Source organism: Eleutherodactylus coqui, chromosome 1 (genome assembly GCF_035609145.1).
Source record: "Eleutherodactylus coqui strain aEleCoq1 chromosome 1, aEleCoq1.hap1, whole genome shotgun sequence".
NCBI lineage: Eukaryota > Metazoa > Chordata > Amphibia > Anura > Eleutherodactylidae > Eleutherodactylus > Eleutherodactylus coqui.
In genome coordinates this window covers 481,706,846-481,778,934 of record NC_089837.1, presented here as the reverse complement: position 1 = coordinate 481,778,934, position 72,089 = coordinate 481,706,846, and the positions used below count along the sequence as shown (strand labels likewise).

The 72,089-nt window shown below is 44.8% G+C and overlaps 1 protein-coding gene across 1 annotated transcript; it reads right to left on the bottom strand.

Annotated features, from left to right (window-relative positions):
- Positions 1-18,344: 18,344 nt before the first annotated feature.
- RHEBL1 (RHEB like 1) lies at positions 18,345-26,990 on the bottom strand. Its single transcript, XM_066589008.1, has 8 exons — positions 26,939-26,990; positions 23,836-23,907; positions 22,180-22,247; positions 22,013-22,095; positions 21,768-21,824; positions 20,935-20,982; positions 20,754-20,838; positions 18,345-18,437 (listed from the first exon to the last, which is right to left on the bottom strand). The coding sequence occupies exons 1-8, from the start codon at positions 26,988-26,990 to the stop codon at positions 18,345-18,347; spliced, it is 558 nt and encodes a 185-aa protein (XP_066445105.1).
- Between the last annotated feature and the right edge of the window lie 45,099 nt (positions 26,991-72,089).

Below are 72,089 nucleotides of genomic sequence, written 5' to 3'. Positions count from 1 at the left end.
GACATGAGGGAACATTTGATACTTACCTGTTTTAGCATTGTGTCCCCGCAAAGTTGTTGCGCGCACATAGTGTAACCCACTCATCTCTATGACAGACCACGCACGTGGGAACACAGCAGTGGAACGGGGGTGCCTGGCGAATACCAAACGCCATTCCCTGGACTCACCATTTCTTCATATTTGAGCCTCGTAGTATATGGGGCTCAAACATGATGACAGGTTCCCTTTAAAAGAATTGTAGCTGCATGCACAATCTCATCCAGCATGCATGGCTAGGGGGGGATTCAGCAGATCTTCCTGGGTATAGTTTCTGGCACCTCTGGAAAACAGCCAATATGGTATTACTGAGGAAAGCCACAGTCAGCCACACATTTCACCAGCGGCTATGTATTATTACAGGTCAACACAAGATTTGCCAGAATGGGAGCCACTCTTACTGAGCAGCTCTCCGTTCTTGGGCATGGAGTGGGCTCCAAGTAGGGACCCCACTCTATGACGTTCATGAGACAGAATTGGGCATGTGAAGAGGGATTGTGATGCCGGCACAACCCCTATAACTAGGATGGCATATTTTAATGAGAGAATGACTTAAAGTCAACCTCTGTACTGCACCATAAATGAAGTTAGGAGAGGTGGCAGGGAGCCGGGGATGTATTACTGGTTACATTACGGTCACCCAGTAGAGATTGCATGGTGCACAGAAATCTGACACTTCTCAGATCGCCATGCGCTCGCACTCCCATACAAGTCTATGAAAGAGCAATTAGGGAAAAAAAGGCAAAATGCTTATTATGTTAATTTTGCCTCCCAAAATGCAATAAAAGTGATCAAAGAGCCCTATGTACCCCAAAATTGTACTAATAAAAAAAGATGCAGCTTGTTGCCCAGAAAACAAACCCACACAGGTCTGTCCATGGAAAAAAATAACATTTATGGGATTTTGAATGCAATGATGTAAAAAAATAAAATAAAAAAATTTCCAAAAAAATAGGGTTTTTAATGTGCAGAAAATGAAAAAATAAAATAGATACATTTTGGTATCGCTGTAAAAATTATGTCAATTTTGATGCGTGATTAAGGGCTTTTTTTACACGAGCTTCCATCTAAGCAGCCCCCCCCCCCTTACCAACTCTCTGTCTCTCTCCTCCCCTCTGAGCAGTTTTGCAATAAGTGGGTGGGACAGGGGCAGAGCTAAGCTCCCACCCCCTCCCCTTGTCCATAGCCAGCAATGGGAGTGGTTGGGACAGAACATAGCTTAGCTCCACCCTCATCCCACCCCCTCCCATTGCAAATGCCAGAGTGGAGAAGAGAGGCAGAGAGCCAGTGAGAGGGAGGGAAGGGGTGAACTGCTTAGATGGACGTGTATATCGGCCGTCCGATATACGCTTGTGTAAATAAGCTCTAACACTAAGAAAAAAAAAGGCAGAAAGTATGTTTTACTTTCACACTTGGAACTTCTTTCAGTCAGGCACCTGCCAGTTTTATTAATCTCAGCAACAGTTCACCATATTCCACACCGTACATTACCCGCTACATAAAATAAACCCTGACCGTCTGGTCACTCACTATACATCAACTTTGCCCCTCTCTATCCAGCCTGATGCCATAGGTCACTACTTTAGTAGTCACATAAAAACCGTCCATTTACCCCCTGTTGGGCTGAAGTCCAGAGAGCTTCTCCTCTCACTCCGTCTAGATTCACACCTGTCCTACCCAAGAGCCTCAAACTGACTACTGAGGGAATTGCTTCACTTTTACCAAACCTCGTCAGGTGCCGCCTATTTAACACCTTGAGGCACCCTTTCCCTGCCAAAATGCTGTTCTAGAGCCCTCTACTGGCCATATCTGATACTGTTTTACTAAAGCTTATACTACTTTGCTCAGGTGTCCAATTACTTTCAGTAGGGTAGTGTATTTCCCCACTGTCCCCGCTGATAGCTGGTCAGCTTCAGTCTGAAAGGGGGCTCACCTTACTTTTTGTAATAGGAAAGGAGCATAAACAGAAATGACTTTCAGATGACAGTAAATGTAGCTTTCACCACTACAGCCAATGGAGCAGATGTCTAGCTGTAGCGATAACCTTTTCCATCTTGGCCCAGCTTAGGCATAATATTCAGACTTTACAGAGTTTTTGCCCTTATTTTGTAGCTAAAGTCAAGAGTTGATGCAAGGATCCGTTATATTTTCCTGGCTTCAAAATACTGCATGATGGGGCCTGGACGATTCGGAATGGTTTCCATTTGAACAAGCCAACCATGCATTTGTCTGTCTAACCAGGCCGCATGAGAGCGAAAGAGTTAGCGCTGATGTCACTTGCTCGTTCAAACGAGAATCAGCTCGTCTGAAAGCGCGATTATTTTTAGATTTAGGCTCATTCACATAAGAGTATTGAAATGAGATAAATACAGATTGTTGTGCTCAGAGTTACTTTCCCAATTGTTTAATTTGGGTTTAGGTTTTTTTTTTTCTTTAACCCCTTAAAGGGGTTGTCCCGCGCCAAAACGGGTTTTTTTTTTTTCAATAGGCCCCCCGTTCGGCGCGAGACAAACCCGATGCAGGGGTAAAAAAAAAAAAACGTCCAGTACTTACCCGAATCCCCGCGCTCCCGCGACTTCTTACTTACCTTAGTAAGATGGCCGCCGGGATCTTCACCCACGATGCACCGCGGGTCTTCTCCCATGGTGCACCGTAGGCTCTGTGCGCTCCATTGCCGATTCCAGCCTCCTGATTGGCTGGAATCGGCACACGTGACGGGGCGGAGCTACAAGGAGCAGCTCTCCGGCACGAGCGGCCCCATTCGGAAGGGAGAAGACCGGACTGCGCAAGCGCGTCTAATCGGGAGATTAGACGCTGAAATTAGACGGCTCCATGGAGACGGGGACGCCAGCAACGGAACAGGTAAGTGAATAACTTCTGTATGGCTCATAATTAATGCACGATGTACATTACAAAGTGCATTAATATGGCCATACAGAAGTGTATAACCCCACTTGCTTTCGCGGGACAACCCCTTTAATGACGCGGCCCTTTTTTTCTCATTCCATTTTCGTTTTTTCCTCCCCTCTTCAAAAAAATCGTAACTCCTTTATTTATCCATCGACGTCGCTGTATGAGGGCTTGTTTTATGCGGGACGAGTTGTATTTTTCAATGGTGCTATTTAATGTACCATATAATGTACTGAAAAACTTTTTAAAAATTCTAAGTGGAGTAAAATGAAAAAAAAACAAAAAACATTTCGCGTCTTGTTTCTACGGCGCACAAACTGCAACAAAAGCGACATGATAACTTTATTCTATGGGTCAGTACAATTACTACGATACCAAACTTGTATAGGTTGTTTTATACTGCACTACTCTTTTTTTTTTTTCAAAGACATTTAATTTTTTTCAATTATTTTCTGCGGTCATTTTGTGCGCGCAATAACTTTTCTATTTTTCCGTCTACGTAGTTGAGCAAGGTCTCATTTTTTGCGGGATGTCCTGTAGTTTCCGTTAGTACCAATTCGGAATACATAGGGCTTTTTGATCGCTTTTTATTGCGTTTTTTCTGGGAGACAGGGTAACTAAAAAAGTGCATTTCTGGCGTTCTTTATTTTTTTTCGAACAACGTTCATTGTGCGGGGTAAATAATGTGCTACTTTGATAGATCGGACTTTTACAGACGCAACGATACCAATTACATATTTTTTTATATGATTTAGATTTTTTAATAATAGATATGGCAAAAGAGGGGTGATTTAAACTTTTATAACCTTTTTTTTTTTTTTACAATTAATAAAACTTTATTGATTTTCTTTTTACTTTACTTTAAAGCCCCCCTGGGGGACTACAATATGCGATACTTTGATCGCTCTTGCAGTATGACGTAATGCTATAGCATTATGTCATACTGCTATTTGACAGGCAGTCTATCAAGCCAACCCCACTGAGTTGGCTTGATAGGCAGTCTGCTAAGGCAGCCCTGGGGCCTTTCAGAAGGCCCCCGGCGGCCATGACACTTGCACGGCTCCCCCGATCTCACCACAGGGGGGCTGTACGGGACCCCCGAACATAGGAGGATTTAAATGCCGCTGTCAGAATTGTCCACGGGTGTCAGCTGTAATAAACAGCTGACGCCCACGCTGTATGAAGGGATTCCCCCGCTGGCGATGAAGGGATCCTCCCTGGCTATGAAGGGATTTCCCTGCCGCCACGGCGATGTGAGATCTCCCAGCTACGGTAGATGGAACATGCGCACTTTGTTTCCCACATAGCATCGTATGAAGGTGCCATGCGGGAAAACACTGCTAACATGCTCAAATGAATGGGGTTCGTATTTGTGCGTCTTGCAACGCACAAATCTCACACGATTTCCACGCCAATGTGAAGGCGGCCTAAAACAGAGAGTGTGGTACATGTCTGCAGGAAAAAACTCCGTAGTGTGTTGCACCATAGAATAATCCGGATCCGGACTCTGTCTGTGTGTCGTCTTTCAGGGCGCGATTACAATGGAGGATTGTCATTAAAAAAGAAAAAATTGGATCGTTTAAATTTGAACGATAATCGCTCAGTTTAAACACGGCCGACAGTTGAATGACGAACGAGAATGTGTTCATTTCTCACTTGTTGTTCATTTTGGAAAATCCCAACAATGGGCGATATTGCAAAACGATAGAACATGATGCCATTTTTTTTTTTTTCACGCAACATCTCAAATGGGAATGAAACTCATTGGTTTTATAATCCTGCGTTTTCACTCACTCTCGCATCGCGTAAAAATCGCACGATTTTATCACCAGTGTGAAGACCCCCTAACAGTGGGGATTCCATCATGGTTAAAAGTATCTGTTTGTCAAGTTTTAATCGGGATCCTTTTTTAAGGAGAACTTCTCCTTTTTCTGTAATTTTTGAACAAAAGGACTTCATTCACACATGGTGCGAACAGAGTATTATCAGCCACAACCCTGATCCTTGTGACACTATTGATACAAGAGTCTCTCCATGACAAGTATCCCCAAACTTTGATGACCAAGCGCTCCACGACTGGACACTGAAAGTATCCAGGAGGAAGCAGTAGAAGTTTTGAATTTCTTCGGTGTAATGCTCCCTCTTTTGACAAAGTCCGGGTATTACAATCACAAAAATGGTGCCATTTGTCTATTACTTACACAGATGTTGCTGCCATAAAGAATAAGGCCCGTGGCGGGATTTCCATACGGAATTTCCGCCCACGGAAGCCGCCATAGGATTGCGTTAGAAAACGCAATCCTAGGCAGACGGCCGCGATTTGTCTGCGCAAAATCATGCACAGAAAAAAAATCGCGGCATGCTTTGTGCGAGCCCCGCACAGAAATGTCACCTCTTGGCCACCGGCTCCGGTCTGCGCATGCGCCGGTACATCAAAGAGACGGAGCCGCGGGAGCAGGTGAGTGCCGCGCTGGTCTCTGCAGGGGCTCGGGTCTCGCTGCGAGAATTCTCGCAGCCAAATCCGACCCGGCCGTCTTGCAGGCGGCCTAAGTCTAAATTGCCAGATTTATCATAAAGCTAGCAAAATTACCCGACTTTGCATAGGTCTATTTGGTGTAACTGTTTATGTGTGTGGTTAAAAGCTACCTTTGCTACTGATATGAAGCCAACATAATAACCGTAAGAAAGTACAGTTTGGTCACAGCTAGTAAATAAAAATGGTTGGGTAGGTATGTGCAGAAATTTGTTATCACGCCAGTGGCATCCCAAAGGGATTTTAATTAAAGCAGTTGTCAGGTTACTGGACAACCATGCTTCAATAGTACCGCAAGTATTGAAATAATGAAGTAAACTATACTTACCCCTACACAGCTACTGGTACCCAGCATTACAGCCCCGCTGTGGTCCTGGTGATTGCTGTGACACACGAAGTCACTGGAAATCAGTGGACTGCTGCAGCATCACCGAATCTTTTCCTGGCATCAATGCTTAGATTAGTCCAGTTGATTGACTGTGCATAAAGAATAGACAACAAAAATTAATTTTTACATACAAGGTTATAAGAAATGTTCTTCCCGGTTTGTAACCCTCATAACTCCCATTTAGGCCACCTGCAGACGGCCGGGTCGGATCCTGCTGCGAGAATACTCGCAGCGGGATGCGGTCCCGTGCCCCTGCAAAGCACTGCTGCTTACCCGCTCCCAGCGTCTCTTCTCTGCGCTGTGTGCCGGCTGCCAACGCATGCGCAGAGAGGAGCCGGCCCGTCACCACTGACCTTTCTGTGCGGGCCTCTGAGAGACAGACAAATCACGACCGTCTGCATAGGATTGCGTTATCTAATGCAATCCTATGCAGGCGGGCACGGGCAGAAATTCTGCGTGAAATCCCGCCTGTGTGCAGGGGGCCTATATGACACTCCTATATAAATTTAACATTGATGGAAACAGAAACGCCAAACATTTAGTTGCACAACATCAAAAATGTTTTCCCCCTCAGAGGAGTATAATGCGACCCCCTTTGTCACCGGACACACATGGAGCCTGTAGACAAGTTCCTGCCATCATACATGTTGTAGCGGATCACGACTGACTGATGCAATGGCTTCTGGGATGCCGCAGATCACATATGGTGGGTGGTAAGGGGGGCTTGTAGACTCTAATCACAAGGTGTAAGGTCCAGGGAACGTGGAGGCCGAGGAAGAAGGTCACCACCATCACCACCGGCACGGCCGATCCATCTGTTTGGTAGTCGCTGCTCACTTCTGACTTCATTGTGAAAATGGGTGAAGGGAGGGGTGCCCAGTCCTATTGGAAGATGGGTAATTGTTGCCAAAACGAAATCCTGTTAAAATCAATAGGATCGGCATTGACATCTGTCTATTAGCTCCTCAAAAAGAACAAAAAACATCTAAAGCGCACACAGAAGTCAGACTGGTGTGAACACAAGCTTCATCAAATTAAAATCACATATTTCAGTTTTGTCACTTTCATAGCCAATGTTCTGTAAATGTCATTGGGTAACATTTATGGCCTATGGCTAGTAGTTCTGAATCTGCAGTACCTAGAACTGCAGGGCTCCTTATGACTAAAGCGGGTGAAACACAAGCATCCTAGGGCTGCATTTATGCATCCATAGTACTGATGAGTGTCCCGGCCTGACCCTGGGTATCCTCACTTGAACTCCAAGCACCATAGATTCCTATGATGATTGGGTCAGGATACTCATGATCAGGCCAGGGCACACATCCGTATATCGGCCCCTATAAATGCGTCTGTAAGACGCTCATGTGTCGCTAGTCTAAGGGCCTAAATGGGGTATTCCCAAGTTTGACGTCTATCACCTATCCAGTGTCTTCTCCTGTATGCAGGATCACTGCACCCCCCCATAGGCTGAGCATGGGCGGTGCAACTCATTCATTTCAATGAGTCTAAGGGAAGTAGTCAAGCGCTTGTACTTGGCTATTACTATCAGTCCCACTGAAATGAATGGAGCAGCACATCCTATTACATCCCGGACTGTGTGGAAAAAAATATGGCATGCAGTATTCTGATCCGATTTGCAGAAAATACTCTCCAATTCAAGTCAATGAGGATGCTAAAAAAAACAGCACACAGATGTCATCCATGTGCTGTCTGTATTTCATTAATCCAGATGCAGCGAGCAGGTGTAGGCAGAAGTAGCTCGAGTGGTTGCTCTAACCATTGCTTGGTCACGGTGGTGGCCACTCTGCTGAAATGGTGGCTCGTGCAGCCGGTGGATTGCAATTAAGCTCTGAGTGATAACGGCTAGTAGTTTGTGTAATGTGACGCCAGTGCCTTTGAGTGATGAGGTGCTTGCAATAACAGAATAATGAGTCAAGACCAGATGGATTGTGGTAAACCGAAGATACACAGTTTACTGAAGCACAAAGAAAAGAAATGCGGGGTTCACACTTGGCAGTTTAACTTGCAATAAACAACTTTCCCAATCACTTCCACATGCGAAATAGCAGACAGTGCTTTCCTCAACTCGCTGTGTCCCTATCTACACTGAGGTTGCTACCAGACTAAGTTACACGTGGGCTATGTCCAGAGGTGACTTGCGGAGTAACAGAAGGACTAGTGCCGCTTGGTTGTGATTCCACTGATTTCTAACTACTTGGAGAATTTGTTACACTCATGGCTCTGCTGCCTACTCTCTGCGGGGTCTGCCCTGGCTCCAGTTTCTTCCAGCAGGGATGAAAAAGACACCGCTCCGGGTGCTGTTAGATTACAGTGCTACGCTCCAGCACTTCTCCAAAACTCTCCAGCTCCTATCCCTGGCTCCTTCGAGTCTCAACTCCTCACTTCCTTCTCTTTTGCCGCACTTACTCTACTCTTGCTGACTCACCTAGCTCCTGCTCCACCTAGCTCACTTTCCTGGACTTGACTCGTTTCCTCCCACTCTACCAATCAGAAAATTAGCATCGGGCAGCTACACAGAAGACGGCTGTTGCTGGGCAGATTAGCTTTAGCCCGATTTCCAGGGAAGGACAGTGTCTTTCTCCTGCAGGGTGCCTCCTATGTCCCCTAAGGGCCCATAGCAAGGTCCCGTGGACTTATTAATTGTTTTCACTACCCTATAGGACCCTCCGGGTCACTACACAGACCCTTTGGTATGACACTTGAAATTTAGCTCTGGAGGCCTCACATTTCTCTTGACCATCTTTGAGATGTTTCTACATCTTGATTGGAGTCACCTGTGGTCAATTCAGTTGATTCAGGTCTCAGAGCTCATAATGCATATCAGAGCTAAAACCAAGCCATGAGAAGGAAATACAGCAGCCTTCATAGTTCTTATAGAGAAAACGTTTGGAACAACCAGGACTCTTCCTAGAGCTGTCGACCCACCAAACTAAGTAATTGGGGGGTCTTGGTAAGAACGGTGATCAAAAACCCAATAGTCACTTTGATTGAGCTCCAAAGATCCTGTATGCAGATGGGAGAAACTTCCAGAAGGTCAACCATCACTAGCCTCCACCAATCTGGGCTTTAAGGCACAGTGGCCAGAGAGAAGCCTATACGCAGTAAAAGACACATGAAAACCCACCTGGAGTTTGCCAAAAAGGACCTAAAGAGCTCTCAGACTGTGAGAAACAAGATTCTCTGGTCTGAATAAACCAAGATTGAACATTTCTAAGTATTAAGTCTGGAGGAATCCAATCACCGCTCATCACCTGCCCAATACCATCCATATAGTGAAGCCTGGTGGTGGCAGCATCATGCCGTGGGGTGTTATTCAATGGCTGGAACAGGGAGAGCGGTCAAGGTTGATAGAAAGCTGAATGGAGCAAAGTACAGAGATGTTCTTAACCCCTTAAGGACACAGCCTATTTTGGGCTTAAGAACACAACGATTTTTGGCGGATTTTCATCTCCATTTTTCAAAAGCCATAACTTTTTTATTTTTCCGTCGATGCGGCCGTATAAGGGCTTGTGTTTTTGCGCGGCGAACTGTAGTTTTTATTGGTGCCATTTTTGGGTACATAAGACTATATTGTAAAACTTTTATTACGCGCTCCCTCTGTGAATCCTTTACATGCCGCGATCTACATAGATCGTGGCAGAGAAGGGGTTAACAGCGGGGGTCGCTGTCCTGATGCACCCCCGCTGTTGCAGTTTAGCGCGGGATCTCTTCTGATCTCGCGCTATCCTCAGGGCGTAACTGTACACCCTGTTGCGCTAAGTACCTCCCTGCCAGGACATACAGTTACGCCCTGTGGCGTTAAGGGGTTAATGAAAACCTGATCCAGAGAGCAAGGGACCTCAGACTGGGCAGAAGGTTCACAGTCCAACAAGACAATGACCCTAAACACACAGCGAAGACAACACAGGAGGGGATTGGGGACAACTCTATGAATGTCCATGAGTGGCCCAGTCAGATCCCTGACATGAACCCAATAGAACATCTCTGGAGAGACCTGAAACCGGTTGTCCACAGACGGCCCCCATTCAACCTAACAGAGCTTCCGAGGATCTGCAGAGAAGAATTCCAGCCAAGAAGACTGGAGGCTGGAATCTCAACTAAGCACTGAATACAGAGTGTGAATACTTATCTCAATGCAAAATGTTAATTTTAAATTTAAAAAAAATTTACAAAGATTTCTACCACCCCATTTTCCCTTTGTCGTTATGAGGTATTGAGTGCAGAATTTTCTTTTTCCTCCTCAATTTTTAAAAATCACAGTTTTTAGTTTTCCATTGACACAGCTGTCTGAGGGCTTGTTTTATGCAGGATGAGTTGTATTTTTCTTTAGTCTCCATAGGGGACTTGAACTTGTGAACGTTTGATCGCTCATACAGTATAATGTAATATTACATAATTCATTCATGGCAGCCCCGGGGTCCTTCAGAAGATGGAGTTTGTTTGTGGCTATGAAGCCAGGAGACTTTGCTGTATCCACCGTAAGTGTTGCCGTAAAGACATTCTTCCCACTCCAGCCCTCTGCCGGCAGTCATTGCTGATGAGGGTTTTGCCCAGTGACAGATTCAGTGATGTGCTCCAAAGCATACAGTAACCCACCGACAGAGGATTATGGGAAGACAGCGGATTATTTCTGGACCATCTGTTACACTTTGATTGTTAATGGAGGGAATGACAAAATCAAAATTTGTAGTGATTCTGACCTCTGTTATACGGTAGCCGGACACACGCACAAAGTTAGGAAAAAGGAAAACCGTATAACAGCGTGCATAGCACCAGCTCATAAAGACAAATCCATCTAGAGCGGCCTTTTAGGCCGGATTCACACGTCCGTATTTGCGCTTGCAAAATTTGCGCACACCGTATGCAGAGAATAAAAGCCACTGATTTCAATAGGTTCACTGGGTATATCCCTTAAAATATAACTTTTATTAATCAATAAATATAAAATGATTGGGCCTCACAAAAAAACAGACAAACTGGAACTAACAAACACAGAGCAAGAATTTTAAACCCTGGAAAAGGACCAGAGAAAATATATGCAATTGACACCTCTATTACAATGCAGAAGTATCCTGCAACGTGAGACACTCTAATGCACTCTTTTTCAGTCACCATTGGGGATGGATGTCACCCAATAAAGATTAGAGGACCATATTAGGATGCGTCCTTCACAAAAAGATGAAAGGAGGATGATCGTTCCATCAAGGTAAGTGGTTTACGGAACACCTCCAATGGTGACGTACATTCGGGCTCCTATTGTGTCTCATCAACAAGGATCAGAATTATTAGAGGTGAAATGACAAGAGGCCACCAGGCCTATGTCTTCTTAGTACACAAACCCTCTTAAATAAGAGATAAAATCTGGTTCTTGACCAGGTGACTGCCCTATCTGGATAATAGCACCGGGCTAAAGATGCTGAAACAGTAGAACACCAGCAGCAGCCTATGATAGGTCCTTGTCCGTGATGAAAAAAGATCATTTCCCTCCTGTCTACCATCAAGACAGGAGCTGCTGTTCTCACTCTTTTCTTCCAACTTTTTGCTCTGTCTCCTACCGGATTAGGGTTTACCTTTGTGTTAGAAGCTTTCTCCACATATCGTGGGGTTGCTGGTTTTCTGTGGATATTGTTCCCAGTTTGTCATTTCTATCCCAAAACTCCCCTTTTTTAGGGGTTTAATCAATTTTTGGGTTATTTGGGACGCGTTATCTTCTATTTTAGTGTCCCGTTTTAATCTGGTTAGGTTTATCTAGAGGAGCGAATTCCTCCTTTTCTCATCTAGGAGGACTTAGCTACTTAGGGAAGTTCAGGGTTTCATATTCATTGCCTGATAACAGCATTATTTTCAGTGTATGGCACCTTTGTATCATAGATTAGAGAAACGTTATAACTACCAAGGACAATTTCGTGTCTGATGACACCATCATAGATTATGGTTCCTGATGAGTCTGTGTATGACAGAAACGCGTTGAACCAGTACGAACCATTTCTGCATTAATAATTCTCTCAGAAGGTTTTTCTGAATCTCGTCCTGAATGGTTATTGAAGCTATATTCTGCATGAGAACGCATCAGTACCTTAATGGTGGTTCTCTGGTTATTTCTAGCAGAATTTGATTCTTCATTGATTGATAACCTGTGGTTGATAATCTATCAGCCACTTGTGTATTTTTTCTCGGGGGGCATCAGCAGAAGCTTTGCTTGTGGTTTGTCCATTCTAAACGAAACTATATACAGTTCTTTTTTCATCACGGACAAGGACCTATCATAGGCTGCTGCTGGTGTCCTACTGTTTCAGCATCTTTAGCCCGGTGCTATTATCCAGATAGGGCAGTTACCTGGTCAAGAACCAGATTTTATCTCTTATTTAAGAGGGTTTGTGTACTAAGAAGACATAGGCCTGGTGGCCTCTTGTCATTTCACCTCTAATAATTCTGATCCTTGTTGATGAGACACAATAGGAGCCCGAATGTACGTCACCATTGGAGGTGTTCCGTAAACCACTTACCTTGATGGAACGATCATCCTCCTTTCATCTTTTTGTGAAGGACGCATCCTAATATGGTCCTCTAATCTTTATTGGGTGACATCCATCCCCAATGGTGACTGAAAAAGAGTGCATTAGAGTGTCTCACGTTGCAGGATACTTCTGCATTGTAATAGAGGTGTCAATTGCATATATTTTCTCTGGTCCTTTTCCAGGGTTTAAAATTCTTGCTCTGTGTTTGTTAGTTCCAGTTTGTCTGTTTTTTTGTGAGGCCCAATCATTTTATATTTATTGATTAATAAAAGTTATATTTTAAGGGATATACCCAGTGAATATTTTGAGAAAGCCTTTCTTCTATATCCCTCTGCCTCTGTGAATTATGATTTCAATAGGTTAGTTCACGTGTTTTTCCTGTACATTTCAGTCGCACAAAAAAAAATGCAGCATGCTCTATTTTCTTGTGTAATCGTGCACCAAAAGTCCCCATAGAAGTCAATGGGGATATTCAAATGCGCTCATAATACACTAGGAGATACGTGAAACACTGCAGAATTGCACAGGAAAAAAGAACACATCTGGAACTCATTAAACTAATTGGTAGAGATGAGTGAGCATACTCGCTAAGGCACATTACTCGAGTGAGTAGTGCCTTAGCCGAGTATCTCCCCGCTCGTCTCTAAAGATTCAGGGGCCGACGCAGGTGACAGGTGAGTTGCGGAGGGGAGAGAGGGAGAGAGAGATCTCCCCTCCGTTCCTCCCCGCCGCCACCCGAATATTTAGAGACGAGCGGGGAGATACTCGGCTAAGGCACTACTCGCTCGAGTAATGTGCCTTAGTGAGTATACTCGCTCATCTCTACTAATTGGGCATTTCAATCAGTGCGTGTTTGTTTGTTTTTTTGCCGCATGCAAATGCCTCGCACGTGAAAAAAGTACAGTAAAATACGACAATGTGCATGCAAAAAAGCATAGTTCATTTTGCAAAAAAGTGCTCAGGCAGGCACAAATATGCATACGCTTGTGTGAAGGCAGCCTTCTTTAGAAACTTTAAAAAAGTTTTGGTGTTTTTAAACTCCATTCACATTAGAGCTGCGGCAGAGTATTTTCTGGCCTCATTCACACCTGCACTGAGGCCTCCTGTTTGGCGCAGTCCTTGGAGCTGAATGAAATGCCAGAATGGCAACCAATGGTCCCTTTTAGGAGTATAATGCATTCTACCAGCATACTGGTCAAAATATTTCTGGATGAAATAGCATGCCGCGCCATTTCACTCAGGAATTTATGCCAGAGGCTCCAGTGCAGGTATACATGGGACCTTACGTGCATTTTTTTCTTTTTCATAAAAACCTTTTAAGGGATGGAATATTCAGACCCAAACTCCCCACTGCTAAACTCAGGGGCGCATATTCCGAACGCTGTTGCAGAAAACCCATCCTGTGTGAAAGGTTCCGTAATGGAAATTTTTCTGACTGATCGGAGCACAAATATTAATGTTCTCAATGTCTTGAGTGTGATGTTGTGACCGGTGGGAGGCTCACGATTACTAGAACAGGGAGGACATGTCACTTTGCCTGATTAGTACTGGAATATTCCAAGGGAGAACACTGGCAGACATAAAAGTAGTGACTTTTGCCAACAGTGACTGCTAGGGAAAAAGGATATGGAAAAAGACCGGGGGGTACTAGTTGACTGTAGACTCAACTAGAACAATCAATGCCAGTTAGCTGTTGCAAAAGCTAATAAAGTCTTGGGGTGCATTAAAAGAGGTATAGGGGCAAGAGACGAGAAGATTATCCTCCCACTATATAAGGCACTTGTCAGGCCTCACATGGAATACTGCGTACAGTTCTGGTCACCGGTGCTCAGGAAAGATGTTACAGTGCTTGAGAGGGTTCAAAGAAGGGCAACTAAACTAATACATGGCATGATGGGACTGGAATACCCAGAGAGGCATCCAAATTGGGATTATTCACCCTGGAAAAAAGACGGCTAAGAGGTGATCAAATAACCATGTATAAATACATGAGGGGACAATACAAGGATCTCTCCCATGATCTGTTTATACCCAGGGCTGCCACGGTAACAAGAGGGCATCCGCTACGTCTAGAGGAAAGCAGGTATCATCACCAACATAGTAGGGGGTTCTTTACTGTTAGAGCAGTGAGACTGTGGAACTCTCTGCCTGAGGACGTGGTGATAGTAAAATCCATAGAGGAGTTTAAGAGGGGACTTGATGTCTTTCTAGATCACTAGATTACAGGCTATAGACATTAAATAACCAGCAGGGTTATTGATCCGGGTCTTGGAGGCAGATAGGAACTTTCAAACGTTAATCCACGCATTATTCTGACCGGCATTCTGGAGTCAGAAAGGAATTTTTTTTTTCCCCAAAATGGGCTAAATTGGCTTCTACCTCATTGGGGGCCTTTTGCCTTTCTCTGCATCAATGGGAGGGAGGGAAACAAGCTGAAGTGGATGGACCTGGTCTTCTTTCAGCCCAACATACTATGTTACTATTGCATCTAACTTCCTATATTTTCATACCATTGATGGAAGTTTTGTTATTCTACACCTACCATCTGATGATCTTAGGTCATCCTTATAAACTGTTACCCTATTCAGGACATTTAATGGCGATTCTATATACACTTCTGTATTCTACTGTTAAAAGGTTATGGTCTAAGTCTGCTCCAGTGAAAAATCAGCACCAACTGTACCAATAAAACAATTGTAGAAAGGCCCAACAATTGTAGCAAATTGTAGAAAGGCCTATCTATCAGACATTGACAACATCCTAAGGCTGGGTTCTCACCGGGCAGATTCTCGGCGGAAATCTCGCAGTTTGGTCGCAGCAAAAAACCATGATATTTCCGCCGGGAGAACCGCTGCTGCAAAACCCGCGGCGGCTTTGAAGCGGCCGGCACTCCCATAGAGGAGAGTGCTACTGCAGCGGGAAAAAAAAAAAAGGACATGCTGCAGTCTGCAAATACGTGCCGCAACAGCAGCTTCTGCCGGTTTAGCCGCAGCGGATTTGCCATCCCGTGTGGACGAGATTTCTGAGAAATCTCGTCCACATGGCTGGCTAATCCCGGGATTAGCGGCCGCATGCGGATTTGCCACGGCGATATTCCGCACGGAATTTCCGCGGCAAATCCACCCCGTGTGAACCCAGCCTAAGGAACCTTTCACATGGGACAGAATAAGAACATGCGGACATTTGTGTCACATTATTATCCCTGAGGCTTCAATTCCGCATCTGTTAAAATCTGTGAGTCTTGTCTTCAAAACAGCAAGATTAAGTTCTGCAACGGAAAATCTTTCTGCTGCGGAATTAAGGACATCTTGGGGATTTATCTACTAGCTGCAGATACACTGCGTGTGAACATACCCTTAGCGCTTCTGTTGCAAATGTTCAGTGTGAGAGGCGCCTAAACTCTACAAGATACACCAGCTTCCTGTGGAGTTCACTCTGCTCATATTGTATATTTGTGAGTTTTGACGAATTCTGCTATAGATATGTCCTTGTAGTATCACTCATCTTACACTAGATGGACCAGTGAGTAAAATAAATGTTGGGTGGCCAGGTCAGGAAGAGATTATCCTTCTATTTATTCATTGGTCAGCCAGTTCTGGTATGGAAGGATCCTCTTACTGCCAGGTATTCATATGTAGATTAGATTTCTATTCCCAGCCTCTCAGATTTATGGTTTCCCATAGGTTTTGCTGTACATAGAATTTACACTGGTGGATAATGAAAGTGTTACACGCAGACAAAGCTGCAGAAAGTTTATGAGACCTGAATCAGTCACTCCATATGAAGGGTACAGCGTAATTGGATGAAGTCCTTGTTCTAAAACTAAAATATAGCATTTTGCAGAAAGGGTGTTCTGTACGTTTTTTGTCCATAGATTGGCATACCTGGTCATTGACAAATGGTAGCGGTTGGACTCCATACACCCAAAAAGGTCTTACCTTGAAAGAAATTGGATAATTTGCAAGTTGGAGAAAAAGAAAATGGGGGGGGGGGGGGGGGTCTTATCGGGAACACCTTTGTCTCCCGAAGGGCTAGCAGCATAATTCCACCAATGTGAAAGCTACTTTGTGAGCAGGAGTCAAGGCCTTTACACAGGATGATAATAGTTCTGGTTGTTCAGGCTCCCGCGGGGTGTTTTATGTACAATAATCGTCCAGTATAAAAGCATGCAGACACTGAACGACTATAATAAATCGTCCAGTTTTAAGTAGCTTAAAAGACGAACGTCACATCTTTCAGTGTAAACAGCAGCAGTTCAATACTGAACAGCCGCTGCTTACATTGAATGTAGAGGGGCGAGGCACGAAAACTGTCCTACAGCCGCCCTGGCCCCCTGCTGGCTGCGCTGTGAGCAATCCAGGGATACTCGCTCCTGCACGGGAGCGAATACACACAGGGACAAGTGTCAGGCATCATTTGCCTTACACTCGTCCGTGTAAAAGGGCCTTTAGAAGACACCAAGTATCAGCAGCTCCCTCCTGCTCTGACTAACTTATCTTTTTTTTTTTTAAGTGATCCTCTGGGCCTGGACAAAGATGGCCACACCTAACCTCCTGATATACTAAGACACCACACCTGCTTGGATTAACCCTTTCCAGTCCACTGTCTGACGACATTCTAAAGGAAGGCTGTACAGCTCCGATGTCAGAAGAAGTCCGGCAGGGTATTCTTACTGTATATTACTGGCCACTCTGTTGTCAGGGGGCCTCTCCGGCATGTCACATACCGCAGTACTGGCTCTAGCCAGCAGATGGTGCCACTGTATAATGGCTGAAAGAGAAAGCCCCCTAGGAAACCCTGAATCCAAAATTGGATTGCAAAGGGTTAACCAGCGACGTCCACATAAGCAGCACTGGCCAGTCAGAACAGCCTATAGCGTCGTAAGACGACCAACCCATACAGACTATGTACAGTGAGCATCAGGTAGTCAAGAGAAGCGGTTCGGCCATCTTTGCTACACCAGGGCCAAAGGGTCATTTTAACAACTAAAGCAGCATTTTAGGTATTTTTATTTTTACCATGTGAGCTTCCTCCAATGACAAAGTATTTTTCAAATAAGACTCAAATCCACAATTGTAGCAGCAATTGAAATTTTTATTTGGAACAAAAATAAAATAAAAAAAGTCAAGTTTTCCAGAGCCAGGCACAACTCAAAAGAAACCCGTATAGTGCTGTGCTCATGGCTCACGGAAGTTATGCATGCACACATTTTACCCTACTTGGGTTGGTCTCAAGAGACCATCAGTGATTACAGGTATAAGGCACATTCACAAATTAGTCAAGTATTATCCAAGGCTCGTTATAAAGTACAAGTGAATTAATGGTTTTCAGCACTTAGCGATGAGAGTATACACGCCAGTGTTGAGTGTAAACAATAGTTTTTCACCCCGTCCCCCTTTTCCATAAGGGGGTTTAGAGAGAAACAGCAGCACCTCTAGGGCTAAACATACAAACATTACTACAATGGATACTTATCCCCCCCCCCTCATCGTACGGTCACACACTTTTGTTCTATAAAGTAAACACAAGTGGAAAGTACAGAAGTAGTCCCGGTTTACCTCCCCTACACGATTACCAAAATCCTTATATAAACATAAATAGGAGTCTGTAACAGATTAGGTCATTCACATACAAAATAGAAAACCCCACAGCAACAGTAGTGCTGCAAGTCTGTGCAAACGTGCTACATTCAATACACACAGCCGCAGTAGCCATTACTCCAGCAGAACAGAATCACCGTCCTGCAGAGCGGCACGCGGCATGGAAATATATATCAAAAGAGGAGTTGGGATTAGTGTAGAAAGCCCAATCCTAAAGCAGCAGTCCAAATCAATCACCAGAGGGACTGAAGCAATTAGTATTTGGTTACTCATAGCTTATGACCAGGTGAACAGCCAGCTGCTCGTATCTGGAGACAGAGGCCGCAAGAGCCACCATGTCACATGACAGAGCATTTCTTCGCCTCGTCGCTGAAAGATCTTTCCACACGGTCAATTTCCTCGATGATTTTGGTGAAAATCTGCTTGCTTTTCTGGAAAAAAAAAAAAAAGATTTTTTTTATAATCTATATGTAAATTAAGCAGGCTTCTGTGAACAGCAGAGTTATTTCTACATGAACACACTTTAAACGCAATGTAGATTACATGGAACCCAATTACAGCCCCCCACGGCCACCTTCTCATAGTGGGATCGCTGTGGGCATTCTGCAAGAGAATACCCACAGGAAGTCCAAGGCAGCCAAAGCCGCACCTCAATGGTGCAGATTTGGCAAATTTTTAAAAAAATGGGGAGCAGGTAGAGTTCAAGCCTTGTATTATAAGGCCCTTTCACACGACTGTATATCGACCGCCGTTTTCATGGCCAGCCGGTATGAGCTACGATGTGAAAAAAACTCTGAACGGGCGCACAAATCTAACATTTGTGCACCCGTTCAAACGTCATGGGCCCTGGTGCATATGCCAAGGCAGCCATGCCGTTGCCCCTTCCCTACTCCTCACCTCCGGCTGATTGCATGGAAAGGGGGTGAAGCTAAGCACCGCCGCCGCCTATTGCTGGCTGCGGACAAGGGACGGGGCAGTGCTTAGCTCTGCCCCACTCCCCCCCATTGCAATCAGCCAGAGGGGAGGAGAGAAGAGGGAGGGAGTTTAGCAGTCACGCTGCTAAACTGCCTCCCACCTCTTTTCTCCGGCCACTGTCATTAGCTTCCATAGAAGCCCATGCAGCAGCCGACATAGACCTAGAACTATCTTTTGGGCCGGAATATTTTTTTTTTGGCCCGACGTAAAAACGCCTGGCACTATATTGGCTGGCCGCTGTTCTGTTGCGGGAATATGGCCATGTGATCTGATGCATCAGATCACAGCGTATATCAGCCGACCGTGAAAACGGCGGGCCGATATACGCTCGTGTGAAAGCCCTTAAGGGCTGGGTTCTGCAACAGAATGCTGCAGTATAGAAAGACATGCTGTAGATTTAGACTAAAAAGTGCTGCAAATTCCTTGGAGAAAGCTTGTGCAGATTTCTCTCCACATGGCTCGTACAGTAAACGCTACAAATCTTCCAAAGCAATCCTGCAACGTTTACCGCATGTGTAAAGGTGGCCCAACGGCCTATCAACGTGAAAGTTTTCTTAATGAGAGAACAATCCAATTCGTAAAACAGACCCAAGTGGAAGTAGAACAGATTGATTCATGCTGCACCAGAGCACATTATATGTTCAGCTTCTCCAGGCTAAACTGTTAGCCAAAATGCCACATGTGGGCAAAGAGCTCTTGGCTGCACAAAGTGAATGTGATAACCAGGATAGAGGAGCTCACTGTATCCCTACAGGATGTTTCAGGGCTCTGCAATGTTTAGATCCATGCTATATGTTATGGACTCTTCGGTATGCTGCCCACTACCAACAGAAGACTCATGGATGGAGCACATGGCTTAGGGCTCATATCACACCAATTCTGCCCCTGGGATCTAAGGCTGGGTACAGAGAGGTTAAAGGTATCATGTTTGGTGACAATTAGCTGTTTTCAGATAGGCCTGTACTTTGTTTTCTCATTATTGCAAAACTAGAAAATCTTATTGTTTAAGTGCAAAACTGGTTCAAACTCTAGAATCCCAGTACAGAGGCATCGAAATTTAAAGAGTTATTGTACTGTTGATTACGTCACTTAGGGACATTTGGGCCCCCCTTTATTTAAGAATGGGAAAATAAATAAAAATTCCACTTTCTAGACTGCAGTTGCCTTGGCATTCTGTGGCACTTTCTATACCATGAGAATTGTTCTATTGGCAGTGGGCAGAGTACCCAGAGTTCACAATGCAGACCTGGAGGGACTCTGCAGTGCCAATATGAAAGATTAGTTATACCCTGGCCATGCTCTGGCTTGTGCTCTATACAAATTTCGAGTCGGTATAGATTTTGAAGAGCCTTTCTGAAACGTCACTTCCCCAGGGTGGAATTGGCAGAGTTCTTCCTACAGCAGATAATATGCTTGCCCATCACTTAATTGGATGCGCTGCTTTTGTACCCCAGTAGGACTAGCCGAATACTGAAGCATCTGCTGTGTGGAGCATCAGTTTCTCCATTCACTTCTATGAGCCTTGCATTGTGGAGAAAGACTTCTGGTGTGCTGTAGTTCCAGCTCATCAATGAAGCATTCAGTCTAACCTAGTAGGCATTTGTGCCCGTTTCACCCCAGGGAAATGTAAGGAGTTTTTTTAATTTTAAGTTAAAATTTTATATAGTGACAAGCAGCCAAATAAAGTTCTGACATGTTACTGGTGCCAATGTTGGGCAGTCCCACAATATGTAAAATTCATGTTATTAACCAATCTACAGATGACTGGTTACCTCAGGGTCTTTGGCAGAAACCTCCATAAATGCAGCTCCCCAAGAGTCAGCCAGCTTCTTCCCTTCTTCGGATTTTACTTCACGGCTATAAAGAAAAAAAATATATATATATTATATATCTCATTTGTGCGCCTTATGGTGAGGAGAAGGAAAAGGTAGCAAGCAATTCAGTCATACATACTTGTGCTCCGGGAGGTCAGTCTTGTTCCCCACTAATACAATTGGCATTCTGAAAAGGTAAAATTAAAGTCAATGAAGCTCAACTAGTCACATGAATGCAGTCTCAGGGCTTATTCACGGCTACCACGTGATGCACGGGCTCTGCGTATATGCCGTTGGGCGGGGGAAGATCGCTCTGCCAAGCGGTCTCCCCCTTGCCGGTTCCCCCCCCCCCCCCTCCGGCTGTTTGCAATGGGAAGGAGTGAAGCCAAGCTCCCGCCCCTTGTCTGCAGCCACCCCTCCCATTGCAAACAGCAGCAAGGGGTGGAGAGAAGAGAATGAGGAGGCCGTTTAGCAGTCACGCTGCTAAACTCCCTCCCACCTCCCTTCTCCGGTTGTTGTCATTGGCTCCTATAGGAGTCTATGGCAGCGGCCGTAGTCAGGCCAGGAAGATAGTTCTAGGACTAACCTGCCTGCCCGGCGGGAATACGCCTGTGTGATCTGATGCATTGGAATCCAATGCATCAGATGGTAGCGTATATCGGCCAGTCAGGTGAATAAGCCCTCAGGGTGTGATCACATGTAGCCGATTTCACCCAATTTGAATTAAATCGAAAAAGTGAAGTCTGATAAAAATCAGCAGCAGATACGCTACATGCTTCACGTACAGAATAAAGACGCCTAATGATACTGAAAATATCAGGGGCTAAATTGGCTTTTGCCTTTTTCTGGATCAACGATGAGCGGGTGGAAACAGGCTGAACTAGCTAGACAGCATTTTCTTTCAGCCTGGGTTACTATGAATGTTACGAGATGCAATACACAAGATATTAAAAAAAAATAAGATAAACCTACAGGCACTTTCCCCTTTTGTCCACAAGTACTCTGTACAGTACGCTTGCAATGTGGAAGCTGCAAGAAGAAAAAAAAAAGTATTAATTTTGCACTACATTCAAGCATAAAGTAACTTTCAATGAACAGATACATTAACTGTGCTACATTATAATATATAGTACTTCACCAGAAACACCAGTAGGGGGAGCAACAGCACTAGATTGCTATAACAGAGCCGACTTTCCCAAGGGAATAAGTGATCTTACCTTCTAGCGCAAGCTACTGAGTAAACTACAATGTATCCATGTATGCCAAAAATAAAGGCCTGAGGGAGCAGAGAATATTCATCCTAGGGCAAAAAAGAAAAAAAAATGTAAGTCAAAATATTAAAAAGTGAATAAGGTTACAAAAAAAACGGTGATGTCAGACTTACTTGTCCTGCCGTGTCCACAACATCCAGCTCAAACTCATCATTGCCTAGTACAAAGGTTTTACTCCAAGCTGTAGAGAGAATACACGGGACATAGTAAAGACCCACCACAGACTAAACCATTAATCGCCCCCAGAAGTCATGTCCGTGGTTTGACTGCCGCAGTCACTGCATTGTAGCGAGTGAATCCCAGTTAGGAATTCACACAATTTCTGCGACAAATCCAAGCGTGCTGTGGGTTTCAGGGCTTATTCCGACGTACGCCTATCATCCAGGTTCACTCTGCAGATGTTTGCTCAGCTGGGCATGTGTTTACACCCAACTGAACAAACAACTCGTGGAGGAAAGAGGTCATTAAGGTCCTTTTACATGCAAATGAAGAAGTTTAAAGCCATTAACACTTTATGCAAACACCGCTAATGCTTTCAGCCACCTGAAAGATTAGTTTTGCGTGTAAAGGGACCTTACGAGGTAGTTATCGTTCGAGCAGAAGCGAATGCTAATCGTTGTCTAAACATGAGCCAACAACTGCATAAAGCGAGCAATTCTAGTTTGTTCGGGCCTAAAAAAAACAAAAAAAAAAAATGTATTTGCTGTTTAAACCGAATGAGCCATCATTCAGTGACTGAACACTTCTTGTTTGAACCAACCAACAATGCATCTGCCTGTCTAAACAGGCTGCATGAGTGCAAACGGTCTGTTGCTCATTAAAACAAGATTTGGCTCGTATAAAAAGAACCCTTATCAGTCCAGCCTCCCCGACAGATCTATTATGGGCAACTGCTGGCCATGTACACGGCCCTCAAGTCGCTCAGTTGTCCTGTTTCAACGCAGTGAACTGGAACGACTACCGAGCAGCTTCTCACTCGATCTACGAGCACTGCTGTTCACCGAATAGAGGTGGGTGGATGTAACGATCCCCAACCCTCTGCCTGCATTCACTTAAACAGCTATGCCTCTTGTGTAAAGCACAGGAATAGTTGTTGGCTTGGCCGTCGCCTGACGGTCGTATGAGGTCTTTACGCACACGATTTTTGAGCGTCAGCGCTGCTTTTTCTTGGCTTTTTTTTTTTCTGGCTTGCTTTTCTTGCAAGACTTTTTAGTGTTAAAACAGCATTACCTGAAAAATCTGCATAGTGGAACACGGGCGATTAAGAAGAAAAGACGCAGAAAGATAGGACACGCTGTGATTTTAAAAAATTTTTGTCACGCAACGTCACAAGTGAAAACCTCGCGAGTGTGAAGAAACCATCGAAAAGCATGGGTTTTATAATTGTGCATCTTCACGCACTCTCGCATCACGCAATTTTTTTCACCTGTGTGAAACCAGCCTAAGTGCCCAACAGTCGTCCTAATGGCCGTTTTACATGAACAGTTGGGTACGACTGCACAAGCGCCCACGTCACCGCTAAGAGCATTTATACTGCCAGGCCTCACCGCTGGTTCGCAATAGTTTTTATGCGGAAGGAAAGTCAGCGATACAAACTTGTAAACGAATAGTGAGCGATTTATTTTTTTTTTTGCATTTACACTAAACGATAATCGCTCAAATTAGTTTGCATGAATTGAGTGATAATCGTCCCAGATGGGCCATAAAAGGACCCTCATCGCCCCCCACAAGGGGTCCTTAGCTTTGAAATGCATTGTCTTAACACTTACTGTTTTCAATTGTGGGTTCATACTCTTTTGGGAAGTCTCCTTTTACGAACTGTAGCGCCAGTGAGGATTTACCTGTGGATTGGAGCACAGAAGAGTTAGGACACCGCCCACAGCCGTGCCTAGTGGCCACCCAGAGGAAAGGCGCCCACAGCCGTGCCTAGTGGCCGCCCAGAGGAAAGGCGCCCACAGCCGTGCCTAGTGGCCGCCCAGAGGAAAGGCGCCCACAGCCGTGCCTAGTGGCCGCCCAGAGGAAAGGCGCCCACAGCCGTGCCTAGTGGCCGCCCAGAGGAAAGGCGCCCACAGCCGTGCCTAGTGGCCGCCCAGAGGAAAGGCGCCCACAGCCGTGCCTAGTGGCCGCCCAGAGGAAAGGCGCCCACAGCCGTGCCTAGTGGCCGCCCAGAGGAAAGGCGCCCACAGCCGTGCCTAGTGGCCGCCCAGAGGAAAGGCGCCCACAGCCGTGCCTAGTGGCCGCCCAGAGGAAAGGCGCCCACAGCCGTGCCTAGTGGCCGCCCAGAGGAAAGGCGCCCACAGCCGTGCCTAGTGGCCGCCCAGAGGAAAGGCGCCCACAGCCGTGCCTAGTGGCCGCCCAGAGGAAAGGCGCCCACAGCCGTGCCTAGTGGCCGCCCAGAGGAAAGGCGCCCACAGCCGTGCCTAGTGGCCGCCCAGAGGAAAGGCGCCCACAGCCGTGCCTAGTGGCCGCCCAGAGGAAAGGCGCCCACAGCCGTGCCTAGTGGCCGCCCAGAGGAAAGGCGCCCACAGCCGTGCCTAGTGGCCGCCCAGAGGAAAGGCGCCCACAGCCGTGCCTAGTGGCCGCCCAGAGGAAACCCGCCCACAGCCATACATAGTGGCCGCCCAGAGGAAACCCGCCCACAGCCATACATAGTGGCCGCCCAGAGGAAACCCGCCCACAGCCATACATAGTGGCCGCCCAGAGCCCTATGCAGATTTTTTCCACACAGATGATCAGCAGTGCATCCGCACTAAATAAGACTTCGCAATCTACTGCAAAAAAAAAAAATGTCAATGACTCGCAGTGCATCTGCTGCGGAAATCTGCATGAAAATTCACACATGCTGTGGACATGAGGCCTAAGGGTGCAGTGTCGCAGGCGAGCGACACGTATGGTGATATGCTCAGATCTCACGTGAAACCAACACTTTGCTTTCAGCGTGTTTTTTGCCAATTCTTGCTAAAGAATCGCCCGTTACTTCCGATGGGGCGCGACCCAAAATAACAATATTGCACAGCACCGGCATGTCACGAGATTGCCATGTGGGCGTAATACGATTTTTAGCAGTTTAACCATTGGAAGCAAGTGATTATAAGCAGGTTGTGGGGTTTTGTTAACAGGGAGGGCGGGGACAAACCAACATGGAGCCGCTGTTCAATCGCCAATGTGTGTGTGGGTTGGGGGAGTTCATTTTATATATAAAAATGCTAAATCTGTTTGGGTCGTGTATAATCCACAGTTCGGGTCGGATCTAAGTGACATTTTGCCTGAGCGTTCTTCAGCACCAGGCGATGAATACTGGTGTAATTAAAAACCGAAAACTCACTAACTTCCCCTGTCATTTTGGTTGCCAATAGCAACCAATCACAGATCAGCTATCATTCCTTATACTGCTGAGGTAAAGTGAAAGCTGCGCCGTGATTGGTTGCTATGGGCAACAGATTTTCTTTGGGAAGCTTCCATAACAGTGCGGTGCCGGGCTTATTTTTGTGGCCCACTTTGTATATTCCTGGACCGCTAGTCAAAAAAGCTTTTTTGAAAGCCCAATCCCTGAGCTTATACCGATGCGTTTCACAGCGCTAGATCACCTGGTATTACATATAGGAGAGACGCTGGATAATGTAGTGCTGCCAATATTACCACCCACTCCTGCAACATTCAGAGGGGCTCACACAACAACCCCCCACAGCAGACCCCCTGCTCCACAGGACATCCAGGATACAAAGTAACCATCCTCCCCCACAGGACACCAACTATTGTCTATCCCTAGTAAATCACACCCAGGCATTCCTCCCCAGGAGGGGGCGCTGCGGTCATCCAAATTAGCACTTTCTGGACAACACGTACTAATTTCCATTAAAGAAAAAAAAAAAAAAAAAAGTTTTTTTACTATTGGAGAACCATTCTCATGTGCATGGAAAAAAAAAAAGGAATATAGCAAGTACAGCATTGTATTTTCTGGAAAACCGCTACTGCATTCGCCCGTGTGAGTACATCCCAAGGGACGGTGTTAGTTCTCTAGGGGGCTTGAACTCCGTAAGATTAAATTCCATAGTCCAAAAGCTTTCTGCTACGGATCTCTAACATACAGGAGATGTAATGCCACAGTGAGAGCGGGCGCTAGAACCACACGCAAAAAAAATTAAAAATCTGCACTAATTGACAAAGTCCACATGTGCGCGTCGTCCTGCAGACGACTCCATCCAATGTAAACGGGATTAAAATACATAGTCCTAATTATTTTTCATACACTCATCTGAAAGCAGCCCAAACTCTAGCGCTCTACGGGTATAACGTGTGACCGTTAGGGCCGCGCCAGCGCTCACTGCGGATTTTAAATTACTGAGAATTAGGCCATTTTTGGTTCAGGTTTTGCAGCCCTTTAAACACAGAGATACTATAAATCTAGTCACATGGCTGTATTTTTTCAGAGCCATTTAAAAAAAAAAAAAAACAACCCCACACACCCATAATAACAATCCATATTACAAGGCGATTGTTTGAAAACCTGGACCACCAGCCTTAAAATATAAGAACAAATTAATATTGTTCATGAATGCTGGAAAATCATCAAAAAGTTATTTTTTAAATAAAAATCTGCCTTGGTTGCACCCAGTAACCAATCAGAGCGTAGCTTTCATTTCACAGCTGCAAAATACTAGATGAATGCTGCGCTCTGATTGGTTGCTAGGCAGATCTCCATTTAGACAAGTTTCCTAGATCTTCCTGGAGGAGTTTGTAGACCCCTCCCGCTGGTCACGCCGCTGCAATATTAGAGCAACCGGCCATGGAGGGGAAGCGGACGTGCACACCGATTACATATATATATACCTGGGGGACCCCACGAGCCGTGCAGTCATGCAACCAACTCACCGACTGATGGGTATCCCAGCATGACGACCTTACGATGCTTGACCGGCGGCATGATGGAGTGTAGCTAGCGGTTAGTTCCTGCGCTCAGGTGGCCGAGGCTGCTCAAGGTTTAGGATTATACCCCCAGCCCGCCGTCTTTCGGTCAAATAGACGAATCTTATCAGATATCCCCGCCCATTTTGGCGCACTGGCCAATCACGAGTCCTTTCAAAGTAGCGGTGGGCGCTGATTGGTAAAGCGTTCTACAGGTAACCAATGAGTGAAATAGTCATTGTTTAGGGTCGTGGCGATGATAAGCAAACGGCTCGTGCTGATTGGCTGCGGCTTTGTGGATGGGTGGGGCTATCGGAGCGAGGATGGCAACAAAGCCATGTGTTTCTAGCCGGGCGGCGAGCGGGCCGGTGATGCTGAGCTCGCCCATCCCCCGTTATGTGAACGGCACTGGTGCGGTTACATAATAATAGCGGACAGTGGAAGTCAGGGCGATGTTCACACCGCAGAGAGGAGGGAGGAGACCATTATTATTGTGCAGCTGGGGGTGTCGGGTAGTACCACAAGTCCCAGAAGGGGAAACCGTACTTCAAAAAGTATCTGGTCAAAGTTTGTAGAAGTTTACCAAATAAAAAGTTACATTTATAGCCTCTTCATCCAAAACATCTTGTGTAAACCAATTGCGGTTTCTGTTAGCGGAGGAAAAATCGCAGCATGCTTTATCTTTGTGCGCTGTCCACACGGACGGCTTCCATTGAAGTCACTGGAAGCTGCCTGACCCGCAGCCCTTCCACAATTAACATTGCAGACAAGTTGTGGATTCTCGGTGATCACCTAGCGACGGCGCGGGGAAAATTTTTTTTAAAAAGATTTTTTTTTAAATCTGTACTGTGCCTGTCTGACGGCGGCTCGCTGTACTGTGCCTGTCTGACGGCGGCTCGCTGTACTGTGCCTGTCTGACGGGGGCGCGCTGTGACCATCCGCAGTACAGATGGAAAGAGAAAAAGTCAGGTACGTGCGGACGCTGGCCGGGCACAGGGTCAAATTCGGCTACGGGCTCCTGCAAGCAGAATCCGACCCGTCCGTGTACAGTTACAACTGTGCGCTCACTATAGCAGTCTGTCTGCCGCTCGCTATAGGGTTCTGCCCACCGCTCACTATATGGTCTGCGACCAACTTACTATAGGGGTCTGCCTGACGCTCACTTTTGGTAGTCTGCCTACCGCTAACTATAGGGGTCTGCCTGCCACTTACTATAGGGGTCTGACTGCCACTCACTATAGGGTTCTGCCTGCCGCTAACTATAGGGTTCTGCCTGCTGCTCACTATAGGGTTCTGCCCACCACTCACTATATGGTCTGCCCGCCGCTCACTATAAGGGTCTGCAACCAACTTACTATAGGAGTCTGCCTGCCGCTAACTATAGGAGTCTGCCTGCCGCTCACTATAGGGGTCTGCCTGCTGCTCACTATAGGGGTTCACCTGCCGCTCACTAGAGGGATCTGCCTGCTGCTCACTATAAGGGTCTGCGACCAGCTTACTATCGGGGTCTGGCTGCCACTCACTATAGGGGTCTGCATGCTGTTCACTATAGGGGTCTGCCTGCCACTCACTATAGGGGTCTGCCCACCACTCACTTTAGGGGTATGCCCACCGCTTGCTATAGGGGTCTGCCTGCCACTCACTATAGGGATCTGTCTGCCACTCACCGTAGGGGTCTGCCTGCTGCTTGCTATAGAAGTCTGCCTGACGCTCACTATAGGGGTCTGCCACATGTTTACTATAGGGGTCTGCCTACCCAGTCTTCCCTGACATATTCCCCCGTAAATGTGTATAGCAGTCTCTCTCCGGATCAGAGGGGGGCCATCAGTTGACCTTCCTATCTTATCAATAGGTTTTAAAAGATTATGGTGGGAAACTTAGCTTGAACAAAGAGATTTCTGCAGAGATGGACGACTGATTCCTTTTGAACCCAGGACAAAAACAGACAAAACAACTCCAGGGCTCGGTTATCGCATGTCTTGGGTTTATCGTATCTGCTGCGTTTTCTGCAGGTGCTGGGGGAATAGGGGTTAAAGACAAGAAAGTTGGGGGCTACATGGAAAACTTTTGTAGTGCAACTTTCCAATTTCCACTAGCGGGATTCTCGCACATTAATACTATGTGCAATACCTCAGACTTTCTGGCATGTAGCTTTTCTACCTATCTTCCTGCTTTTTTTTCAAACTCACACGCAATAGCACCCCCCCCCACAAACGGTTTATGCGCTAATACGCTTGATAGCGGCAGACATATTAGCGCATGCTTCCACCTGTTTAAGCTCTCAGGCTACAGCTGCAATCCAAAGGAATTGTGTGAGTCACATACAAGGGTTCATGCGTGCACAAAAAATTGATTTCCATGGGTTCATTAAAAGCTGCGTATTTTCCATGCAACTTTCGAAAGTGTGAAAAGAAAACTCATCACGCCGTATCTTGGTGCGTATTACGCACCGGAATAGTGCATTAAAGTCAATCGGCGTGTGTAAATCGACAGGAAACCTGCATATTCGCTGCGTATTTGCACGCAGGGAATCACTGTAATTCGGTCCATGAATACTCACGGACTGAAATACACAATGGGGCCATGGGAAAGAGCGCTAACTGAGTACTTAACGGTAGTTAACCCATTAATGCTCCAAGAACTACATTTATGTCCTGGGTGTGCAGGGTTTGTATGGAGGGGGATAGGGGTGGGTGTCGGCTGCAGTAAACGAGCACGCTGATGATGGCTACTAACCCTTTAAATGCTGCTGTCAATTCTGACATCAGCATTTAAATGCCCCACTTGAAGTTCAGGTGATCCCAAAAGGCCTCCCCCAGGATTAGATCTCATTGAAATCAATGGGAGCCATGCCTGCAGTTACAAGGGTCAGCCACTACACAGGGGTCGGAGCACACACTTCCTGTGTAATCTGGTGCTGTCAGCTGATCGGTTGGGGTCCCAATGAGCATTCAGGATAGGTCATCAGTAGTATGTAACTCCAGCCCAAAGCCATATTCAGATGCCAGCATGCAAGTTGTGTCTAAGAAACTCAGGCGCAATTCACATCGGACACCTGGACAGCCATCCATGCACTGTGAAATATACATGGACTCCATACACTGCATGTGTTATACTCGTCAATGTTATTCTGGTCAATAGGCCAAGTAGCAATTTCTTTGGACCATTGGTGATAGTGAGCCTAGTTGCTCTCCATGGAATACATGGACGATACATGGCCCGAATGTGCATCCATCTGAATGGGCCCTAACGGTAAACATCAAGCCTCTGTGTCATACACGACTTACATCAGCGCAGTGTATCTATCCCACCCATTAAACTCTCCAGTAGCTAGGAGCTTCCATTTTTGTAGAAGGAACATTTGCTCTTCTGTATATAAGATGAAAGGGGTTTTCCGGTATTCCAATATTGATGACTTATCCTTAGGATAGTCATCAATATCAGATAGGTGGGGTCCACCACTTGGGACTCATGCCGATCAGCTGTGGCACTCTTGCAGCCTCTTCTCAATCTAGTGACATCATGTTCATTCATTACCTGGCCCAACGGCAACTCAGTCCCAATCAAGTGAATGGGATTGTTTGAAACAGCTGACATTCACCTGTAACAGCTGCAATCGGAGATAGCTGTTCCCAGCTGTTTAGCTGCTTGCATGCTGCAGTCAATATTGACCACAGCAATTAAGCCGTTAGCCGGTGGGATGTATACATCTTGTAGTGTGTTTGACTTTCTGATCTTTCAAAGAAGGAAGTTGGTTCTCTGATATGTGCAACAAGGGTTTCCTACAAAGGATAGATGGAAGAGAATGGAATACCAGATGTGTCGAGAGAGGAAGGTTACGTGCAGAAAGTGTTCTTCACTTGTAATAGACTGTATGTGATAACTATGTGATCATGTTGTTGGCAGGTAAGTGGTGACATGAAGACACGGGTCGGATGAAGACAGGCAATGACAAGTCAGGGGTCAGATATTTATGTAGGAAGGTGTCAATGTCGATCACGTTCAGCCTTAGCTGGCCTTTGCCCATATGTCTCCAATCTGACAAGTGTTCCAATATTTTTCCACAACTAGAAGACTTCCAATTCTAGGATTTAAAGAGGTATTCTCATCTCAGGCATTTATGGTATATCCATAGGATATGCCTTAAAAGTCTGAAAGGTGTCAGTCCCTTCTCTGAGCCACGCACCTATCTTCAGTTTTAGGATTACCACCCCGGCCACTCTCAAGGTGGTGGCCTGTAGGATGGAAATATCCAAGCTCCCTGCACTACAGTGTTTCGTTAAGGCCACTCTCACACACCGCGTTGGCAAAATGCCACGATTTTACCACCGTTTTTGGACGCAGGCAATTCTATGTTGCCATAAGCCGTGGGAGTCTCGGGAGATCGAGATAACTGGACTATGGAGACCAGGTTTTAAGGAACCTTTCCGTTGTATCATCCCTCATTGCTGATCGTTTTTCATACAGCATTATCCTAGACATCCTGTCAATGACTGGTCTAATATGTAGGGAAGCTGACAACCATTGTGAGGCCAAATATATTCTGGCCGCCATGCAGATATACTGGGACAAATTATGTTGCTGGTTATTGTACCCTACAGGTTTGTCAGCCAACAGGTATGCCATAGGAGATAGAGGAAATGTGTTGCTCTAGTTATGGTCCTCGCCACCTGCTTCCAGAAGGACTGTGCTGTAGGGCATGTCCACCATTGTGTACCATTGTTCCCAAGGTGTTGCATCCTCTAAAGTAATCAGAGAATGTATCCAGGCAGAACTTGTGAGTTCTAGTCGGGACTAGATAGGCTCTGTGTAAAAGTTTGAATGAGGTATCCGCCATAGTGACTTGATGACTGCCCTTCGATATGAAGTTGCAGCAATGAAAAGTAGTCAATTCAAATCCTCCTCCTATCATAACATAAATGGCAATTTGACACCTCCTGGTGGTTAATACATTATGGAATATAGAAGGGAAATAGTGCCTGGGAGTGTTGGGTTCCATAGACATCTTCTCTCAAATGTTGAGAGGTTGCACCTGGTTTGAGGCGTAGGTATTAGGGTACGTATGAAGCAGTCAATCTGGTTCAGTGGCAACCATAAGTGGTCGGATACAGACAGATTCTCTTTAAGTTGTTGTGTTGAGGGGAGTCTACTCAGTATTGAAAAAGGATGTAGAAGAAAATAACCCAGATTACTCCACCACAAGTATCCCCCTTGTTGTAAGCTAGGTGGGAAACCTGGGTTGGGGATAATAGGCAATAGAGGGGGTAGGTTTGACGTTGATGAATATTTGAATTTGTTTTTCCTCCAAACTAGAAATAAATGATATGTTAGGGGTGCTACTTGTTGAAAATTTGCAATCTTTAAGTTTTTGGCCCAAAAAATGGCGTTAAGGGGATTTGGTTTCACCTAGGTGGCTTCTATCGTAACCTATAGTGGTGCTCATGCTCCTGCAAAAATGGATGGAAGTTGAGATAGTTGGGCAGCGGTAAAGTATTTCAGTAAATCGGGGACTGACCCGACAGCGGTTTTTAATGTAGCCCATCATTGTGATGGGTGATGAGGTGCGTTAAAAGGCGCGAAAACGCATCAAAATAGATCAGACGGCTCTCGAAAATTGCGGTGTTCATGCGCATGTCTGCGAGGCCCCATTGAAAACAATGATAATGGTAATTGCAGTAAAGAGTTCATGTGTGAGAGTGGCCTAATTCCCATAGACATCCATGTTTGGCCAAGATGTGTCGATCGGCACTCATTACATTAGGCCGATGTAAAAGGACATTAAAACAGAATTTAGTATATCCCCAGGACGTTCACCTGTGTGTGTGGGGGGGGGGGGGGGGGGGGGGAGAAAAGTAGCATTTTGACTACAAACAAGACTTCAAGAAGCTCCTCTGCTCCTCTGTGATAAGATTACTTAGGGTACTCTTACATGTAGTGGTAATCGTTCACCGGAGCGAATGAGCAAACAATGACACAGTGCGCCCGCTCACCGTGACAGTCAGTAAAAACAGCAAGATAAAGCGTTTTGTTTTTTGCTTTTTTAACAAGATTGTTCAGTTCGCTGCATCAGTGAATGAGAAGGACTGAATGATTGGTGATCAAACCGAACGATCAGCGAACGAGCCAACATTGATTTTCATGCTTGCGTGAAATGAATGATAAGCGAATGAATTATTGTTTATCGTATAATTGCTGGCCGTACTGACTGAGCGATTATCGTTCAAATTTGGGGGGAAAAATGCTTTTTTTTTTTTTAATGATAATCGTTCCATGTAAAAGCAGCTTTAGTCTTGTAACATTACTGTGCATTTTAGAAGATTGTTTACAGCCCACCAAACAGATAATAAATGGGACAGAACTGTCTATATACTGCGGTATACATGGCCGAAAAAAGTAGGAATATGCTAAATCTTTACATTCAGTTATGGACAATAGAACATGTTCTACAACCTAAATAAGTGATACTTTGTTGCAAAGCTTGGCATCTACAGCACTGTATCTGCTTTAGATATGTGGAAATAACCATGCAAGTAAGGCCCCCTGTCCACGGGCGATGCAAAGTCCCGCGGCAGATCTCCGCTGCGGGAGCCGCAGCCCGGGAGCAGGAGCCGCCGCCAATTCTCCGCCGGTCAGCCCTATCTGATAGATAAGCTGGCCGCAGAGAATCGGGGTAATTCGCAGCATGCTGCGAATTGCCCGCCGCGAGCGGAGAATCGCAATGATTCTCTGCTCGTGGACAGGTGCCGGCGCTTTCCATAGCAATGCTATGGAAAACGTCGTCCGGCGTGATTCGCCGGTGGTTTACCGCCAGCGAAATCACGCCCGTGGACAGGCACCCTAACGCCGCCTGCAGACGGCTGGGTCAAATCCCCTGCGAGAATTCTCGCAGCGGGATCCAACCTGCGTCCATGCAGGGACCATTGCGACTCTCACCTGCTCCCACGGCTCTGGCTCTGTGATGTGCCGGCTGCTGCACAGCCGGCTCATGCGCAGAGCGGAGCCAGCGTGTCGGGAGTGACATTTCGGTGCGGGTCTCTGCAAGACCCGCATAGAAATAGAGCATGCCGCGATTTCTTTTTCCGAGTGTATTTTGACGCGGACAAATCGCGGCCGTCTGCATAGGTTTGTGTTTTGTAATGCAATCCTATGCAAGCAGGCACAGGCAGAAATTCTGCGGTAAATCCCGCCGCGGAGTTTCTGCGCGTGTGCAGAGGGCCTAACATACGAGGAAAACGGAAAATCCACATCAAATTCTGCATCAAAAGCTGCATCAAATCTGCACCAATAGATTTTGCTATTGATCTGAAGCAGAATTTACCCCTCCAATTGAAAGGGTGGAAGCAGGTCCGCGCCAAAAAAAAACATTTTTTGGTGCTGATCCATACCAAAATCCACAGTACAGATTATGCTGTGGATTTCAATGACCTGCACAAAAAATTGCAACGTGTGAATGTACCAGAAGGAACACTTTCATATTCTCATTCATCATTTGCCACCTAATGATTGTAAAGAGGTGCAAGATATGTTGGCGCTATATAAATAGGCAGTCATTTTATTATTACTGTGATTATTAAGGTGGCCGTCTTAAGGTGGAGTTTTGTAACCTGATCTTTGGCGCTGTACAAGATCTCTGTGGATGAGCTGTGTATATTTTTAGGCATGTGGTTAATCCACAGAGTAAACGGAGCGATCGTAGACCAAAGTTTTAAATAAACTACTAACTTGTTTAACAGTCAGGGTTTAGAGGATGGCTTCACACGAGCGTGAGCACATTTGTGCGCGCCTTAACCCAGTGTTTTTGCGTTATGAATGAGGCTTTTTTTGTGTGCATATAGGTGTATTTTACTGTACTTTTCCTTCCCACGGGACATGTTTTCTTGCATAGGGGACACAAAGACGCACCGATTAAAATGGCTAAGTTGTCTAATGAGCTGTGTTCTTTTTCCAGCGGAATTACACAGTATTTCACGCATCTCCTTGCATATTCTGCACGCATTTGCGTTACTCCCCCCCATTGACTTCTATGACAACCTTCGATGCGCAATAATACATGATATGATTTATTTTGCGCATGACTGGACAGCATGTGCTTCACAAAAGTTGTAGTAGGCTACGGGTCCTTTTACATGGGACAGCTTGCCGGGCACAGATGTCCAACATGTCGTCCCAGCAATGATTTTGTTCCTGCGCGTTTATACATGTACGGGCATCGCTAGTGAATGGAGATGTGGCGGGCCGGGGATCATTCTGGCCCACCCTCTTCCATTCGTAGTAAGCAGGCAGTCATTCATTGTTCACTTATATAAACTGAATGACAAACGATAACCAAATGAATTATTATCCGTCATTCCGTTGGATCACGAGAATCCGAACAATTATCAGCCCGTGTAAAAGTGCCCTAAGTCCAATATGTATGGGCACCTTAGGGTTGCAAGACACTTAGCCCAACTACTAACACCCCATGCCAGCTGCATGCAGAAAACTGAACGGAAAACGAAAGAGAACTAATTCTGGTTCATCATTCAGTTGGGGAGTGCCTTTACACTGAACGATAAACGTTCAGATTCCCGCTGAGTACAGGCATCTGATTTTTCGGCCCGTGTAAAAGGGGCCCCGGACATTGTTGAATAAAGTGGCTGCGCTTATTTACAAGTGTAGGTCAGTCTAGTTGACTCCTTGTTGATGGCCAGATGCTAATTACGCTATGCAAGGCAGAAAGACAGGAATTCTCAGGGTTTGGAATGTAAATTGAGGGGGTTGGTATAGTCAAGAAATTCCAGGTAATTCCTTTAAGGACAGAAGGACTATGCCAAATGTTTGTCTCCTTTGTTGTCTAGGGGGAAGGGTGTGAAGAAGTGCCAGATAACAAACCTTAGAATTTATTCACCAGCCTAGTTTTACTAAAGGCTACTAGCCAATGGGGTCCTTGTTGTTATGGGGAGGCAAGAAACTATGCAAAAACCCCTCTCACCTTATTTGTTTGTATTCCTGAAACTACATGACAACTGTTGTTACCTTAGGGCTTAAACTATGCATCAGTGTATAAAGAAAAACTATTGACCACTGATCCTCAGGATAAAGTCATCAATAGTTAATCGACGGGGACCCGCCATTTGGGGTCCCCAGTAATCACTTGATCGCCTGACCCAGGGTCAGATAAGCTTCATAGGAGATGGGAGCAGAAGTGCCATAGCTGACTTCTGAAATCAATGGGAACTGAAGCGCCTATTACACTTCAGTGTCCATCCTTGGGGTTGGAAGCGGAAGTGCCAGAAGTATAATAGACACTTCAACTCTCATTGATTTCAATGGAAGAGAAGCCAGCTAGGGCACTTCCGCTCCCGTCCCCTATGGCACTGACAGTGGGCTGGATGATCAGGCGATTGCCGGGGATCCCAAGCGGCAGGTCCCCAGCGATTAAGTATTAATACTTTTTGCCCAGAAGAACTGTGACATATGCAATTTGTATGTAATCCCCTTAGCCTGGGTTCTCACGTGGCGGATTCCCGGCGGAAATCTCGCGGTTTAGCCGCAGCGAAAAATCGTGAGATTTCCGCCGGGAGAAGCGCTGCTTCAAAACCCGCGGCACTTAGCCGCGGGTTTTGAAGCAGCCCGGCCGCTCACTCTTCCGCTGCAGGCGGCGCTCCCATAGAGGAGAGCGCGGCCGCAGCGGAGGAAGAAAAAGAATAAACATGCTGCGGCCGGCTAATCCGCGCCGCAGTGCCAGCTTCTGCCGGTTTTGCCGTGGCAGATTTGCCGTCCCGTGTGGACAAGATTTCTGAGAAATCTCGTCCACATGGCTGGCTAATCCCGGGTGAACCCAGCCTTAATCTTACTCATGTAGGCTACAACATTTTGATTCCGACTAAACTGTCCACCGATTATTCAGAAAATTGTTTTACAGAAAATAAGTATATAAAAAACTAAAGCAAACTGAAGGAGTTTGCTAAAAATAACACTTCCTACGTGACCAACTATTTTAAGAAATCAGCTAACCCATTATCAAGGGTCAGTATGTGTCACCGGGCAGAAATGGTCAAACTTGGTCATTGCTCAGAAGAGAGTTACCATAGGTGTAGTATGTTTCTGTGGAAGAGAGACTAAAGTCCCTGTTACATGGGACGATTCTCCCTTGCCCAACGGAACGAGCTGGTGACATCATCACTGGTGACATCATCACCAGCTCGTGTGCGCTCGGGCAGCCAGCTTAGACTGCTCAGTTCTGGTTGGGAATCTGCAGTTCTCACTCACTTGTTGTTCAGTGTTTTACATTCCTACGTGAAACACTGAGGGGAGATCTCTCACTCCCTCTCCCCCCCCCCTCCCGCTCACCCCATCTCACCTCTCACTCGCGCCGGCAGCCGAACCTTTTCTTCTGATCAATGCTCGATCGAGTAATTGTCCTTAGCGAGTATGCTCGCTCATCTCGTTAGTCTGAAGGCTCTTTTACATGGGACATTTAGGCCTCATGCCCACAGCTGTGGCATACTCCGCTAGCGGAATATTGCAGCAGAGTCCGCCACGGCGCCCCCCCCAAAACCCTCATACTCACCTCACGGATCCGCCGTGCTGTTCTTGTCTCTCGAGCCGGCGCACATGCGGAAGTATAGCATGATGTCCGGCTTCCATTGACTACAATGGAAACCGTCTGCGCGTATTCCCGCGTCCCTTAGAGTATGCCGCGATTTGTTTGACACTTTAAAATTCCGTGGTGGAATTCCGCAGAATGGACTTTGAGTAAAAAGTGGCAGAAATCCGTCCGTGGGCATTAGCCCTTATTGTGCAAATAATTGTTAGATCGCGTGGTTTGCATTTTAACTGTTAGCCTGAGCTCACACAACTTTAAGAGTAAAACGCTGCATGGGTCGCACTGAATTCTGGAGCCGCCAGTGGCGTGGCCAATGGCCGTGAAATTGTACTGTGCATGACAGTGTATGTCACGCACACTATGCCATCACTTCGCAACAGCGCATACACAGTTACATTACCTATGGGCGTCTGTCTAGTGTATTCCCCCAATAATAAGCCCCACTCCGATATTAAGCCCTACCCTGATTTTTTGGGGGAGGGGCTTGAAATATAAGCCCTCCCCCAAAATAAGATCTAGCTACACTAGTTAAAAAAAATAGTGATACTCACCTAGCTAGCGGCATCCCAGTCCCTCGCGCTGTTCTCCAGTGATGCAGCAGGCTTCCATGTCATCCGCACTGACAGCACACTCTTCCTGGTAAAGGGGCTTTGAATGCCTCGCCTCCAACAAGCGAGTGCTATGATTGGATCACAAGCGCTACTGGCTCAGCCAATGGCTATAATTGGTTCATTGAGCGCTGATTAGCTGAGCCATGGCAATCATTATCCAATCACAGCACTCGCTTGCTGGAGGTGGGGTATTCAAAGCCCCATTACCAGGAAGAGAGCGCTGTCAGTGCGGACGACATGGCAGCCTGCCGGAGACCAGTGCGAGGGATCCGGATGCTGTCGGCTAGGTAAGTAAAAGAAACCCCTGAAAATAAGACACTGTGACTCTTTTGGGGCAAAAATTAATATAAGATAGTATCTTATTTTCGGGAAAACACAGTATATGCGTCCATATACCAATGAAAAGAATGGGCTCTCACGCACGTATATACGTGGCAACATAAAACATGCTGCTTTCATTTCTGCGGTCACGTATTACGCCATTGTTGAAGCGCAAATGTGATCGGAACTGCCTAAAGCAACGTAATTGATTGCCCGCGAATTATTGCGTATCACTCGGTAATCATAAGCTCGTATGAGCCTGGCCTTAGGTGTAAATGCGTGTACTGAAAGAACGACCAGCAATAAATCAATGGAATATAAGTGATCGGATCTTTTATGCGGACCTGGAAGTCATCATTCGTCTGCCGCTATGCTCGAATGAACAATCAAAACTATGCATGCTTAGCGAATGATATACGATCTCTACGTTACCGCTCGTTCCAATTTATCTTACCATGTAGAAGGGCCTGACCAGTCAGTTCAGTTGTGTCTTAAGCCACTCTCACACATGCATTCAGTTAAACGCCGCTCTGAACCGCGGCTTTTGACTGCAATTTCGAGCTGCGCTTTTGAACGCCAGTGTTAGACAGCGCTTTTTAACACACCCCATCATTGTGACCAATGGAACCTTGCAGACATGCGCTCGAACACGCCAATTTTAACACCGCAATTTTCGAGCGCTGTCTGTTCTGATTTTGTGCGTTTTCGCTTTTTTTTTAATGCACCCTATTACCCATCACATTCATAGGGTGCCTTAAAAAAATGCTGCCAAATGCCGCGATTTAGAACCTGGCGTTTTGTGAACGTATGTATGAGACTGGCCTAAGGGTCTTTTACACGGCCTGATGATTAGAGCTTATCCATCTGACCTCAAAGATTGTTTGCACGATCATCAGCTTGTGTAAATATGCCCACGATCAGCCAACAAGTGAGTAAACACTCCTCTGCCAGCCAACAAGTGAGTAAATACTCCTCCGCCGGCTGAATGGGCCTCTTATGCAAGCATAAAAATGCGCGCTAGTCAGCTGCAGGCTCGCTGTGTAAACTAGGAGATGTGCAGCCAACCTGTGATACGGGCCATTTACACGGGACGATTATGGCTCAAAATCCGTTCAAACGAATCTGAACGATAATCATATGTCAGCATAAAAAGTATCACTGGATCGCTGGCTTCTCGTTCCGTGTAAATGGTCCCAGTTCAGCGCTTCAGATAGAAGGTGAAAGGCTGAGCGAGAAGCCCGGGATCCAGCGGCAAACACTGTCTAAATGCTCTGCACGAGCGTTAACGACCTTAGTGGTGACGTCAGCTCTCGTGCAGTCGTTTACCCGACTGTCGTCCCGTGTAAAATGGCCAATAGCTGTATAAGGATGAACCATCGTAGTAATAATCCCAATCATCTACTCATACAGATGCCATTAACAAGCACCGATCCACACGCCTATTGCCGGTTGCGTTTGCTAGCATGGCCAGACCTGCCTGTGTAAAAGCACCTATAGGTCATGCTCAATAGCAGTAAAGTGCATGAGGTTTTAAAAATCTCATCCACATGCTGCGGAAATAATTCGCACAAAACCTGTGCAGAAATTGACAAGTGGTGCAGAATGTAAATCCGCAACATGTCAATTTTATCAGCGCTTATGCTGAAGACTTCTCGTCTTCTCAATGAGGGGAGGGGGATTCTGCACCAAAATCTGCATTAAAAACATCAAAATTCGCACCAAATCGTGCGTGCTTTCATGCAGTCTTGCAGCTGCGAATCTGCTGCAGACATTCTACAGTAAATACGCAAAGTGTGAACATAGGCTTATGGGCCTTTTACATGGAACAAATAACGCCCAACACTCTTCCCAGTGAAGCTCGCTCCTGTACTGTTACACAGGAGCGAGTATCGTTGGCATCGCTCACAGCGCTGCCGGAATGGAGGTGGAGCGGGCAGGGGAGCGTTCTCTACCAACGCGCCTCCATTCATAGTACGCAGACAGTCGTTCAGAAGTGAGCGACTGCTGTTTAGGCTACGGTTTTCACACCGATGTGAGACGTTTGCATTGCTTCTGTCCCACACGCGCTTCAGGATAGCAAGTGTTTGTCATTGACTTCAATGGGAAAACATCACATTGCACAGCATGCGAATTCCATGTGATGATGGGTGAGGCGTTCCGAGGGAACACCAAAAGACAGAACATGCTGCGATTCTCATCCTCACAGCATCGCTGCAGGGGGAAAAATCGCCTGTGTGAATAAGCCCTTACACTGAACATTTATGAATGTCTGCCTGTTCACTGTCAATGGAGGTGGGTGGTCAGAGTGATCCCTGGCCCGCTCCACCTCCATTCACTGAGCAATCCTCGCTCCTGTTTGAAAGCACAGAAATGATTATCGCCGGGACGACTTTCGGACACTTAAACCCCCCCGACATCCGTCCCGTGTAAAAGCACCCTAGGTTCCACTCACATGTAGTGGAAATGGCTCAGTGATGCGTGCATGAGACTGCTGAGGCCAGTAATTACCCGTGGCTGCATTAGTTACATAGATGGATGACACATCATGGCTGCACATAGTGTACATATTTTGTTTTAAAGACTGCTGAGACTTTACTCATTAACTTCTGTTATCAAAGACTCTCTAATGAGCAAATGGAAATTCATTTTTTTCTGGAATTTCCACACAGATATCATAAGTAGAGATTTTGCAATCTCTTATGAACTGTGCAAGTGGCTAAAACTATTGGTGACCTATCCTCATGTGGACATGGTTCTGTTGGGGTGGAGGGGGTTGATGTCTGAGATGCTACCCCGAGGAAAGGAGGGAATGGAGGTGTAAAGATGCCATGCAGGTGTTGTTGAATATTGCATGTGTTTCCAATGAGCGAAGGGCACCCTGCTAATAGTGGATCACACAACAGTACGTTCATTTAAAAAGTGTGATAAATTGTAGGCACGAGCGAACAATGACAAAGTTTTCTCCTTCGCTTGTTTTGCCTGTTGATACAGGCAGATAAATCGTTCTCAATTGGGTTCGCATATCGTTCAGCGGTTTACACTTGCTGTGCCAGTGAATGACTAATCGATCGCTGTTAACATGCAGCGACTGCGAATGACCAAACGATCATTTTTAGGCCTGCTTAAAATCAACGAGATCGAACAAAGGTTCTGTTTTAAGGATGAGCGAGTATACTCGCTAAGGCACTACTCGTTCGAGTAATGTGCCTTAGCCGAGTATCTCCCCGCTCGTCCATAAAGATTCGGGGACCGCTGCGGCTGACAGGTGAGTCACGGCGGGGAGCAGGGGGAGAGAGAGAGATCTCCCCTCCGTTCCTCCCCTCTCCCCCCCGCAGCTCCCCGCCCCGCGGCGGCCCCCGAATCTTTAAGGACGAGCAGGGAGATACTCGGCTAAGGCACATTACTCGAAGAGTAGTGCCTTAGCGAGTATACTCGCTCATCCTTATTCTGTTTGCATTTTTCTTGCATTATATGCTTGTCGATGCGTTTTATTTATATATATATATATATATATATATCATGTCAACAAGCATATGTGGATGTGCTTGATGAGTCACAGAAGGCAAACAAAAACTTAAATGCAGTCTGTCCTTCTCTGTGTCAATATATTCTTTAGTAATGAGCAATGTTTAAAAGATTAGCGATACAAGTGGTTCTCTCTGTGTGGACTCTTATAACCCTGACCGCATGTCCTCGGATCTCGAGATGAAGCAAGTGAAATATTATTGATCATCTTATCAGTCGGCCAGAGTACATTGCTTCCTTTTTGCAAGTTTCTTCCTCTGTCCTCTAATTCCTGGAACTATATCATAAGTATCTAAGTTCCTTTGAGCTGACCCCCAGACTTCCAACACACTTCTTCTCTAGATACTTTGGCCACCTTAAGCAAGACAATGAGTGTTGGAGACAACAACCCCATCCCCCAAAGCATACAACCCCATGGAGACAAAACCACCACCTTTAGCTAGGAAGTGCTTTGACAATGAGATGAAGACCCAGACAGTCCAGAAACGGAGTTGTAGTATCCATTGTATCCAAACTGTAACGGCCTTTTACACGGGATGAATATCGTTCTGACTCCCGCGCTCCTGCGGGAATTTGGAGGATAAATAATCGTCCCGTGTAAATGCATGCAGAAAACGAACCGACAGTGTAAGGGCTTATTCACATGGGACGCACAAAACTCACACGAATATGAACTCTTTTGAATGGACTTATTGACATGAGCGATTTTTTTCCCCCTGCAGCGATGCTGTGAGGATGAGAATCGCAGCATGTTCTGTCTTTTGGTGTTCCCTCGGAACGCCTCACCCATCGCATGGAATTCGCATGTCGTGCAATGTGATGTTTCCCATTGAAGTCAATGACAAACACTTGCGATCCTGAAGCAATGCAAACGTCTCACATCGGCGTGAAAACTGTAGCCTAAACAGCAGTCGCTCACTTCTGAACGACTGTCTGCTTATTATGAATGGAGGAGGGTTGGTAGAGAACGCTCCCTGGCCCGCTCCACCTCCATTCCCGCAGCGCTGTGAGCAATGCCAACGATACTCGCTCCTGTGTAACAGTACAGGAGCGAGCTTCACTGGGATGAGTGTCGGGCATCGTTTTTTTTCCATTTAAAAGCCTATGTTCACACGTTGCGGATCATCCGCTGTGAGCCAGTGATACTAGATCCTGTTCAACAGCATGAGAGCAAGTATGTGCGGGGACGAGTGTCTGGCATTGTTTGCCCGACATTCGTCCAGTCTAAATGGGCCTTTAATCTCCAGGCATTAGGACTACTCACTGTATTTTAGAAAGGAACGGGGCAATAATTGGGATTGAACATTTATCCAAACTTTCCTTCACACAATGATTGCCCCGGGTGAAGGTACCAGTGAATAACGAGAAGCAAACACTCAACTGTCATTAGATCTCACTTTCCATGTGGCACCAAAAGTCATCTATTGTCAACTTGGCAACACATCGCCGTATGAACAGTGATGTCTACAATAATGGAGCTGTACTGAATGTGTCCGAACAACGATCATTCAGTCACATACATAACTGATGATTGCTTTATATAGATGTCGCTGAACAAGCACTGATCGGCCTGTAAAATCATCCTTTGTCCCTCTTTCCTAGGAGAAAAGACCATTTACCAGGGGCCTAACAATTCTGTTTGCAGGATGTGCAACCAGACCTGCAGGGCAAGAGGGCTCTCCTGGATTCCCAGGCAAGCTTCGCTTTTTAAATAGATCAACATCCTGAAGACTCTCATCCAGTTGAAAATTAAGTTCCAGCAGTAGAACCTTGAGCTCCCTGCCCCATGACTTCTATCGGCTGGGACTCGGAAGCTGTATGGGGGCACCATTGCTTATAGAGGCGCAACAAGGGTACTATTAGTGTGTGGAGGAACAGTGTGGACAATATGGCTGTATAAGAAACAGAGGGGGTCTATATTGCTGCATGGGGCACTATTATTGTGTGGAGACACAAGGGAGACACTGTTACTGTTGGGGCATCAAAGGGGTACTATTATTATAAGGGATCTAAAGGGGGCACTGTTAATGTTTGAAGAGCACTAATACTTTGTTGGCCACCAAGGAGAACATTATTACCGTCTTGGGCAGTAGGGATGGAGTGCTTGTATAGATTAGTGGAAAAGCGGGGATATGCTGAAAAAGCGAGGAGGTAAAGGTTTTTGTGTGTTAAATTCTGCAGAGATGAGTCTTGGCTGAAAGACATCATCATGGAGATCTGGGACGGATGGAGAAGAAAGAAAAAACACTAAAAGTGAATGATATAAATTGGAAACACCACCATAAATCACAGGTTTTATTTGTACTATAATTATAAGGTTCACAGACAGATTCTATCTATCTATCTATCTATCTACCCATCCCTTCAGAGTCTCTGGGGCCTGTGCTTTGTCCAGGCAACAAGCTTGGGGGAAGGTATGACTGAATTTTACCATCTTGCTCTCCTTTGTATCCCCAGCTTCCTATGTGCATTGCTGAAATGGTGTCTTCTGTTTAGTAACCTTGTGTTAACATGGAAATTTGCATTGTAGAAGGTGCTTTGGTGTTTGGAAATAGCTGATTTCAAAGTAAATGTGTGACAATTAACTAATCCTAATTGGAAATGCCAGTAGTGTGGGGGTTGTGGGAGTAAATAAGTTTCCTTGTATATAATTACTTTAGCACTTATTTGGATGTGATGGAGATAAAATTACATTCACACCGGTGATAACGATATTACCACGAACAAATCGCGGCAAAATCGCAACTTTGCTCATGAGATGTTGCGCGTTTTTCTCATGATTGACAATAGGAGTTTCTAATGTTAAAAATGCATTGTATCGCATGAAAATCACAAGTTTAGGCTTTGCGATGCGATAAAAAAGAGGCTCCATAGGGAAACATGGGAGTTAAAAAAAAAATGCAGAAGATGAGACATGCTTCGATTTTTTTTTTCCACTGAAAACATTGCAAATGGGAATGAAAGCAGTATAATAAGCAGTATCTATCTATCTATCTATCTATCTATCTATCTATCTATCTATCTATCTATCTATCTATCTATCTATCTATCTATCTATCTATCTATCTCCTATCTATCTGTCTATGTCATATCTATCTATCTATCTCCTATCTATTTATCTGTCTATGTCATATCTATCTATCTATCTATCTATCTCATATCTATCTATCTATCTATCCCATATCTATCTATCTATCTATCTATCTATCTATCTATCTATCTATCTATCTATCTATCCCATATCTATCTATCTATCTATTTATCTATCTATCTCATATCTATCTATATATCTATCTATCTATCTATCTATCTATCTATCTATCTCCTATCTATCTATCTGTCTATGTCATATCTATCTATCTATCTCCTATCTATTTATCTGTCTATGTCATATCTATCTATCTATCTATCTATCTATCTATCTATCTATCTATCTATCTATCTATCTATCTCATATCTATCTATCTATCTCATATCTATCTATCCCATATCTATCTATCTATCTATCTATCTATCTATCTATCTATCTATCTATCTCATATCTCTCTATCTATCTCTCTCCTATCTATCTATCTATCTATCTATCTATCTATCTATCTATCTATCTATCTCATCTATCTATCTCATCTATCTATCTCATCTATCTATCTATCTATCTATCTATCTATCTATCTCATATCTCTCTATCTATCTATCTCATATCTATCTATCCCATATCTATCTATCTATCTATCTCCTATCTATCTATCTATCTATCTATCTATCTATCTATCTATCTATCTATCTATCTATCTATCTATCTCATATCTATCTATCTATCTATCTATCTCTCTCTCCTATCTATCTATCTATCTATCTATCTATCTATCTATCTATCTATCTATCTATCTATCTATCTATCTATCTCATCTATCTCCTATCTATCTATCTATCTATCTATCTATCTATCTATCTATCTATCTATCTATCTATCTATCTATCTATCTATCTATCTATCTATCTATCTATGTATCTATCTCATCTATCTCCTATCTATCTATCTATCTATCTCATATCTATCTATCTATCTATCTATCTCCTATCTATCTATCTATCTATCTATCTATCTATCTATCTATCTATCTATCTATCTATCTATCTATCTATCCCATATCTATCTATCTATCTATCTATCTATCTCTCTCTCCTATCTATCTATCTATCTATCTCCTATCTATCTATCTATCTATCTCATATCTATCTATCTATCTATCTATCTATCTATCTATCTCCTATCTATCTATCTATCTATCTATCTAACTATCTATCTCTCTCCTATCTATCTATCTATCTATCTATCTATCTATCTATCGCATATCTATCTATCTATCTATCTATCTATCTATCTATCTATCTATCTATCTATCTATCTATCTATCTATCTATCTATCTATCTATCTATCTATCTATCTATCTATCTATCTATCTATCTACTCTTGCACCCAGCCTTGCTGTGCCAGAATCCTGAGAGTTGGGTGTAGTTGAATGTTTCAGCAAAATAGCAACTCCAAAAACACATTAAAAACCCAGAAGTGGTTGTGGCAACCAAAAGTCTTAGGATACTCAATCCGCCTAAAGGACACTGCTCTCTCCTGGCTTTCCTCCTACCTATCTGACCGCTCATTCAGCGTCTCTTTTGCTGGCTCTACCTCCCCTTCTCTTCCCCTTGCTGTTGGGGTCCCCCAGGGCTCGGTCCTTGACCCCTCCTTTTCTCCATCTACACAGCCCCTATTGGACAGACCATCAGGAGTTTTGGCCTCCAATATCACCTGTACGCTGATGACACCCAGCTATACACCTCTTCCCGTGACATTTCTGCACCTTTCCTCCAAAACAGCACCGACTGTCTGTCCGCTGTCTCTAACACTATGTCCTCTCTCTACCGAAAACTAAACCTCTCTAAAACTGACTTATTGGTATTTCCACCCTCCACTAACCGACCTCATCCTGACATCTCCATCTCAGTGTGTGGTGCCACCATAACTCCCAGACAGCATGCCCGCTGCCTTGGGGTCATATTTGACTCCGATCTCTCCTTTACCCCCTATATCCAATCTCTGGCCCGAACATGTCAGCTGCTCCTCAGGAACATCACAAGAATCCGCTCTTTTCTCACTGTGGACACGTTAAAAACGCTTACTGTTGCCCTCATCCACTCCCGGCTCGATTATTGCAACTTGTTGCTGATTGGCCTCCCCTGCACCAGACTCTACCCCCTCCAATCCACCCTACATGCGGCAGCCAGGCTCATCTTCCTGTCCAGCCACTACTCGGCCGCCTCTGCCCTGTGCCAGTCACTGCACTGGCTGCCCGTTAAATACAGAATTCAATTTAAACTCGCTACCTTCATCCACAAAGCCCTCCACAGTGCAGCGCCCCCCTATATTGCCTCCCTGATCTCAATTCATCTCCCAGCCCGGGCTCTCCGCTCTGCTAACGAAACCAGACTGAGCGCCCCTATAATTCGAACTTCTCACTCCCGCCTCCAAGACTTCTCCAGAGCAGCACCAGTCCTCTGGAACGCACTACCAAAGGATACCCGAGCAGGACTCGCAGAACTTCAGGCGTGCTCTAAAAACGCACCTCTTCAGGGAGGCATACCGCATTCCCTAAACAAACCCCTCTGTACTCCGCCTGATAACATGCTCCCTGACCTACTGACTGCAACCCCTGCTAGCCACCATCAACTGCCCCTGCAGTCATACCGATTCAGCTGTCACACGGCCAAATGTCTGACCATTGTCTGTGTGTATAGCATCCCTCACTGTCCACCTCGTCATACCGCGCACACCGCCAGCCCTTTACCTTCTGTATCACCCCACTATTCGTAGTATGTAAGCTCGTTGGAGCAGGACCCGCACCCCTACTGTTTCCATCAACTGATTACTATGTAACCGTGGTTCGGTAATCTTTGTACTTCTGTCTTTCTGTATTCCCCCTGTCTATGTAAGCGCTGCGGAATATGTTGGCGCTATACAAATAAAGTTTATTATTATTATATTATTACATGGGACAGCGTGTCAGGCACAAATGCTGATAGGTTCTCCCAGCGATGATTGTTCCTGTGCTTTTGCTGAGTGAGTGGAGGTGGAGCTGACCAGAGATCGTTCTAGCCTCTATTCACAGTAAACAGGCAGTCGTTCATATATGAATGACTGCCTGTTTATATGGCCGATTTGCCGTTTGTTTTTTAAGGCATGCATAAACTGAATGACAAATTAATTGGCGTCCATCATTCAGTCGGTGCCTACTATTATACTGGACGACAGTCTTCAGATTCTTGTGCGAAACTGAACGTTTTTTTTTTTTTTTTGGCCCTTAGATTGGCATCTCAATCTCCAGATATGAACCTTTTTGAAAACCTATAGTCTGCATTGACAAGGGCCATCCACAAGTGATACTCTTCATTGTTGCTTTAATATGCTTAATGGATACAAAGAGATATTTATTATTATCCCTATCTTATCACTGTTTAGATAACCAACTAGCACTTTTTATTTAAGCTTTTGAAGAGCAGACTGTCAGGGAGGGAGACCTACTGTATACATTTCTTTTGTCTACACCTGTCCCTACCCCAGCCCCCAGGCTCCATAGAAAGGTGAGTTAGACTCTGTAAACACAAGCACTGTCCACTTCTTATTACTACTAAAGGTGATAAGTGCAGCCTTCCACAGACAGTAGAAGACCATCTGCATTTATCAGCATTGCATTGGACCAAATGTAAAACTTTCATTTTTATGTTAAACTGTAACAAAAATCATCAACGGCAAAATTGCACTTATCGTTTCCAATGCCAGGCTATTGAGCCTTCACCCCTTCTGACCAGACTACCGAGCTGTCTAAGGGCTTGTTGTTTTTGCAGGACAACCTGTAGTTTTCATGGATACCATTTTAGGATACATGCGAGCTTTTAAACGCTTTTTGTTCTTTTTTTTCCCATTCATTTGCCCGCTAATTTCACCTGGACCTCAAAAACCAGGATAAACAAAAACAGCAGTTCTGGCATTGTCTTTTTTACACTGTTCTCCATATACATGACATGTTAATTTTATTCTGCAGGTCAGTACAATTATCTCCGTCCGTAATTTTTGTGTTTTTGTTTTACATTTTACTGCTTTGGAACAATAAAAACTCTTTAAAAAATTGTATTTGGATTCCGGAAGACCCATAACATTCTTATTTTTCCGCAGCCAGAGCTATATCGGGGCTTGTTCTTTGCAGGATGAGCTGTAGAGTTCTTTGGTACCATGCTGGGGTACTTGTGACTTTTTGATCACTTTTTATTGGATTGTTTGGGAACTGGACGTAAGAAAAATAGCAATTCTGGCATTTAAAAAATGTGTTAACTATATGGGATAAAATAATTAATAGTTTGATTCATTACGAATGTGACAGTACCTATTATGTATAGTTTTTTATTTTATTTTTCCATTTAAAAATGTTTTACAGGGAACATTGTGAGGTTTTCTTACTTGAGATTTTTAAATTAGACCTTCTTAAACTTTTACTACATTTTTTGGCTCCACAAGGTGACATTCATTTGATTGCTTGTATAATGCACTGCACTACTTTTGCAGTGCAGTGCATTAGGCCGGTTCCTTGCGTGATTTTGTCGCAATGTGACAGTGCGACAAATCGTATGTATGTAGAGCCCTTGCTTTCCTATGGGTTCTTCCACATGAACGATGTTTTGTAGCCTGCGATATTGCAAGACTACCAAATCGCGGCATGCTGCATACAGCCGTGATTTGCAATATTTTTGTAGCCCATGTTTTACTATGGAGCCTTCCTTTTTGTTGCATCACATCGCAGGAAAACGCGATTTTTGAACAGTACGATGCAACTTTTGGAGTAGGGAATCCTACTGTAAAAGCCCTTAAATAAGTCCAAGCTCCAGAAAAAAAAGAAATACATCACCTAAGAGGCGTTGTCCGGCTCACATCTCCCAAAGCTCCCCCGCACTTGATTGAAGTTCTCTGGCATAGCTTCCTCATCAGGATTTTGAAAAAACCCCTCCAGGAAGCTCTGCCATAGATTGGTTGAGTGACGAGGCGCTCTGCCAATCAGAACTAGCTCTCCATGAACCATCCACAGCTATTTATTGAATGGCTGTGATTAGTTCATCAAGCACGGGCTCTGATTGGTAGGGCCACGGCGCTCGAGAGCCAACGCTTCCTGGAGGTGGGGATTTTCAAATCCCTGACCAGGAAGAGATGCCTGAAGACAAGTGTTGGGGACCAGAGAGAAGACACGGCGGAGCTGACACCGCTTCTTAGGTGATGTATTTGTTTTTTTATGCAGCCAGGGCTTATTTTCAGGGTAGGGCTTATATTTCAAGCCCCCCAAAAATCCCAGCAAAAGAGCACTACTAAGTTGCGCGACTTTGTAGCACCATGCATGACTTTGTAACAACATAAAATCATGATATCGCCACAAGAAAACGCAGCAATATCGCACGGACCACCGAGGCAATATTGCTGTGATTTTCTCGCATCCCTATTATTGCCGCCCGTGTGGAAGTGGCCTTATGCATATGGCAACTAGTCCATTAGACACTGACTTTGCAGAGTCTAGTAGGCTTCAGTTCATTGCAGAGCTGAAAGCTATTGTTATGCCTCCAGCTGCCATTGCTACCCATGGGCACCCCATGACCTCCTCCTTTTCAAATAATTAGCTGCTGTGGCCGCTATTAACTGTGGCATCAAAGATGCTCAACAACCAGGATTAGAGGATTCTTGATCCTTATTGTTGGTTCAGGAGCCCGGCTGTCAGTTGAGAGCCAAATCTCCACCCTTGTGGGACACCCGTAACGACCTTAGACTAGGCCAATGAAAAAAAGGCTTCCCTAGACCACCAAGAATCATTAAATAGCCTCTTCACTGCCCAAGATCACCAGGAATATTTGAATTAAACTTCTCACTGTCCTAGTATAAGAGCAGCCTGCAGCCGCTGTCAGATGAGGCCAGCGGTCATTTTGGCCAGGGGCCCTGATGACCTAGGAACCAAATCTGACATCATACCACATGAAAGGAGAGGGAATCTCTCTTTCCACAGGGGACTGTTTCCTCCAAGAAGCAGACACTGTCATGAACGTGGATTCAACAACGGTGCTGTAGACCCAGATTCGACAAAAGCTGCAGGATACATAACACCAATACAACGGCTGTTTAGTGTGCGTAGTCTAGGGGCTATGATGGACTGACGTATGAACAGATGGAGTATCTTCCCAAAAGGAACTGCAATATGTGGAAGTTGGGAATTGAGACAGAGTATTTGAGATTTTAATTATCGTTAAAATGTGATGTGTAGATGTGATATACCGTGACATGGTAACAAGGCACTTCGGAGTAGCGTTAGGCACAGATAAAAAGGTATGCGAGATGAAAGTGTACTGGAAATGACGTGTTGCACCTACGGTGCATTGAGTCTACACTGACGTAGAACTTCTAAATTGGCGATGTACCTGCGGTGCATAAGGCTGCGATATCATTCTGTAACCCTTCAAGAATATAGTACGGAGTGCAACAGTCACTATAGAGTACTACAGGGATAGTGGTTAGTCATGAGAGAAGTTCAAAGTGCCTTGTCACACCCCAATGTTACCTCTTGTCATTTTGGCATTCAGGTTCTGAGCACCGATGCCAGGAGAATGAGCAGTGATGTTGCAGCCTCTGATTGGCTGCAACAGTCACATGACTTCCTGTGACGGTAGCTATCAGAACAAACGCCGGGACCACAGCTGGGCTGCAGCATTGGATCCAGGTGGAGGAGCAAGGGTAAGTATAGATCAGTGTATTATTTTCATACAAACAGCCCCTTGACCGGACAACCCTGCGATATAGAGAAATTAATAAAGTGTCCCCCAACTATCCATAGCAACTTGCCGTTCAGGATACTGGGAAAGATGAATTCAATGTTTTAATCTTCCCTTCCTCCCTCACATCTGAGAGGCCTCTGATATGCATTGGGCTTCAAGAAGCCTTTTGATCATGATGGCAATAAAATTAGCCAGTGACAGGTAGTGTTAATTTGACCCCCCTTCCAGTGAGGCTTAACATCTCAGATAGTTCCCACAGACTTCCTATCACCGAAAGTCAGATTAATGGAAAATCTCTTATTAAAGAGTATTGGTTGTGTGAAGATCCTATCCCGATATGAGTTATATTTTTGGAATTGGGCAGGCCAGCAGAATGAAATGCATCTACACATGTTGCGGTACGAGCTCAGTATCACCCCTGAACAGTGTTTCCACGTACCTGGCTGTAATTTACGTTTTATGTCAGGGAAATATGACCGAAAAGGGGAATTATGATTTTTCCTCAAGGGACACACGCCCCCACCCCAACTTCCGAAATGGCATCAGAGGGAGCAGAGGAACTTGTGTTCTGAGGACTTCTTGATAATACTTCAGAGATACGCTATGGTGTAAAGCTGCTTCCATTGCTTCAGTGACTGCACGGATCAGTATCTTGGGCCGGACATCCCAAATTTGGTGTCTTTCTTTTACTTTTCTATTTGGTTTATTTTAAAATACTGTCTTGCTGTGTATACCTGTATACCCTTTTACTCCTGTGTAACAACCTTTTTTGTATATTATTTATATATATATTTACATATATATAATTTACACTGCTAGTTTTTTTCAAGAATAAATCTGCAATTTATTAGTTAAGCCTTGCCCATTTTAAAACAAACCATAAACTCCGAAGATTGTGTTCATAATCCATAGTCTGGGTCCCAGCTTCCCTAAACAGCTACCGTGGCAGCATGTGTATGTGTGCAGCATTGTAGAGCACTGGAGAGCGTTAGGCTGGATCAGGGAGTGATTTGTGCTTTCGGTCTGCATGTGGCAGGACCCTATGAAAGCTGGTTACAAATCCACCTGTAGGCTGGCAACTCCACACTCACAATCTCGCTACAGTGATCAATGGAGGCTCTGTTGTGATACATGGTCATGGAGGCGAGGCAGTCGATCTGTGACAAATCGGTGATAGAGGCGGGATCTGTCAGGTCTCCCCTCTCTCTCATACATGACAAGCCCCTTAATGGGCAATTTTACCCATATAGTTTTCATGTATTTTTATTGGTGCTTTTCTTTTCTTTTTTGTGTTTTTTTAAAAAATGAACAAAAGAAAATGCTGTGCCGCCAGATGTGTCTTTAACCTCTTCCCACTCCAGGACGTACATTTACGTCCTGGAGTGTCAGGGGATGTATGAAGAGAGGTCGCGGGGCGACCTCTCTTCCTACAGCACGGGTGTCAGCTGTTTATTACAGCTGACACCCCGGGCAATAGCTGCAATCGGCCGTACAGCCGATCGCGACTATTAACCCTTTAAATGCCTCTGTCAATTCTGACAGCGGCATTTAGATCCCCGAACGATGTTCAGGGGTCCTGTACGCCCCCCCCTGCGGTGAGATCGGGGGAGCCCTGCAGGTGTCATGGCTACCGGGGGCCTTCTGAAAGGCCCCAGGGCTGTCTTGAGAGACTGCCTATCAAGCCATCCCCATGGGGTGGCTTGATAGGCTGCGTCTTACTGCAGGAGCGATCAAAGCATAGCATTTTATAGTCCCCCAGGGAGGCTTAAAAGAAAAGTAAAAAAAAAAAATCAATAAAGTTTTATTAATTGTAAAAGAAAAGGAATAAAAGTTTAAATCACCCTCCTTTTGCCATATGTATAATAAAAAAATCAAAATCATAAAATAAAAATACATATTTGGTATCGCTGCATTTGTAAAAGTCCGATCTATCAAAGTAGTGCATAATTTTCCCCTCACGGCGAACGTCTCCGAAGAAGAAAATAAAGAACGCCAAAAATGCACTTTTTCAGGTACCCTGTTTCCCAGAAAAAATGCAATAAAAAGTGATCGAAAAGTTGTAAGTACTCCGGATTGGTACTTACGGAAACTACAGGACATCCCGCAAAAAATGAGCCTTTGCTTAACCACGTCGACGGAAAAATAAAAAAGTTATTATGCACAGAAGATGGCCGCAGAAAATAATTGAAGAAAATTAAATGTCTTTGAAAAAAAAAAAAGAGTAGTACAGTAAAAAAAAAACCTAGACAAGTTTGGTATCGCAGCAATCGCACTGACCAATAGAATAAAGTTATAATTATAAAGTGTCGTTTTTGTTGCAGTTTGTGCGCAGTAGAAACAAGATGCACTGAAAAATGGTGTAATGTCTTTTTTTTTTCATTTTACTCCACTTAGAATTTTTTAAAAGTTTTTCTGTACATTATATGGTACTTTAAATAGCACCATTGAAAAATACAACTCATCCCCCCCCCCCAAAAGCCCTCATACAGCGTCGTCGATGGATACGATTTTTTTAAAGGGGGGGGGAAGAAAAAACAAAAATGAAAAAAAAAAGGGGCCACGTCATTGAAGTCTTTAGTAAAATTGATATATAAAATGTACTTAAAATAAAAAATGTCACCAAAAACACCTATAAAAAATTATTTAGATGCATTTTAAAATTCTACAGTAAAGCTATGTGTGTAGTCTATGTGAAGTGCTGAGTGGGGGACGTTTACACTCAGCAAGAATTCAGCAATCCAGCGATGATTTTCATGGTGGTTAAAAGTGAGCGACCAATGAATCTCCGTGTCCGCACCACCGGTCCTATCACCCGAGGTGATCGGGTGCGGCGCAGGGGAGCTCCGGTCTTGGTGACCTCCCCTGGCCGTCGGGGTCCCGGACACTTGCTCCGGGCGCATGCTCCTGTGCTCAGGGGGCGGCGCCTGGGTAATCGAGTTGCTGGGGATGCAGCGGATGCCGTCCCCGTTGCCATGACATTCTGATTAGCATGATCTGCACTTGCTGCTGGATGTCAGGGTCTCCGCACTCGCTGCCTTATGTCTGGGTCTTGTTGCTGGCAGGCCCTGCCCTAAGGCCTCCCTCACACAGGGCGTTTGCAGAAACGCAGCGTTTTTCAACAGCGCTGGCATACTTTATGCCAGCGTTTTGTTGCATTTTCAGCTCGGCTGAAAACGCAGCCAAGGATGCTAAAAAGGAAAAAAAAAAAGCAATACTCATCTAGCCGCTGCAGTCCGGGTCGCGGCCGCTGGTCTCTGCCGCTGATCCGGGCTTCCTCTGCACTCACAAATCTATTGCCGTAGGCCAGGTTTGAGAACCCCTCCAGCAATAGAGTGGTGTGATTGGTTGTCGGCGCTTGCTCGATGCCCAATCACAGCCCTTCATTGACTGTCTCAGCCAATCAGAGCTTGCCGGCGCTGATTGGCTGAGACCGTCAATGAAGGGCTGTGATTGGACATCGAGCGTGCCGACAACCAATCACAGCACTCTATTGCTGGAGGCGGGGTTCTCAAACCTGGCCTACGGCAATAGACTTGGGAGTGTTGGAGAAGCCCGGATGAGCGGCAGAGACCAGCGGCCGCGACCCGGACTGCAGCGGCTAGGTGAGTATTACTTTCTTTTTTTCTCTACCTAGCCTAGCTGGGACTGATTTTCGGGGTAGGGCTTCTATTGCAAGCCCTCACCCCGAAAATCGGCGAGCAGTTACCGCTGCCAAAACACGGCACCAAGTGTTGCTGCGTTTTCAGCAGTGCTAAAACCGCTCCCTATTTATTTTAAGGGGCGACGCAGGACTGAAAACGCCCCAAAATAGAACTTGCATCGCTGTCAAAGCGCAGCGTTGCAAGGCGCTGCGTTTTCAGCCCTGTGTGAGCAGCCCCATTGAAATGAATGGGAGTGTTGTACAGCGTTTAGCGCTGGGCTGAAAAGGCAACGTTAAATGCCGTACAAAACACCCTGTGTGAGGGAGGCCTAATCAGCTGCTGGGGCGGGAGTTCTGACAGCATTTAAACGTGCCTGTTTCCTTCCAGCATTGCCAGTGTATGTTTGTCCCCAGGCTACACCCGCATATTTGGATTGCGTTCCTGGCTCTTGACCCTCGGACTTCGGACCTGACCTTGCTTTGCCTGACCCCTTTGTACCGCGTACCCTCCAGTTGCCGACTCGGACTGTCTGACTCTCCTCTGTGTTTGTTTGTTTCCAGTGTTTGTCTGTATCGGTCCCTGTGCCCCGCTTCCCTAGTGAGTGTAGGGACCGTCACCCAGTTGTCGCCCTGGGGCTTAGCCCAGGGGGGCAAGTAGGTAGGGACAGGGGTAGTGGGTTGTTTTCAGGGAATCCCATACCCGGACCCCAGGTCCCTGACAATGAATTGTCAATGAATAGTGCACGATGGTTGCACATTTAGCGGCGACCATTATCCCGCAAATATGTTTGCTTGAACAAATTTTGTGCGATACTTGTCCCGTCTAAATGGCCCTTAGGCTTATTCACACGAGCGTATGTCGGCCGCCATTTTCACGGCCGGCCGATATACGCTGCCATGTGAGCTGTCTTCCCCCTTTCCTCCCCCTCGCCGGCTCTCTGCCTCTCTCCTCCCCTATGGATGTTTGCAATGGGAGGGATGGGGCGGAGCTAAGCTCCAGTCTGTCCCAACCTCTCCCATTGCTGGCTGCGGACAAGTGGAGGGAGCTTAGCCGAGCCATTGCAAACAGCCGGAGGGAGGCAGGGAGTCCGTGAGGGGGAAGGAAGGGGGAAGGCAGCTCAGATGGAAGCGTATATTGGCCGGCCGTGAAAATGTCCGCCGATATATGCTTCTGCGAATAAGCCCTTAAGCTACATTTGTACTACCAATTTTAGTATTGTACCATCAATTTCTTGATGGTGTACCATGTGAATCCTGCTTATGCTGTCTTCTCAGGCTTGCCATTGTTTATGCTTCGCCCAGTTTGATCTATTACCACCACCACCCCCCACAATGTTGATCCAGAGCCAGGAAAAAAAATAATGAGGTAAAAACCAATTTCACTCATTTTAGGGGAAAAATGATTTCCTGACTCCAAATCTGGCAATCAGAATAATCCCTGGATCACTGACCCTTCTAAAGTAATCTCGTGACTGCAAAAATGCATTACTCAAGGAAGACACCACGGCCTTCACTGGGTCCCAACAGGCAACTATCATCATCCTCCAATCGAATTGCAAGGGGGTGTGGGATATTAATCACACCCTGCTGATGGTTTACAAGCCGTGATCTGCATTGACAGCAGTATGTAAGCTGTCAAGTGGCTAAAATTTGAGCTAGTAGTTTTTATTGCTATCATTTTTGGGTAGATCCGACTTTATGATCTCTTGTTATTCATTTTTTTGGTTTACAGTGTGACCAAAAAAATTGAATACAGGGATTTATTCAGCAGATTTGGAGTCTAGAAGGAATTTTTTTTCTAAAATGAGGAAAGTTTTTCATTTTTTTGGTGCCGTTCCCTGTGTGGAATAAAAAATGTCATACTTAAATAATTTGGAAGCATACGGGAATAGCAATTAATGCTAATTTATTATTGTTTTGATTGTTTTTATTGTTTAATTTATTTGTGTTAACAATCGGAATAGGCTTGATTTTTGTTTTAAGAAGAGGGGATGGGAGGTTGAAGGGGGACTCCTCTCCCCAGCTGATCGCTTACAAGCTGTCATCGGCATTGACAGCAAAGTAGACAGGAAATCACTATAGACAAACAAATAAGGAGGAGGATCCAGCGTAATAAAAGTTGTAAAACCTCACTGTTAACACAAAAATGCATCGCATCGGCAGGGACATTGCATGCTGGCGAGCGCGATATTGGGTAGAGTTTCACGGCCCAATATTGAACTTGCCCATGTAAAATTAACCTTAGGCTGCAATCCCAATGCAGCGCTTGATGCAGTTTTCGATGCAGTTCTTTCAGTCAAATCCAGAAGTGGATTAAAAAAGAATTGGAAATATAAAGGAAGGAGTTATAATTCTTAGAATCCTAGACTGGTAGAGTTGGAAGGGACCTCCAGGGTCATCTGGTCCGACCCCCTGCTCAGTGCAGGATCACTAAATCATCGCAGACAGATATTTGTCCAGCCTTTGTTTAAACGCTTCCATTGAAGGAGAACTCACCACCTCCTGTGGTAACCTGTTCCACTTATTGATCACCCTCACTGTCTAATATCTAATCTGTCTCCTCCCTTTCAGTTTCATCCCATTGCTGCTAGTCTTTCCTTGTGCAAATGAGAATAGGGCTGATCCCTCTGCACTGTAACAGCCCTTCAGATATTTGTAGACCATTAAGTCTCCTCTCAGCCTTCTTTTTTGCAAGCTAAACATTCCCAGATCCTTTAACCGTTCCTCATAGGACATGATTTGCAGACCACTCACCATCTTGGTAACTCTTCTCTGAACTTACTCCAGTTTGTCGATGTCTTTATTAAAGTGGGGGCCCAGAACAGGACACAGTATTCCAGATGGGGTCTGACTAGAGAAGAGTAGAGGGGGATAAATTACCTCACATGATCTAGACTTAATGCTTCTCTTAATACATCACAGAATTGTGTTTGCCTTTTTTTTGCTGCAGCATCACACTGTTGACTCATGTTCAGTCTATGATCTATTAGTCTTTTTCACATGTGCTGCTGCTTAGCCCAATTCCACTTATTCTGTATGTGCTTTTTTCATTTTTCTTGCCCAGATGTAGGACTTTGCGTTTCTCCTTGTTAAATATAATTCAGTTAGCCAGTGCCCACTGTTCAAACTTTTCTAGATCTTTTTGAATCTTCTCTTTCTTCTCTAGTATTAGCTAACCCTCCTAGCTTTGTGTTGTCAGCAAATTTGATCGGTTTCCCCTCTGGATCCACTTCAAATTTTAGCTAAAAAATGGAGCTCAGTGGAAATGACCAGGCTAAAGCCCCATTTACGCGCAACGATTATTGCTCAAAATTCATTCAAACAACGTCTTTTGAGCAATAATTGTTGCATGTAAATGCAAGTTCAGGATAAAAAACATCTTTCAAGCGGCCAGCTGATGGCAGGGACCACACGCTGTGATTCTCCATGGGAGTTCTGATAACATTGTTTTCAGCTGCTTACCCATGGGAGAACAATAGAGCTGTATGCAGATAACAGACCACCCGCTGTTATCTGCATACAGCGAAGAGAGGCTCATTTACATGCAAATGAAGCTAATAAGCTAATAATGGGCATTCATGCCCATTAGTAGTTTATGCAAAATGATCGCTCAACCCGTCATTCCCCCTATCTTTTGAACGAATTTTGAGCAATTATCTTTGCGTGTAAATGGGGCTTAATCCATTGAACAAAAGAATGTAACTACTGCTCTGTGACTAAATGGTAGCTTTTCCAATTCTGCCATCTTCTTACCTCCTTTTACAGATGAGCAAATTTATCAAGAATGCAAGAGGCTTATGTACATGCTCCCTGATTGCGGGAACATGTATCGCTTCTATAAAGACCCTTGGGTATCTTAAGGTCCTTAGGCAGTAAGGGACATGGGGAGCCATCCGGTAGGGGAATTAGCAACTGCATAGCGGAAGACCAGGGAACCAGATTCATGCCTTGTGTTGGGAGTGGTGGTCTCTCTCTTGTCTGGCCTGCCTTCCCTTGCCAATAGCAATAGGCTCTGTTACAGGGCTACAGCATATTGGATACCAGCTTGTGCACTTCTCGAGGAATCAAACTCATCATGTTTTAGAATGTCATCCAAAGAGGAAAATAACAGTCTACAGTGTAGTGCCTGGATATATTTCCAACAACAGTTGCTCAGACTTGAGCACTTAGAGATGAAATGTGGTCACTTGAAGACAGGCACAAACTGCACTATTAGGAGTAAAGCCTCAAGGCAGGTCATTCAGCTGAAAGTTGTCCACTCATGTTTCCCAAGTAGATGTCCTCCAAATGCGCCTTTGGGCAACTTAGGGGACAACGGGCAGGTACAGACTTCATCTGCCACACTTTCAGCAACTCCCTATTGCCACGTTTTCGTATGCACTGACGCCGTAGGTGTCGTGACATTCCCTTGTCAAGATCCCATCATATAGCTGCGCCTCTCCTATTTGAACACAATAAAACAATTAGCAATAAACATAAAAGCAAAAAGCATTTCCTGTCACTACTGCTAGAGTTCCACATCGGCCAAAAATTCTATAGTAATACTCTACCAAAAGCAATACAAGTCAGGCACTAGGAAGCAAGCAACGGGACCCCCACTACATTTGCTCCTCAACATGGCTGTCAGGCCCTCAGCATAGCAGGCAGATTCCTTTCACATGAAGAAATAGACAGACATGTCCTCTCCAGTCCCCACACTGGAACCTGTGTCTGATCTGCAGGCATCACGTTATAGAGAGCAAGAAGACCCAAGTAGATTGATATATAGTTTTCTGGAAAAGATTTAGTATAACTTGCCACTTATTGATTGAAATCTGTGCTCATTTTTTAGCTTAGGAGTCCAGTGGGCGGTCCTATCAGTGATTGCCATCATTTCCTATATGACTATGCGCACAGAGATAACTGTCAATTACTGAATAGGGCCCCCTACTGGACTCCTATGCCAAGAATGAGCCGTTTTAGATCAGTCAATCATAAGTTAGCCCTGCGTCACACTAGCGTATTTCGAGTTGTGTGTGCTGTCTGTGCCAATTCAGCACATGGCCCCCATATAGCCTACGGGCCTATGCAGATTGATGTTTTTTAATGAGTCTGTGTGAAAAAAACCATCACATGTCTTATTCCTGTCTGTATCATGGACAAGAAATGGGACATGCTAATGTAGTCTATGCACTCTGTAAATCGGACAGCAACATAGGCGCAACTCGCACACCCGGCAAGTATGCACTCGCTGTATACAGAATTTTCATTAACAGGTTCCATTTAATGTGGCCTGATATATTCTTACTTCTGGCTTTTAGACGGAATGATCGTTCAAAAAAGTGTTCTAATGAGAAAAAGGGAATGATAATTATAATTGTTCGGTCTAAATGTGAGCCAACGACCAAACGATGAATGAGAATTGTTTGCTTCTTGCTCATTGTTCATTTTATGCAGGCATAAAAATCATCGTTGGCTTGTTCGCTTCTTCATTCACTTCTCACTGGCTCTTTCACTCGGCCAAATCTAAAAGGAGCCTTACACACAAAGTGCCAGTGGCATGCTATGCTCAGGAGGAAAACGATAAAGTACTACCAGAACGTAAAGTACCCACAATGCTGTATACAATGCCTCTTTCTGGGTCTCCATTTCTCCGGCGCAGTGAAGTAGAACTTGGTTCCACCCTTCATATTTGGTGGAATAGCCTATGCATATGCCCCTTCTGGGCCAAGGTTTCTGAGATCTGTAATCAGCCCATCAGGATCTCAGTGACAGGTTCACTTCAGATACTACTCTTATCAGCTATTGTCTGCTCTTCAAAACAGCCTTTTGCATCACTTTCTGACTACTGCTTTCTCAATAATTCCAGTGTTTCCCAACTCCAGTCCTCAAAGATAAGTTTATGTCCTGGTGCATTACGTACCCCACAGCCAGGACCTAAACTTACCTGATATAGCGTTAAGGAGTTAATTTCAGCGTCTAGTTAAGTGTTTTCTCACTCGAAAACTCAAGGCACCCCAACAGGTCATGTTTTTAGGATATCCTCTAGTGAGAGCACCTGTCTGAGGCATTGACAATAATCACCTGCGCAATACTGAGGAAATCCTGAAAACATGACCTGTTGGGGTGCCTTGAGTTCTCGAGTTGGGAAACACTGAACTAGACACTGACATTAACTCCTTAACGCTTTATCATGTAAGTTTACGTTCTGGCTGTGAGGTATGTAACGCATCAGGACGTAAACTTATGTAATGTGGATGCCGCTCAGAAGCAGAACCTGCACCTTCCTACAGCAGGAGTTGGCTGTGACAGATAGCCAACCTCCCTCTGCAACACCGAAAATTCCCTCATATGGCCATGTCGAAGGAAAAATAAAAAGGTTATGGCTTTTGAAAAGTGGAGATGAGAATCCCTATAAAAGCATTGGGTCCTTTGGGCCAAAATAGGCCATGTCCTTAAGGGGTTAAAAGGGATATCCAGGGACTAAAATTTCTTACTAGGACCTGCTGTGTCAGACCAGCCACTTCCAGTTGCATTCCAACAAGGCGTCATGTGGTACTGGGGGTGGCCGGTGTCGGTGACGTTACATGTAAGGTGCGGGCTGTCAGCTTATTATAATAATGAAGCAAGACCCTCTTTGTAACACTGCATTTATTCAACACCACCCCTTCCCTTTTCCCCTCTTTCTTTTGTCTGTCTTCTATTCCTTCTTTGCTTCCTCTTTTCTGTCTATGCTAGAGGTCCAGATAGTTTGGGTACTCATCTCATCTCAATGAAGCTGCGTTCTAATACCAGACACAACCCGTAGACAAGTGTGACGCTATTTTTGGAAGAAAGTAGCCATGGCCTTCCAATTCAATCCAACCCCTTTAGCGTGCTAGCCTCAAAATTTCCCCATACAGAATAAAATATGCTATAAGTAAGAACTCTGAGAAGTTGATTATCCACCTGTCCATCCTGCTCTACTCTTAAGGCCTCCAACACACTTCCTGTATGTCTGAGTTGCGCCTGAGAGGCTAGGGCGCAACTCGCATAGGGTACCACATAGACACCTGACCGTGTGCTGTCTGATAAGTGGATGGCCCACACATTGACATACTTTTGAACAAGTATAGGACATACAATGAGTCCACATGAAAAAACGACAGTATGCATAGCCCGATAGACTATAATGGGTACTTGTGCCGTTAGTGAATTAAAATGGACAACACATGGACCCAGATCTGCTAGTGTGTCAGTGGCATAATTCCCTTATCCTGGATATTTTTGTGCTGCCAATTCCGAAAACCCCGTCCACTTCATTCTGGGAGCTCTAGTTTTTGAGATATTCCTGATGTCATGATCTATTTTTGTTAAATTAACTTTATTTTCCCGCCAGCATTTGCTTACTATTAGTACATATAATACATATCGCCACCACTGCACAACAAGCTTTGATGAAACAACGTGTGAAGACACTAAAGAGGAATGAAATGTATTTTGGCTACAAATGTAGAAAATTTCCTGCAATGAGCATGGAGAAGCTAAAAGCAGGTAAATTCGATGGACCACAAATCCGGGAACTCATGAAAGACCAACGTTTCCAAGATTCAGTGGACAACTCTGAGGCGCGTCATTGTTTTGTAGGGTTGTAAAGCATTTCCTTGGGAACTAGAAGGCTGTAAATTCCAGTGAACCTGTGGAGAATATTCTCACTTCTGGTTCTGAACACTTGGGTGTATCATGAGCATCAGATTGCAGGACCTGCAGTCATTCTGTATCAACTCCAGATTGTCTCGGTGATGTAAGTGATGAACAGGGTGAATGATTTCACCAGGAATTAAGGACCGTGGAAGAACAGGACTGCGGATGATTGGATACACATATGATGGTGGACTATTGGTGAAACATCCAGCGCGAATGTCCAGGAACATCTCATCGCAGAAATGTAGTTTCATCGACATCTCAATGAAGAAACTCTAGTTTTATTTGTGTTCAAGTCTTCTTGAGATTCCTCTTTGTACCTTCAGCTTTTGATTGGCAGTCATCACATGTATAAAACAATATCTATACATTTATATGGACATATGTCATATCTTGATAAGCAACTAGATGGAGAAAAACTAATGTCATTTTCAGAATCTACGACCCCAAAATACAGCCAAAAAGCTCTAATATCTCATTTAGAAAAAAAAGTGCTCCCCAGTGTAATTGTTCACTTTTAATTCTTTGTTCATCTTCTGCAGGCATAAAAAACATTGTCGGCTAGTTCACTTATCGTTCACTTTAAACGGCGCTCATTTAGTCCCTCTTATATAATGAATGTGAACGACTGAATGGTTCTCATTTTACCGAGCCAACAATGTATCTGCCCGTGTAAACGGGCTGCATGAGCGAACGAGCTAGCAATGACGTTACTCAGGGCTCAGTCACACGGGCGCATCGGCACCCGCACACCGGCGCCGATGCGCCCGTGTGACTGTCAGTGAGAAGACGGCCATACCTGCAGACGGCCGTCTCTCTCCAGCGCTGATGAAAGAACACATGACCGGCAATGAAGCCGGTCACATGTTCTTTCCTCCGGCGCTGCAGAGAAACGGCCGTCTTCAGGTACGTCCGTCTCCTTCCTGCAGTAACACGGGCGCCGATGTGCCCGTGTGACTGAGGCCTCACTCATTCAAAGGATAACCGGCTTGTCCAAAAGGGCCACAAGGGAGCACCACTTCAACTTGATATGAAAAACATGTAGACTTTTGTAGAACAACTTATCTGAAGAAAAAATTCGCAGACATCAATGTGATGAAGGGAAAGCAGATATTATAAGGTATAAGTTGTGTTTATTGTGACTTGTATAAACAGTAGGTGAAGCAATGGTTATGATAAGATAACGGGACTTCTAAATAGTCTTCTAAAAGAAATCTGTGGGAACAAGCTGGCTATATATTGTACTTGATTTCTGGATTAGATAGGTGGCATTGGGTGAGTAGCTGGCTGTGGTGTTTTGCAGCCCTAAGGTGCTCATGCAAATTAGACTTAGGCTGCCTGTTCACGGGCGATGCGGTATCCCGCGTCGGAGATCTGCCACAGGATACTGCCGCCTGGGATCAGGAGCTGGCAGACGGATCTCCGCTGTCAGCCTATCTGACAGATAGGCTCACTGCTGAGAATCTCGGCAAATTGCAGCATGCTGCGATTTGCCGGCCGTAAGCTGAGAATCGCAATGATTCTCCACTCGTGGACAGGGGGAAGCGCTCTCAATAGCAACGATATGGAGAGCGTTCACTGCGGGGAACGCAATGAAAACCCGCACGTGGACAGGCAGCCTTAGGGCCCTTTGCAGAGGCGTAACTTGAAACGTCTGGGCCCCAATGCAAAATCTGTAACAGGGCCCCAAACTATAATGCTTTATTCATAGTACTAGGCTTACTATATAGAGGAGTGAGGGCTTATGGGCCCCCTAAGGGTCCTAGGCCTGGGTGCAACGGCATCCCTTGCATCTTCTATAGTCACGCCCCAGGCCCTTTTACACGGGCCGATAATCGTTTGGATTCTGCGATCCAGCGATTATCATTCAGAGTAAATGCACGCACCGACTGAATTAAGAACAGTATATTTGTTTGTTTATCATTTGTCATTCAGTTTCTACATGTATAAAAACTGAACGATGATTGGCCCGTGTGTCCAATTTCTATTGAGGTCTTTCCTGGGCCCATGTGAGGCATTGTTCGCGATGACGCAGGGTCATGAGGGAAACCCTTATCGGTCTTCAGTCAATGGGAAGTACGTCACATGGTCATTGGGAAAATGTATCTAACTTCCCCTCTATTGTACTGCTGGATCAATTAGTCCACTGCAGCATATAGTTGCTGAGATACAAGACGTGCCACTCGACACTAGCCCATAGGATCAACCACAAGTAGCCTGCAACTGTGTGATCTTCTGTCAGATATCTGTCCATGGTTCAACCAGTCTTGGTACTCTTTTTATACTGTGGTTCAGGAATAGCCAAAAAGTATGCTTTGGGTCACTGTACTTAAAGGATTAGCCTTGCCACTGTCGGCAGAGACTTTGAAGACCTTGGAAAGAAGGTGAAGGAACTAGGAGCACAGGTGGTCTTCTCATACATTCTCCCAGTAGATGGTCATGGAATAAGAAAATGGAACAGGATTCTAGAGGTCAACAACTGGCTACGTTGATGGTGCCGTCAGCAAAGATTTGGATTTCTAGACCATGAAGTGAATTACTTATATGATGAAATGCTGGCTAGAGACGGGTTGCACCTTACTAAAACAGGTAAGCATATATTTGGAGGGTGCATTGCTTCACTCATTAGGAGAGCTTTAAACTAGAACAATATCGGAAGGGAAGTGAAAGGCCAGGTAAAAATATACAGCTAATTAATACATTTGAGAACCTTGCTATTAGACGTGGAAAGAAAGAACAAAGAAAAAAAAATCAGAAGGCAAGTAGAGGAGCAAGAGACAACGATCACAAACTAAAATGTTTTTACACAAATGCACAGAGCATGGGAAACAAACAAGGAGAATTGGAGCTCCTAACACAGAAAGAGAAATATGAAACTTGGTGGGATGATACACATGATACACATGATACACATTGGAATACAAGGCTTGAAGGATGCAATTTATTTATAGGAAACAGACCTTAAAAAAGGGGAGGAGGTATTGCCTTGTATATTAGGAAATCATTAGTCTCCACAGAGATTCAAGCTTCAGAGCATGGTAGTTCTGTAGAAACTGTTTGGTTAAGAATACAAGGAGAGAACAACAGAAAGGACACCATTGTAGGCATTTACTATAGGCCACGTGGACAAGCAGAAGATACGGATGAACTCTTTCTACATCAGATTGCCAAACTTTCAAAAAAATATGACAGTGTTTATCGGAGATTTTAACTATCCAGATATTTGTTGGGAATCTCTCTCAGTTAAAAGTAATGGATCCAACAAATTCTTATCAGATCTTGCTGACAACTTTATCTTCCTAAGGCCGGCTTCACACGCGCCGTAGCGTCATGTGACGTGCCGGCCATGTCATATGAGGCGGCTGTGGTAGGCGGGGAAGAGGTGAAACACTATCTTCCGATGTGCTACAGCGGAAGATACCATGACGGACGGCTTCCATTGACTGCAATGGAAGCCGTCCACACGTACACCCGCGGCAAATAGAGCATGCCGTGGGTAAGGACGGGTGATTTTACGGTGCCAAATTCCGCACGGTAAGCATTGTGCTATTAGGTTCAATAGAACCTAATAGCAGTGGGCAACGCAGCGGATTACGTGGCGGAAATCCGTCCGTGGGAAGGAGGCCTAAAGGTTTAAGAGAAAACAAGGGGATCTGCTATCTTGGACTTAATTCTTACTAACAGGGAGGGAATGGTTGAGGAAGTAAGGGTGGCTGGGATCTTAGGAGGCAGTGATCATGCTATCCTTGAATTTTGAATAAAAAGGGGAGGAAGACCTGAGAAAACTCAGACCTCAAGGTTGGATTTCAGAAAGGCAGATTTTAATGAACTCAGAAAGAGGATAGGAAGAATCCAATGGCTGGATGTTCTTAAGGACAGAAATGTCCGAGAAGGTTGGGAAATATTGTGAAATGAGATTCTCAAAGCACAATCGTTAACAATCCCTAAAAGAAGGAAGAATGGGAAGCATTTAAAGAGACCAGAATGGATGAACACAGAACTTGCACACATGTTAAAAGGGAAGAAAAACATGTTTAGCAAATGGAAAGATGGGGGAATATCTAAAGAAGAATATAATGTGGTCTGTAGAAACTGTAGGGCAAGTGTCAGAAAAGCTAAAGCTAATAATGACTTGAGGCTTGCAACAGAGGCCAAAAGCAATAAAAAATGATTTTGGAGGTATGTCAAAAGCAAAAGATGCTATTGGATGCTTACTAGATGAAAATGATGAATTGTTTAAGAATGATGTTGAGAAGGCCGAACTTTAAAATTCCTATTTTGTATCTGTTTTCTCTCATAAAGTGGATGGAACATGAACGGATCTTCCCTGTGCCATTGGGGGAATAAAAGAATGCCGGCTATTTGTAAGTAGAGAGATGGTGAGGGAACAGTTAGCTAACTTAAATGAATTCAAGTCACAAGGTCCAGATGAATTACATCCTAGGATACTAAAGGAAGCAGCAGAGGTAATTGCTGAGCCACTCGCCATAATCTTTGAAAATTCCTGGAGAACAGAAGTCCCAGAAGATTGGAAAAGGGCAAATGTTGTCCTTATCTTCAAAAAAGGGAAGAAGGTGGATCCAGGAAACTACAGGCCTGTGAATCTGACTTCTATACTGGGAAAGATCTTTGAACAAATTATTAAACAGCATGTATGCAAATACTTGGATGAAAATAGAGTAATTAACTATAGCTAGCATGGGTTTGTAACAAACAAGTCATGCCAGACGAATCTCATTTCCTTCTATGACAGAATCACTGACTGGTTTGATCAGGGAAATGCAGTGGATATAGTATATCTTGACTTTATCTCATACCATACTTAATGAAAACATGACCAAATATGCAATTAACAAGGCAACTGTTAGGTGGATTCTCAATGGGCTGAGTGTTTGTACTCAAAGAGTGGTCATAAATGGCTGCACACATCCAAGTGGAAGAATGTATCAAGTGGGGCACCACAAGGCTCTGTCCTAGGCCCAGTGTTGTTTAACATTTTTAAATGATCTGGAGGAAGGAATTGATGGGAAACAGATCAAATTTGCCAACAACATAAAGCTAAGAGGGATAGCTAACACTAGGAAAGAGAGAGTATTCAAAAATATCTAGAAAAGCTTGAACAGTGGGCGGCGACTAACAGAATGGTAGTTAACAAGGAGAAATGCAAAGTCCTACATCTGGGCAAGAAAAATGAAAAAAGCACATACAGAATGGGAGGAATTGGGCTAAGCAGCAGCACATGTGAAAAAGACTTGGGTATACTAATAGATCATAGACTGAACATGACTAAACAATGTGATGCAGCAGCCAAAAAAGCAAGCACAATTCTAAGATGTATTAAGAGAAGCATAGAGTCTAGATCACGTGAGGTAATTATCCCCCTCTACTCTTCTTTAGTCAGACTTCATCTGGAATACTGTGTCCAGTTCTGGGCACCCCACTTTAATAAAGACATCGACAAACTGGAGCAAGTTCAGAGAAGAGTTACCAAGGTGGTGAGCGGTCCGCTGATCATGCCCTATGAGGAACGGTTAAAGGATCTGGGAATGTTTAGCCTCCAAAAAGAAGGCTGAGAGGAGACTTAATAGCTATCTACAAAAATCTTAAGGGCTGTCACACTGCAGAGGGATGACCCTATTCTCACTTGCACAAGGAAAGACTAGAAGCAATGGGATGAAACTGAAAGGGTGGAGACACAGATTAGATAGAAAAAAACCTTCTGGCAGTTAGGGTGATCAATGAGTGGAACAGGTTACCACGGGAGGTGGTGAGTTCTCCTTCAATGGAAGTGTTCAAACAAAGGCTGGACAAACATCTGTCTGGGATGATTTAGTGAATCCTGCACTGAACAGTGGGTTGGACCTAATGACCCTGGAGGTCCCTTCTAGCTCTACAATTCTATGATTCTATGATCTTCATCTTCAATTTTTTAGCAGAGGCCTGAAGGGTTTGTGCCAAAATAGAGTGATATTTGGAACTGTTCATAACTCCATCTACCTTGACTAAAGCTCCAGATTGGGCAGGACAAAAGCAGCCCCAAAGTATAAAGCTGTTTCCACCATTTTCAATGTGGGTATGTTGGTCTTTTGGTGATGCACAGTGATGTCTTTGCACCAAACATACCTTTTGGAAATTGAGGTACATGGAAAAAAGTTCCACCCAGAGAAATTGTTTTTTCTATTCCACCAGCAACTATTTGTTCTTAAGTTTTTCAAATACATTATATGGTACATTAAATGGCGTCATTAAAAGCGGGCTGCAGTGCCAAGTGGTCAGAGTGGAGACAAACTCTATATATCTAGTTTTACATAAGTGTATTATGACCATTTCTGCATCCGTAATATGGATGTGTGACCTAGCCCGACCACGGGGTTTACTGACCTGAACTGTCACTATCATAGATTTCTATAATGGTCACAGTTTGGGTCAGTAAACTCCACAGGACACATGTGCGTATTACGGATGCAGAAGTGCGGCCGTAACAAGCTCATGTCAAACCGGCATAAATATTAAATAGCTCATATTTTTCTAAGTTTCCTGTGGAAGTTGTACCCAGTGTTTTATCTAGTGTTTCTAATTATGATGGCCAAAGGAGGGGGGCCAAAAAATATTTTTGCACACGGTCCCTTCTGACCTAAGACCGTCCCTGAATGTATGCCATTTGAAGGGTTCAAGTTATTGGTGTAAAATAAGCCAGTTATGAGGTGGAGTAAGTGCCTAACATGTCTAGCAAAATGTGCAAATTGGAGCATTTGAATTAGAGGTTCAGCGCTCTACTAATGAGGTGGCCCAAGTATATGTGACTAAGGTCCATGGCTAGTTGTTAAAGGGGTTGTCTGTGCTCTTTTCAACTGATGACCTATCTCTGGATAGGCCATCAGTAGTTGATGGATGGGGGTGCGCTGCTTGAGACCTTTGCTCATCGTCTGGCCTACTGTATAGTGCAGATGTTGTCATCAGCGGACCTTGGAGGAAGTGGGAGCGCTGCACTGCTTTTCCACTTCCTGCTCTTGTTGCTGACATCCTGTCCAGGGCAAGAAGTGGAAAAGCAGTGTGACGCTCCCATTAATTTCAATGGGAGTAAATCCAACGCCACCACTTCCTTCCCTGTCTGATAATGATGATGTCCAACCCGCGGTCTAGCCGATCAGCTGATAGAGAGGGGTTCCGAGCGGCAGACCCTCATCTACCAACTACTGATAGCCTATGCAGAGGAAAGGTTACTTATCAGTTAAAAAGAGCCCAGACTATCCCTTCAAATAGCTGTAGGGTGCAGTGACATTTTAGCCATAGCAACATAACGTTATATGACCTTGTCATCCAATAGCCGTAGGCCACACTGATTTAGCCCATAGTGATGTAACAACCTCCCTAGGCAAATCACTATGATTGAAAAGTCTCTGCTGTCCAATCATCACACCCAATATTTATCTGTGTTAACAACTTTGAAAGTTATCCTCTAGAAGAAAAACTATTTGCATGGTAATTTGTGGAATTAAGATATACATTTCAAAGTGCCTGTTTGCTTTGTCCATAGCCACAGCCACAACATTCGAGAGGTTACAAGGGGTCATTTCTTAGAAATGCAGTCTTACTAGTTTAACTGACCCAAAGGAGTAGAGCGAGAGGTTACAAAAAGTCAAAATCTAGCTTGACAGTCACCCCCTAGTGTTATAGTAGCAGGCACACAATGAAAAATTGTAGGGGGATTCTACAAAATTGACTACTCTTTTACACCTTACAGCAGGGGATCCATGGTGCCACGGTGCACCAGGGCAAGGTTCTGGTTACTGTTTTTGGCATCCAGGGAATAGAAAGTGCTCTAAAAAGAGACCACCTGGATGAGCTTATAAAGCTAACATGGGGCATAGAGATGTTATTTGCATCCGCAGAAGAGGGCCTGCAGGCACCAACAGGTGAGCAGTCATGGTGTTCATGAAGGTCATAGCATTGAAAACGAAGAAACCTAAAATGTAACTTTTAATATAGTTGTGTAAAATTACCAGATCAACATTATACAAGTACAAAAAGGTCCACACACCTAACTGATGGATATCCTAATACAGACAGAGTGAAGCAATAAGGGGTATCGGAGTGGGGGAGGGGGACAAGGATACAAGAGGGATATTGGAATATACTGTCCCTAATAATATCCCTAGAAACCTTAGATTGAAACAGAGCATCTGCCCTGACAAGGGTAAGGATCTCAGGCAGGGTCGCCTTTGTGGGGCAGATACTCTATTTTAGTTTAGAGCCTCTAGGGATATCTATCATTTGCGCTTGTATAATGGTAGTTTGGTATTTTTTTTTTAAACTTTGTCTTTATTGAACAGGTCATGACAAACACTTGGCATTACAGTAAATTTGTTGGATATCTTCTTTTTGCATGGATGTGCTGTCATAGCCTGCCTTTTTGTATTATTTATATTAAACATAACAAACAAAACATTAAAACAAATATTTTACATACATTAATTCAAACTTTTGACCCATTATGACTACAGATGTTTTTTTTGGTCTACCGACCTGTATCTTGAAGATCTTCAAAATCGTGGCGTCCCCACATGGCTACGGCACGACCTGGATGTATCACCCTAGATGGGTATGTCCCCTGTTATCATTTGTTCCTGGAACCAGCAAGTATAATAAAAGCAGTCTCTTAGTTTGTCTTTTACCCTTTGTGGTAGTAATTGAATAAAACTCCCCCAGGTTTCAAAAAAGGCTTGTGCCATCTTTTCCTTGAAAAGTGATGTCTCCGCCCAGTCCATCTGGAACAGGAACGCTAGTTTGTCCAGGAACAGCCTGAACGGGGGCCCTGTTGGTTGGATCCATGTTTGTAAGATGGCTTTTAGACCTGCCGCTGCTATGAAATGTAGTAGTTTCCTAACGCCTCTTGAGCACCGATATGTTTCAGG

Excerpts from the sequence above, each read along its gene's own strand:
- RHEBL1 (XM_066589008.1), bottom strand. The coding sequence starts at position 26,990 with ATGCCGCCGGTCAAGCATCGTAAGGTCGTCATGCTGGGATACCCATCA. Across the intron at positions 23,908-26,938 it reads GCTGGGATACCCATCAGTCG|GTAAATCCTCACTGGCGCTA; the intron begins GTGAGTTGGTTG and ends TCCAATCCACAG. Across the intron at positions 20,839-20,934 it reads ACTGACCTCCCGGAGCACAA|CCGTGAAGTAAAATCCGAAG; the intron begins GTATGTATGACT and ends TTTTCTTTATAG.